The sequence below is a fragment of the Benincasa hispida genome, unplaced genomic scaffold, assembly GCF_027475165.1.
Source record: "Benincasa hispida cultivar pf3 unplaced genomic scaffold, pf3_genome.v1.1 HicScf542, whole genome shotgun sequence".
NCBI classification, from domain to species: Eukaryota; Viridiplantae; Streptophyta; class Magnoliopsida; order Cucurbitales; family Cucurbitaceae; genus Benincasa; species Benincasa hispida.
Window position 1 is genome coordinate 1 of NW_028326649.1, and position 52,194 is coordinate 52,194.

At 33.0% G+C, this 52,194-nt stretch overlaps 4 protein-coding genes and 2 long non-coding RNA genes across 7 annotated transcripts; 3 read left to right on the forward strand and 3 right to left on the reverse strand.

The window, feature by feature from the left end:
- Positions 1-1,826, reverse strand: LOC150030127 (uncharacterized). 2 transcript variants are annotated; one of them, XR_016527153.1, is made up of 4 exons: positions 1,406-1,826; positions 1,254-1,315; positions 1,072-1,149; positions 662-967 (listed from the first exon to the last, which is right to left on the reverse strand). It is a non-coding gene; the product is annotated as an uncharacterized LOC150030127 (long non-coding RNA). The 2 variants fall into 2 exon arrangements; XR_016527152.1 differs by lacking the exons at positions 662-967; positions 1,072-1,149; positions 1,254-1,315 and adding exons at positions 1-129; positions 301-488 and having other exon boundaries at positions 1,406-1,799.
- Positions 1,827-23,826: 22,000 nt separating this feature from the next.
- LOC120082911 (ras-related protein RABB1b) lies at positions 23,827-28,527 on the forward strand. The gene is made up of 6 exons (XM_039038325.2): positions 23,827-24,209; positions 24,291-24,430; positions 26,735-26,817; positions 27,129-27,333; positions 27,411-27,479; positions 28,192-28,527. Exons 1-6 carry the CDS (start codon positions 24,164-24,166, stop codon positions 28,282-28,284), a joined length of 636 nt encoding a protein of 211 aa, XP_038894253.1. The 5' UTR covers positions 23,827-24,163; the 3' UTR covers positions 28,285-28,527.
- Positions 28,528-29,829: 1,302 nt separating this feature from the next.
- Positions 29,830-31,292, forward strand: LOC150030128 (ribonucleoside-diphosphate reductase small chain). Its single transcript, XM_090310037.1, has one exon. It carries the CDS (start codon positions 30,017-30,019, stop codon positions 31,004-31,006), a length of 990 nt encoding a protein of 329 aa, XP_090166163.1. The 5' UTR covers positions 29,830-30,016; the 3' UTR covers positions 31,007-31,292.
- Positions 31,293-34,684: 3,392 nt separating this feature from the next.
- Positions 34,685-37,441, reverse strand: LOC150030129 (uncharacterized). Its single transcript, XR_016527151.1, has 2 exons — positions 37,302-37,441; positions 34,685-35,012 (listed from the first exon to the last, which is right to left on the reverse strand). It is a non-coding gene; the product is annotated as an uncharacterized LOC150030129 (long non-coding RNA).
- On the forward strand, positions 37,294-39,995 carry LOC150030130 (uncharacterized). Its single transcript, XM_090310036.1, has 2 exons — positions 37,294-37,429; positions 38,848-39,995. Exons 1-2 carry the CDS (start codon positions 37,330-37,332, stop codon positions 39,828-39,830), a joined length of 1,083 nt encoding a protein of 360 aa, XP_090166162.1. The 5' UTR covers positions 37,294-37,329; the 3' UTR covers positions 39,831-39,995.
- A 1,196-nt stretch (positions 39,996-41,191) lies between these two features.
- LOC120071349 (5-methyltetrahydropteroyltriglutamate--homocysteine methyltransferase 1-like) lies at positions 41,192-47,206 on the reverse strand. Its single transcript, XM_039023571.2, has 12 exons — positions 46,806-47,206; positions 45,143-45,496; positions 44,944-45,031; positions 44,134-44,261; positions 43,634-44,025; positions 43,372-43,535; positions 43,014-43,094; positions 42,747-42,913; positions 42,550-42,655; positions 42,195-42,445; positions 41,893-42,094; positions 41,192-41,752 (listed from the first exon to the last, which is right to left on the reverse strand). Exons 1-12 carry the CDS (start codon positions 46,985-46,987, stop codon positions 41,384-41,386), a joined length of 2,484 nt encoding a protein of 827 aa, XP_038879499.1. The 5' UTR covers positions 46,988-47,206; the 3' UTR covers positions 41,192-41,383.
- Positions 47,207-52,194: the final 4,988 nt, after the last annotated feature.

A 52,194-nucleotide genomic window follows, 5' to 3' on the forward strand; every position in this document is an offset into this window, starting at 1 on the left:
AAACAGCAAAACTGAAAGTTAAAAAAATATGGAAAGAAATCTAAATATCATGAGCGGAAGCATAAAACTGGTCCTAGTGGCCTGATCACGAATTTCGCTTGTCAATCATCGGTGCAGCCTTACCTTTATCTGAAACAACAACATGAGAAAGGATGAGTATAAAATACTCAGTAAGTAACCCTACTACTGGGGTCGAGCTAGGCATCTATGTCCTCTAGATGCCTACCCGTGGTGGAACATAAAAACTGCTCTAGTCCTCATGGGACATATACATACATGAAAAACTGATTTCTTTCCTACCGTAGTTAAGTATGCCCACTACCTTTGGTGAATCCCAAAGGAAACGCAGCCCCTGGTGAATCCCGAAGAAAACACAATCCCTGGTGAATCCCGAAGGAAACACAACCCCTGGTGAATCCCGAAGAAACACAATACCTCGTGAATCCCGAAGAAACACAATCTGGTGAATCCCGAAGGAAACACAATATCTGGTGAATCCCGAAGAAAACAAAATTTTGGTGAATCCCAAAGGAAACACAATATCTAGTGGGCATCTAACTAATCAGTAAAGACACTATCACAGTCTCAGCATCACAATTATCACAATATGGTTTTATAACATACATATACACCTCGACATCATGGCTATACAACATGCATATACGCCTCAATATCCTCATATAAAATACAACCTCGATGAATCAAGTATCATCTCTTACTAGCATGCAAGTATCTACGTGCACAAATAAATCTTTCAAATTCTCATACAAGAACATATATCGGTCATACTATACTATCTGTTTATCATGCTATCGTTCCATCCTGATATTCATCTATCATGCTAGCATATATCTAGTGTCTGGCTTGTAGGCAGTTCCACTAGTAAGATTACTTACGTCAATTCGAAACTCCCAAAATTAATCCAAGCAATGAATCCTTTTATACTTTTGGAAGACCAGAATCCTACCTATAACATAAATTACGATGTTTAATATAGCCACTCCAGCCTAAACAATAAATCCAATGCTTTCAACATATTCCTTAGGGTCTAATTGAATTTAAACAAATTACCAAAGGTCCCTAAATTAAGCTTAACAAAGTTGTGGCAAGGTTCGAAGTCAATTCCATAGCTCGATTTATTTGCGCATCCTGAACATGCATTAAAACCAAAGTTCAATAGCAAGGGCTTCAATAATTACCCGTAACCAAAAGGGCCAAGATACTAAAACTCACAAAAATTACTAAAGTCAAACCTTTGCAACCTCACCCAACACGCTTCCAATTTTTAAACTCCGCTACAACCTGAATCTATGGCCTAAACACAATGGGTTTTTGTCAAAACTAACCCAAAATCAAATGACATTCAGTATTTTGAAAGAAACCCACAAAAATTACCAAAACATACCCAACACATATCCATAACAGTAGGGACTGGGCGGCGCCGAACAGCTGGCTTGATGAGGCGACGGCAAATCTGGTGAGGTGAGTGGCTGGGCAAGACGGAGCTGGCAGCGGCTTTACGACCCAACGATGGCAAACTTTGGCGCGTGCGAAGTATATCTAGACAAGCGGCTCAGCTGGGGGAGTCGCGGCTGGAAGACGACTACGGACGGTGCTCGATGGGCTCCGGCGCAAACGGCTAAGGGGGATTCGTGACGGCTGAGCGGTGTGGGTCGTCTAGAGTGGCGTGAGGCTGGCGGTGACTCGAGGGTTTCAGCGAAGCGAGGGTGGAGGCTTAAAGGGAGACATGGCGGCGGGGATTTTACGACAGGCGAGAGGGTTGGGGTTTCGGGGAGCACGAGGAAGAAGGAGAAGGAAATTTAATAATAATAACTAAAAATAAAATAAAATAAACTTTATTTTATTCTTTTCCTTATTCCACTTTATTTTATTAACTTCCTTTCTTTTCTAAAAAATGAAATTAATTCCTGTCATTAATTTTTAAATTGAATAATTGGAACGTCAAATCATTAATGACTCGCAATTACACTTGAAGTTCGAAATTCCAAAAAAAAAATCCCTCAAATAATAAAAATTATTGAAATTACATTAATAAAAAAAAATGTGGGGTGTTACATTCTTCCCTCCTCAAAGAACTTTCGTCCTCAAAAGTTCATTCCTGAAAAAGCTGTTATTATAAGCAAACTCCATTAAATGCAAGTGAGCATCCCAACTTCCTAAAAACTTTATGGCACAGGCACGCAACATGTCTTCCAATATCTAATCCAATCGCTCTGTCTGCCCATTAGTCTGTGGGTGAAAAGCTGTACTGAAATCTAACCGGGTCCCCAAAGCTGCCTGAAGACTCTTTCAGAAGTTAGATGTGAAACGAAGGTCTTTGTCCGACACGATGGACACAAGCACTCCGTGCAATCTCACCACCTCCTTTGTGTATAACTATGCCCACTTACTTACTGAAAAGGTGGAATTTTTAGATATGAAATGTGCTAATTTTGTAAGTCTGTCTACCACAATCCAAATTACCGTGAAACCTTTGACTGTTTGTGGAAACCACACAATGAAGTCCATAGACACATGCTCCCACTTCCATTCTAGCATACTCAATGGCTGTAACAAGCATGCTGGCTTCTGCCTCGGGGCTTTCACTGCTGGCACACTAAGCACTTACTGACGAACTCCACAAACTCTCTTTTCATATCATTCCACCAATAATAACAGTTCAAGTCCTGATACATCTTGGTGTTGCCAGGATGAATCAAAAATAAGGAACTATAAGCCTCTGACAACAACTCATTCTTAATATCATTATTTGTTGGCACGTACAAACGTCCCTGATAGAGAAGACCACCTTCCACTGATACCGATAATTCACCATTCTAGCTCCACTCCACCCTACGAACTCTCTCCTCCAGATAAGGGTCACAACACTGTGCATCAATAGTTCTCTACCTTAGACTCGGTCGCACTGACAATTGCGCTAACTGTGTCGTGACCTTCCCCACTACCACTGCATTTTTTGCCCGCTCTAGCTCCTTACACAAATGAGTGTGTCTAGTGATGAGGACTGCTGCATGAGCCACCTTCCTGCTTAGGGCATCTGCCACTACATTTTCCTTTCCTAGGTGGTACAAAATTTCGCAGTCATAATCCTTCACCAACTCTAACCACCTTCTTTGCCTCATGTTCAACTCCTTCTGAGTGAAAAAGTACTTTAAACTCTTGTGGTCGGTGAAGATCTGTATCTTCTCTCCATATAATTAGTGCCTCCAGATCTTGAGAGTGAAAACCATTACTGCTAATTCCAAGTCGTGTGTGGGATAATTCTGTTCATGCTTCTTTAACTAACGTGAAGCGTAAGCAACTACTCAGCCCCGCTGCATCAATACACATCCCAACCCCTTCTTGAACGCGTCGCTATAAATGTCAAACCACCTGATCCATCTCGTACTATAAAAACTGGGGCTGAAACTAACCTCTGGTTGAGATCTTGGAAACGGTTCTCACAAGCCTCATTCCAAACAAAAGCTGCTCTCTTTCGGGTCAATTGAGTCAATGGAGTGGCTATACAAGAGAAGTCCTTTACAAATCGTCTATAGTAGGCTGCCAATCCCAGGAAACTGCGCACCTCACTGACTGTGGTTGGACGAGCCCAACTCTAACTGCCTCAATCTTTGCAGGATCCATAGAGACACCTTCCTTCGATACTACATGCCCTAGAAAGGACACTTGCCTCAACCAAAAATCACATTTAGAAAACTTAACATACAGCTTATTGGCCCTCAATGTCTCCAGAAATTTCCGCAAATGCTCTTCATGTTCGTCCTCTGTCTTGGAATAAACCAAGATGTTGTCAATAAAAATAATCACAAAGGTATCGAGAAATTCCTTGAACACCATATTCATCAAATCCATGAACACTGCTGGGGCATTCATTAGACCGAACGACATCACTATGAACTTATAATGCCCATACCTCAAACGAAAAGTTGTCTTGGGTATGTCACTGTCCTTTATTCTCAGCTGATGGTATCATGACCGGAGATCAATCTTTGAGAACACCGTAGCTCCTTGCAACTGATCGAACAAGTCATCAATCCTGGGAAAGGGATATTTGTTCTTGACGGTCACCTTGTTCAGCTCGCTGTAATTAATGCACAAATGTAACGATCCATCCTTCTTTTTCACAAATAAAACGGGTGTACCCCATGGTGACACACTAGGGCATATGAAACCCTTGTCCAACAACTCCTGCAACTGGACCTTAAGTTCCCTCAACTCTGCTGGTGCCATCTTGTATGGAGCTTTCAAAATGGGGGTGGCTCTAACTCAATAGCAAAATCTATCTCCCACTGCGGGGGCAGTCCGGAAAGATCCTCTAGAAAAACGTCTGAAAAATCTCTCACTACTAGCTCTGAAGTCAAGGTGACTTCAGCCTCTCTAGTATCAACCACACTGGCTATATAGCCCCAAGCTCCTTGGTTAAACAGTCTACTGGCCTTTAATGCTAAAATCACTTTAGGTAGGACCACGGTCCCAACCCCTTTAAACTTAAAACTGGCTCCTGTAGGGGGGTTAAAGATGACCTCCTTACGGGAGCAATCTATACTGGCATGATTTGCAGCTAACCAATCCAATCCCAAAATCACATCAAAATTATGCATATCTAAAATTATCAAGGTCACATCTAATGCGTGATTTGCTATCTTACCTGACATGCTTTTATCATTTTTGTAGTTAACATGATCTCTCCTGATGGAGTGGAAATAGACAGTGCAAAGGGCAAAGGTTCTGACTCTAACATGACATGCCTTACAAATACAGAAGATATAAACGAGTGCGAAAAGCCAGAGTCAAACAAAACTAAAGCATGGTGCCCCAAAATGGGAAGCATACTTGTCACCACCGTGCCTAACTTCTCGGCCTCACACCAAGTGGTAGGAAACACCCTACCCTGCTATTGCTGACGACTTAGGCATCCCTGAAACGAGCTTACGAGTTGGCCCCTAAGTTCAGACGCGTTCCTCCTTAGGCATTTCTCTGACATATGCCCCTTCTGGCTACATCGAAAATAGACCCCAGAGCCGGCTAGGCAACGTCCCCAATGTCGCCTCCCACAAGTAGTACATATCGGCCTATCCTCCTTGACAGTCACAACTTAGGAGCCCTGCTGTCCCCATGGATGTGGAGCATTCACTATGTTCTAGTTCCTCTACTGATGCTCAAGAGCCTTGGGCTCAACCTTCCTTTTCTGACCTACAGAGGTCCCAACACCAAGCGACCTCCTATACTCTTCTCCCATCTGAGAGTCGACATTAATCCTCACAACGGCCCGTAGTGCCGCAGCATACGTCTTGAGGTCCAAGGCATGTACCAAACCTCACAGTCTGCTCCTCAAACCTTCAATGAAACTCTCTGTCCTTGCTGCCTTGGTGGCTACTAGTTCAGGAGTAAAGTGGGACAGCTTATCAAATTCCTGCTCACACTCATCCACCGACATAACTCCCTATTTCAAGTTCAAGAATTCTGCTTGCTTGTTGTACCGAGTGTTGGCCGAAAAATACTTCTAATAGAAACGCTCCTTGAACTACTCCCAGGTTGCAAGTTTCCCACCAGTATCAATCATTTTCTCTGCTAAACACCACCAGACTTCTGCGTTGCCAGTCAACATGAAAACTGCATATTGGAGCTTGTGCTCTTCCGAGCACCTCATAAAACAGAAAATCATCTCGATAGATGACTGATGCGTCGTAAATGTGATGCGATTATGATGTATATTTGTGGTGATGAGTTATGCGTTGCACATGCAAGTTTTCCTAGTAAAACTCAAGTATAAATCTCACTAGGTTTCCTGGTAAGTCCAAGGTCGAACACAGAGACTACTGAATTACTATGCGACAGTAAATTTGATTCCTTTGCAGTGGCAAAAACAAATAAGTTGGTTGGTGTTTTGTTTAAGTATATATCCTATGTGATGGATTCGAGTAAAGAGTTGATGAAATCGAGAATTACAATGAGTATGCGATGAACGGGTTGAGAATGGATTAGCTAACACGTCCTAAGATTGCATTCAAGTTATGCGATCATGCTACACACACACAACAGCATGTCATCTCTCAATGCAAATGCAATAGTTCCTATTTCTAGAACGCATGCAATGTATATGATAATGTCGATAGGACTTATGTCTAGCCTCTATTCTTGTCTATGCGATGATGAATGATACACACATATACAAGGTGACCGCATACTATCATATCCTATTTCTAGGGTGCATGCGATGCATAATAGCAAACAGAACTTATGTCTAAGTTTCTATCTCTTGCTTATGCGGTTCTAATCTGACTCTCTCAAGCCTAGATTCTAATCTGACTCTCTCAAGTCTAGATTCTTTCTTTAGACTACTCTCTCAAGTATCTCTAAAGGGTGGATAACACATACATAAGACAAGATGATCGCATAAAGTGAAGATCTTAGGTCATACTAGCTAAATACTTCTCAACCCATTCGGAAATTTAGCTACTCATGTAAAATGTGGAAAGATTGAACAGATATTGAGATGAGAATTCCATTTTCTATAAATAAAGTGTCGAATACAAAACAATAATGAAAAGTAGGGATAAGAAGCCCGGTAGCAATGTCTTGCTTCCTATGGCTTTTACACTGTCTTTTCACTCCAACTCTGCCCAGAAGGATATCCTTGCTTTCGTAAGTGTCTGCCCTCCTGTTATAGCGTTTCCCGGCAGTCTTTCGAGCTGTCCAGGAATTTCCTCTCGACGTCTTCTTCTCTTTGCTTGCCTCCGCCTTCTAAGTATAAGAATAACTACAGACTAACGGCTATCTATTTTGTATATGATCTAATTTGCTTTATATGTAGAACTTCTTTAACGATGGTGGTCTTCGGTATTTATAGAGCTCGAGGTGAAGAAGCTTTTCTCTCTAATGATTGCAAAGATGGGAGGTCATTAAATCTTCTACTCTGATGCGCCAATTAATGGTCACCGAAAAGTTAAATGTACTTGCTACAGTGTGTCGTTAACGACTTGTCAACTAAATTCGGATTCGACCATCATTAGCTTTCTGTCCCATCATGATTTATTAAGCTTTCACCTTGATGCGTCGTCTTTATGCGGCCACCTTCTTGAGCAACTTCTCGCGAGTGCATACGATCGCATTACTTTGCGATTGCAATCTTGCAATGCGCGTAGATGCCGAATTCCTTGGATCACAATTTTACTTGCGCCAACGTATTTTTTCCTGCACAAAATAAGTAAATTAGCTGCTTTTATACGATAGGCGCATGCGATCGCAATGTTCTCAGTTTAACACTTTTGGACATGATTTTGTATATTTTTACCATCGCATTCCTTCCTTGTTTTACTTATTTGTGTTGTAATAACGTGCATTTCTACCTGTTATCAATGACAACCACATCTCTGCTTTGGTGGGGTCCCCCAACAATCCATCAAAGGAGCAAGGGTCAAACTTCCTGAAATCCCTCAAATGTTTAGCCTCAAGAGACAGGCCCGACATGTCTTTGCCCTGCGGTCAGGCCTACTGTAACTGCTCAGATGGCACCGGTTCCTCCTGAGCCTGGTTCTGGGCAGTTTGTCTTGCCATCGTGTTATAGATTAGCTCCTACAGTTTTTCCATTAGGGAGGATGCAACGACTTCACTAATTCTGGCTTCTATTGCCTTCTCATCAACTTGGGTCATAGGTGGATTTGGAGCTGTCGAGACAATCTGGCTACTCTCAGCTCCCTCTTCCTGCACCCCTCCTCTAACAGTCTTTCTTGTTCTAGGTTTAGGTGCCATGTCCTGTCATGAACTCATAAATTAGCTATCTACCTCTGGGTCTTTCTCAGAAATCATGCTATTAAAACATTACACCACTAATCTCATATATGCACTGAAAACTTTCATTAGTATGACATACCTGGCGATGACGAGGAATCCATTACTAGGCCACAAGGACTACCTAGACTTACGTAGTAAGTCAGTCTACAGAACCCAAAACATGGGCTCTGATACCAACTGTAACGACCCGACCCCCTAGGACTTGAAGAAACTCTTATTCAATAATACCTATGAGCGGAAGCGGGTCTTTCCAATTCATTGTGACAGAATTACCGCATATACATTCAAACATACTTTCATGATGCTAAAGAGATCAAGAAATCATATCAGATGAAGGTTTCTTCTTCACAGTGAGTCTAAAGCCCAACCGTTTACCTCAAACAATCACCACTCAAACAGAAGGAAACGGAAAAGACAACACCACTCAGAGCCCTCAATATTCTTGGAGTGAGAATTCAAAGTGTGGGCTTTGTTCGGATTTGGTAGAGGGAAAAAGGAAGAAAGACGGTACACAACGATCAAGCAAGTAGGAGATACAGTTGTATATCACATAGACAAGATGCTTGATCGTTTAGGTGAAGTATACGATCGTGTAGAAAAAGTGAGTGATCGTCTAAACGATCATGTAGGAAGAGGTAAACAATCGTCTAAATGACCATGTAGGAAAAAAGGTGAGCGATCGTCCGAACGATCGCGTAGGAAAAACTAAGCGATCATCTATACGATCGTTTAATAAATACCAGAAGCTAAACAATCACTAGGAAAAAGGTAAACGATCGTTTAGATAATAGTGCGCGACTGTGTAATCAGTATGCAATCACTTAGCAATATCGTATATGTAAGCGATTGTGCAGTCACTATCGTATAGGCACTGATTTTCTAAACGATGACACTATCTTTTCACAATGTCTACGCACCCTTGTCTCTTGCACACCGTTTATAATGCACTCATCCATTATTTAGAACAGGAAAGGCGCCTTCCCATTTCCTTTATAACCATCCAATAAATGTGACCTTATCACATTCATAACATATAATTAATATCATATATTAATTATAATATTTTCCTCTACTAGATATAAATCATATTTATATCCAATTTCCTCCAAATTAATGTATCTCATACATAAAGTTAATTATATCATATTTAATTAACTCGTTCAATTATATCATATATAATCGAACTCCCTCTTGTCAATTTGAACATTTTAAATTGATCCAAAAACTGATTCTCAACTTGTATCCAAGCTACCAAGGGGACCTTATGGACTTATGGCTCGAAGCTCCAACGGTACGTGAATAGCTGACTAAACTCTTTAGTCACGATATCCACCATCCGTTAACTGCCAGGTACTCCACTAAAGACCGACAGTTGAACTCTTCTTGCCATAGATATATTTCTATGTCCATTGGATATAACTAATCATCAGTACGATGACCCTTCATAGATGCTCATAATTACAGCATGCCAATTTACCGTTTTGCCACAGTAATTACATCTTCCTTCTTAAGTACCACTGATCCCTCTAATGAACAATACAACATAGTCTTACTATGTGTGAACACCTCTCGGGCCATGAGAAGGTGTGTGGCGCCATATCGTTCAAGCCCTGGAATTAGCCCTTAAGGGAGCTATCTATCTACTTACCCCTACTTTGGGGAAGGAGTGAACTCCATCTTGTGAAGCTGAGTTCCCAACTCCCAAATCAGACGAATCTCCAAAATGGTAGGTTTGAGTCGGCGTTCTGGCCACTTGCTCCCATGTAAATCAAAAGACCGCCCTCAATGACAGGAATTCCCAACTCACTCAGGTTGAGATCATGTTACCTATGGTCATCCTAGTGAAGTGAAGTCTCAGTTATGGACGGTGTTATATAACGAGGCGTTAACACTTCGTGGTCAGGTCTTATACAAACTCTTTGTATAGGACGCCCCCGCTCGCATGTCTCCTACACGAATGATCAGGATCAGACCATTGTGACAAGTCACAACACTTGTGACCATTCCACAAAGCGGGCCGCATCCATAGCATTACCAGGATAAGGTTTCCCTCATATATCCATATACTACAGACCATTTTGGTTATCACTCAAGACATGATCCACTTGTATGTCACCACATACATGCTTAAGTTACATACAGATAACCAAGGATATTAAGTTTATTGGTTTGTGGTAAAATGAAAAACATCTAAATGTGCAAAGTCAAGTAGTGAAGTAAATATCATTTATATTATACATCACAAGTATTCGTACAAAGTTGTTTACAAACTACTAGACACGAAACTTTAGGGCACAAACCCCAATTAAGTTAGGCCGTTACTAAATACATGCATGCATGGAACTTAAAACGACACCCTTTTATGGTGAAATAAATACTAAATAAATAAGGTAAGTTCAAAAGTTCTTTATTAAATTCAAATATTAAAACAAATAATAGGGTACCCATAAATCATAAATGATAATAATAAGTTTAAAAAAAAATCTTAATAGTTAGTTTCAAACAGCAAAACTGAAAGTTAAAAAAACATGGAAGGAAATCTAAATATCATGAGCGGAAGCATAAACTGGTCTCAGTAGCTCGATCACGAATTTCGCTTGTCAATCGTCAGTGCATCTCTACCTTTACCTGAAACAACAACATGAGAAAGGATGAGTATAAAATACTCAGTAAGTAGCCCCACTACTAGGGTCGGGCTAGACATCTATGTCCTCTAGATGCCTACCCTTGGTGGAACATAAAAACTGCTCTAGTCCTCATGGGATACATACATACATGAAAAACTGATTTCTATCTTACTGTAGTTAAGTATGCTCACTACCTCTGGTGAATCCCGAAGGAAACACGACTCCTAGTGAATCCCGAAGGAAACACAACCCCTGGTGAATCCCGAAGGAAACACAATATCTAGTGAATCCCAAAGAAAACACAATCTGGTAAATCCCGAAGGAAACATAATATTTGGTGAATCCCGAAGGAAACACAATTTTGTAAATCCCGAAGGAAACAAAATCTGGTGAATCCTGAAGGAAACACAATATCTGGTGAATCCCGAAGGAAATACAATATCTAGTGGGCATCAACTAATCAGTAAAGACACTATCACAGTCTCAATATCACAATTATCACAATATGGTTTTATAACGTACATATACACCTCAACATCATGGCTATACAACATGCATATACGCCTCAATATCCTCATATCAAATACAACCTCAGTGAATCAAGTATCATCTCTTACTAGCATGCAAGTATCTACGTGCACAAATAAATCTTTTAGATTCTCATACAAAAACATATATTGGTCATACTATACTATCTGTTTATCATGCTATCATTTCATCCTGATATTCATCTATCATGCTAGCATATATCTAGTGTCTGGCCCGTGGACAGTTCCAGTAGTAAAATTACTTACCTCGATTTGAAACTCCCAAAATTAATCCAAGCAATGAATCCTTTTATACTTTTTGAAGACCAAAATCCCACCTATAACATAAATTATGATGTCCTAAACAATAAATCCAATGCTTTCAACTTATTCCTTAGGGTCTAATTGAATTTAAACAAATTACCAAAGGTCCCTAAATTAAGTTTAACAAAGTTATGGCTTGGTTCAAAGTCAGTTCCAAAGCTCGATTTATTTGCCCAACCTGAACATACATTAAAACCAAAGTTCAATAGCAAGGGCTTCAACAATTACCCGTAATCAAAAGGGCCAAGATACTAAAACTCACCAAAATTCCGGCGGTGACTCGGGGGGTTTCAGCAAAGCAAGGTGGAGGCTCGACGGAAGACACGGCGGCGGGGAGTTTGCGGCAGGCAAAAGGGTTGGGGTTTCGGGAAGCGTTAGGAAGAAGGAGAAGGAAATTTGTTTTATAAAATAATGATAATAATAATAATAATAATAATAATAATAATAATAATAATAATAATAATAATAATAAAACTAAAAAGGAAATAAAATAAACTTTATTTTATTGTTTTCCTTATTCCACTTTATTTTATTAACTTCCTTTCTTTTCCAAAAAAATAAAATTAATTCCTACCATTAATTTTCAAATTGAATAATTTCAACGTCAAATCCATTAATGACTCGCAATTACACTTGAAGTCCAAAATTCCAAAAAAATACCCTCAAATAATAAAAATTATTGAAATTACATTAATAAAAAAAAATGTGGGGTGTTACACATCCCAATTACCACCAAATCGTACAAAAATGCTATCATTGATCTGTAATGGGATAAGCAAATTTTAAGCAATGTCCCATAAAAGCTTAAGGAATCGGCCAGTAATTGATAAGTGATTGCCCAACTATTTATAAGTATTCGCTTAGTATTGTATATAAATTTTCGAACGATCGTTTATATAGTACTACGCGATCGTTTATACAGTACTGCACGATTGCTTATACAATATTACACGATCATTTATAAATTACTACACAATCGTCTAGTAATTCATGAACGATCATTTATATTGTAATGAACAATTGTGTATATATTACTATACAATCGTTTATTTAGTGTTAAACGACAGTTATTATGAAAGCAATCTGGGATAAGAAATATTGTAGAATATTGCTTATATTCTCTCCATTTCTGAATCTAACGATGAAAGCGATCGACGAGGATGTTGGACTTAGACTCTGAGAGAACAATGGGAGAATTTTGTGGGGGGTTCGGCAGAAAATGAATACTAAGAGTGACCTTCCATTCTGTTCATACCAATGTTAGTCAATGCCATTGATAGAATACTAGTTGGAAATAAATGCTTTGGAAGAATGTTGGTGTTGCAGTGAATACATATTGAATGTTTGAGAAATATTTGAAGGAAGAAGATGGAAGGCTTTGGTCTGAAGGCATTTTAAAATTTGGGATAATTTTGAAATTTCGCATGGACAAAAGATCAGTGATAGAAAAATTTTTAGGAAGAGATCATTAGTAGAAAAATTTTTGGTTTTTGGGTCATTTTGTGAAAATTTTCATTTTTCTCCGGGTTCGCAATATGTGTGATTGGTTTGGCTAATCTAACAGGAGATGTACATTTTAGTTTGCCTAAGTTTGAAATTGATAATTTTCTACTAATGGAATATTTGCTATATGTACTGCTTTTTTTCTACATCAAATTAATCATTCTTCCTCCTTTTAAGGTATTTTTGATCATGATGCAGCTGTCCGTGTCACAGGTTTGGGAAGAATATGGGAAGGGCTGGTTTTGGCTCTTGTTTTCTTCAGGTAAATTTTTTCCTGCCTACTTGAGACTTTAAAAAGAGAGGGGGGAAGAAGTTAGATATCAGTTTCTTTGTTCATTAAATTTTCGTAATGCAGCTCTTTAGTTTTGAAAATATACTATTTGCCATAAGTTTGAGACAATTTTCTATTGTTTCTTATTTTTTAATTCGACTCGAGAAAGAACATTTGTCCGTTATAGTTCAAATGATTTCCAAATGAAGTCTTATATGATTGAAGTTTGTTTTAGAGATTATACTTTGATTGAATCGTGATTTTGAGCCTATTGTGCATTTCAAAGCCTGATTTAGAGGTTATGTGTGTGATTTTAAGTGTTGTTTGTGTGAATTAAATTATGATAGAGTTCAAGTGTGTGAGTTTGATTTTGAGTATCTTGTTTGTAATTAAAATTTGATTAATACATTGTATCAATTTTTGTTTGGAGGGATTTGGAGGTCACTAGTAATCTAATATTGTGCCTATTTAATGTTAGAAGATTATTTGATTTATGTGATTCCCTTCTAAGATTGATTTTAACTTGTGTAGAACTCAAATTTGTTCATTTGGGTTGTGAGTTTTGATTATGTGTGGTTGAATTGATGTTGTAGTGAGTTTTGGGATGATTGGTTTTGAGACTTAAATTTTTATGATGTGTTAGTTTCGTGATAATTATGTAACATGTGGTTTGATATCGAGAGAGATGATTAGTATTTGTCATATTGATTTTAACTATGTTTAAGTTTAAGTTTAACTATGTTTTGTGATAGTTTTATGTTATTTACGGTTTAAATATTTACTTCAAATATTGATGTCCAACAATTATGGTCATATGTGCAGGACTATATCGATCTTTGTTGGCGGCTATACCATAAATGAATTATCATTGTCTTCTCACACTTTTTAGGATGGTTAAATATTATGTGTACACAAACCACCTAACACATGTACTTTGGTTTTAAGTTGATAACTTTAAAGATTTTTGTGAACGTATTTATATATTCATGTGAACTTTCAAGCTTATTTATTTCATTTATATACAATGTTTACTATCAATGCCAAATATTAGCATGTGTATACAATGTTTACTTTATAATTTTATTTGTTTCGGACAACTTTAAAAGGTTTTAAATGAATCAGATTTTTTTAAAAATATATATTAAAAAATTGTGACAAAAATAAAAATAGTCACATCAATCATTGTGACTAAATAATAAATCGTGGCAAAAAGTTGTTGATTGTGTATATGCGACTTAAAAAAAAATTGTAACAATTTGTGACGTTTTCATCAAAGTCACAAGGTGCGACGAAATGTTTACATCATTACTTCATTTCGTCGTGAATTGCAATGATTCTAAAATTTCATCCCAAAAAATCTTCAACAATCAGGATTCACCAATGTTTTATGCAATGAGTGTTTTTTCGTTGTTAAAGATTACGTGTGACGAAAAACATGACGATTATACACCCTAGGAGGCATTCAAAAAATTTATTTAAATTCTTTTTGGTTAAATTACAAATGAAAATTTTTATCATTGTATTTCAACTCTAAATTGGGTGGCTTTAAAAGTTCTATTTATGCTATTTTGAAATCCTTCTTTTTCTTTTGAAATGTTGGACTCACAACATAAATAACAAATTTTAAAATTATAAAAAATAACAAAAAGAATTTATTTTTTAATGTATATAGAAAAGAGAAATATGAGACTTAGATGTAGCATAGGTTGCACCTAAGTATACATTACTCTTATTATGATAATTATTATGTTCTTTTTGAAAAAAAAAAATATTTAAAATCACCCCGTTAAGGATTAAATTATATTGGAGAGAGACATTCAATAAATTTGAGGAGTTGCTTGGAATATGTCAGGGAGCTTGCAAATCCCAACATATCAATTATGCTTATAGTAAATAAGGTTGATCTTGATCGTCAAATAGAAGTAAGCAAATAGGAAGGAGATCAATTTGCTAAACAAATGGTCTCTTATTCATAGAGGAATCCGCTAAAACAACTCAAAATATCAACGAGGTTAGTATTAGATATGTCTACAAGACGGAGCGGGGACGGAAAGCTTTCCCGTCCCCACTCCCTATTTCAATCCCCATTGTCGCAAAATTTCTCGGGGGGATTAAGGCAGGATTCTCCACGGAGAATTTGTGGGAATCAGGTTTTCTGCGGGGAAAATTCTCCATTTGTATTTTTTAATTTATTTATTTTGTAAAATTTTATTCAGAACCTTATAGAATTTTGTATATTAAATCAGTCATTTTTAATACATTTTTTATTAAAAATAAACACTATAAAATTTCTTAATAAAATTATAATATTTTATATGCAAAGATATAATTAAAATATCTAATCTTATAATTAAAAAAAAAAAGAAAATAAATAAATATTATAAAATTAAACATTCCACTTAAATATTACAACATTTAAGTCTTAAGAGTAATAAAGTCTTAATTATTAAAAAATATATACAGTGAGTTTATAAACTCACATATATATTTCATTATAACAAAATATACATATATAAAAAATTAATATATATGCATATATATTATAAATGAAAAAATAATTTTTTTTATTGGGGCGGGTCGGGAACGGGGAATGTATTCTCCGTTTCTGTCCCCGTTTGGTCAATGGGGAGAAATTTCTCCCTGCTCTCTCCCTCATTCACCGTCTAATCGGGGATTTCACGCCTTTTCGAGGCGGGTGTCTATGAGACCCCAACCTTACAGAGTAAATTGACATATCTAGTTAATATTCTATGTTGATATAATTTTTTAAAACTTAGAAACATTTTAGATACAAAATTAGAAGTCCTAAATTTATTAGGCAATTAAAAAAAATTATGGAATAAAATTATATTTTAAATTATTATTTTAAAAAATATCTATTTGGTTTCTAAGTTCAAAAGTTTTTATCTTTTACTTTACTTTTGAGTTTTGTTAGCTCTTAGACTTCAAAATTTTACATCTTTCTCTTGAGTTTTGAGTTTTGTTTCCATTTAGTTCTTAGGTTTCAAGATTTATGGTATGTTTAGAATGCATTTTTAAGTGTATAATTTAAAAATAAGTCATTTTATAAAAAGTTGGAGTGTTTGACAATCATTCAAAATAGCTTTTGATGAATATTTTCAACAATTTTTGTCAAAAATGTATAAATAAAAACGAGTTTTTTAAAAAAATATTTTTTCTCAAATCAATCCAAACACGCCCTTACACTTTTATCTTTGATTTTTCACTTAGTTTTCTAATAATTAACTTTGAAAATGTAAATTAGTTATGATAGTTTCTATTAATTAATTCAAAACAATTATTTTCTCAACAAAAATTCAAAAGAATTAAATTAATTATAACCATATTAGTCTTTACTAATTTGTCATCACATTAAACTTAATTTTAAAAAGTTCATTTGAATTAACTACAACTTTACGTTGACTAAAAGTGAATGTTAGTAAAAATTTAGAGATAAAAAGTGTAAAATTTTGAAATATAAAGATAAATTGAAATCAAAACTTAAAGATACAAATGTAATATTTTAAAATATCAAATGAAAATGAATTCAAAATATAAAAGTAAAAGTGTAACATATTGAAACTTAGATATAAAATAGAAATTAGATTCGAAACTTATAGACCAACTCAAATGCTAACATAAACAATTAATATATTAAGTTGTTAAGTGCTACCCAATCTTGTCGTCGTATAAACTCAAGGGGGAAAATTAGCTATTTACAAGGATATTAATGGTTTAATTTGGATTATAAACTTCTTTACGATGAGTTGATTAATACAATTATATAAAATGTTTATAAATATATATAATATTTTTTTATAAAAAATATATTTTCTGATTTGCCACTTGATCGTAATGATGTTTTATTTGAGGCTACTACATATTATGAACTTATTTATATGTCAAAATATTATTTTGGTACTTGTGAGTCTCATTATATTATAGTTGCCTTTATTGTTAGTTTGATGTTAATTTTTATCCAAATTGATTTGAAAGTAATATTAGTTATTTTTATTATTATTTAATGCAAGAAAAAATAAGTAGAGACATTAATTTTAAAATTTACTAGAATTACATGGACTAAAATACTAAATGAATTTTGGTATTTTATTGAATGTTGCAGGCAATAGCCAGTAAATTTACGGTTAAAAGTAAATGTTATAGTTGAATTACTTGATGGAACTAGACTTTCTCTTTATTTCATTTTTTCTAATTATTTTTATCCAAATTGATTGATGTTTTACCTAATTAAGCGTTGTTTCAATCATTTTTTATAACAATTTAGGTTTTTTCTTAAATATGAAATTAGGTTGGTAAACACTATTTTCACTTTTAAATTTCTTTATTAAATATTTTTAAAATTTAAACTAAGTTTTGAAATTTATTACAAAATAGAGTTTTTATTTTTTTTTAAGAAAAAATGAAATTTGACTAAGAAGTCAAATGTTTCTCTGTAAAAATATAATAATTTCTTTTAAATAATAATTTCTTTTAAATAAGCACACATTACTTTTAAAAATGAAATTCGTATCTAATGGAATTGTTTTAGTTGATTTTTTAGCTGGTTTAAAAAATGCTTTGTCAAATAATTAATCAGACATCAATTTCTTCCAAAATCTTTGCCTAATATCACCATTTTAATAAAGTAGCGACTTTGGGCCTGACAAAGTTATTGTGGTTCTTCCAAAATTGCTCTCGAATATATCAGGGTGTATTTGTTATAAAAATTATTTAAATTTTATATTAATTTAAAATCTCTTCTCAAATAAAACTTCATAGATAGATTATTTCAATAATTGACTTTAAAATGACTAATTTAATACTACGTGTATTACGTGTATTGCATAAGCTTAAAAAGAGAACCTATAATTATAAAATTTTTAATGATACAACTTTGATTTAAATAAGAGAGTTTTATTTTTTAAATAAGTCATGAAAAAATATTTATAAAAATTTGGAAGTTGGTGAGGAAAAATAATAGTTACTTTAATTGATTATAAAATATATTATAAAATAATATATAAATTAAATATGTATAAAATAATATAATGAATGTAAGGATTCCAACTCTGAATTTGAACGGCGAAATGGAAATACTAGAGGCATGGTATCGATAGCTATAGTTGTTTTTCCAGTTTGTCAATCCCGGATTAAATCTATCGAATGGAGGATGTAGGTTGTTTAAGAAGAGAGAATCCTTGTTTTCTTATGTGAGCTTACCTATGCTAGCCTACTTGCATATGTCGATGTCCTACGCTAGCCTACTTGTATATGTCGATGTCCATCTCGCTCCTCTATTTTCTTTCAGGCAAGTATCGTTAATTTCTTCATGCTCGTTTCAAGTTCGAAGTACCATTTGAACTAAAATATTTTGTACTTTTTTTTAAAAAAAAAAAAAAAAGGTGACAGTTATCACATGAATAAAAAAAAATTATCTCATTTTAATTGGGATGGTTTGATTATCTTCCTAATTTCGAATTTCAATATGAACAAAAATACTATTATTGTTTTTTTTCGTGGTTACTTGGTTAAGAAAAATTTATTTGATATTTGGATTTGGATTATTTGATTCTCCTCTTTGTTTATTTATTTTTTTTTAATATCATGATAATTATCTTTTAGCTATTTTTTAATTTTAATTTTGATGATTTCATTATCTTAATTTCAAGCTTTGATTTAAATCAATTTTTTTATTTCTTGATATTCCTTTCTTTTTTTAAAAAAAAAAAAAAATCTTTTTTACTGAAATTTTACTCTTACTTTTAAACCAAAATAATTATTTTTATTTTTTTAAAAAAATTCGTGATAATAATCTTTTTGTTAATTTTTTTAATTATTATTTGATTATCTTGTTAATTTCAAACTTTGATTTAAATTAATATTTTTTTAAACAAAATATTACGATAATTTTTCTCATTGAAAAAAGAGTGTTAAGTGATCTGATTATTCTCTTAATATAAATTAAACCAACGTATTATTATTTTTTCAAAACTTAATTTTTACAAAAATATATTTTTTCTATGCAGACAAAACCTGAAAACTTAATCTCTTTTGATTTGCAACAATCTTCTTCTTGATTTTAAACTTTATTTCAAATTTTTATGAATTGGTGTGTACTTACTGAATTTGAAAAGAGAAAAAACAAAAGAATAAAAGCATGTAAAAAATAGTCAAAATTACTATAAATCCTCAAACTCATTGGTGTGCATTTGCACAAATTAAAACGTGAGAAAATACTACAAAAGTGTTAAAACAATTACTCTCTTCTCTAGATTGCTTAAACTTTGAGAAATTTTTTGAACCTCAAAAGTGGATCAATAGGTGAATATGCTTGAGAAAAAATTGCTAAACTATATATATAAAAAAAAAAAATTACATTAAAATCATTGACGAAAACAAAGAAGTTAGAGAAAGTCCGTTAATAAAAAAAAAAGAAGAGAAGATACCCGATGAAAAATGAAATGTTGAAATTAACTACTTATAGAGAAAATGTGACGGTTTTTTTCTTTTTTTTTTTTTTTAAAGAAATTGATTTGTTTTGATTTTTTTTTTTACCTATATTTAACTTGAAGTTGATATTAGAGATAAAATGTGATTAAAAAAAAAATCGTGAATGAGAGATTAAGAGATAAAATATGATTGATTTAAAAAAAATATCATTTATTTATGGAGAATTAGAAATTATTAAAGATAAAATGTGATTATATATATATCATTGTGAATTAGAGATTAGAATATAACATGTGATTTCTAAATTTTTTTCTCTGATTTAAGGCGAAGTAGATATTAAAGAAAAAATAAGATTGTTCTAATGATTTAAATGTGAAATTATGTAAGACATCTCATTGACCAATAACTAAAAGAGGCAAAGGAAAAAATCATATGTTTCTCCTTAATAACTCATTTTAGATGGTATAGATTAAAAACCTATTTATAACATATCTAACTACTATTCGATCTTCTTTTAAAACAACTATTAAAAAAAAAAAAAAAAAAAATACTATTCAATCTAAAAAAATGGATTTAAATCTCAACCACTATCCTATTTTTATCAATAGTTTTGTCCTTTAACTGTCTTTTAATCTTATTTCTAAAATTTGTTTCTTCGACCATTTAATTTTTAGAATTTTTTTTCCAAGTACCTTAATTTGATCATCATTTTCAAAAACTATATTATTCTTGAACTTATTCCCTCAATCTCAAAACAAAAAAATTAATTAAATGAAAATAAATATAAAGAGGAAAACGAAGAGGGGATGTTTGTCCTCTATTTTTTCACCTAATATATGACTATAGTCAAACTGCAAAAATCGAACCGTTTCTAAAAACCGAAAACTCAGTGAAATCGAAAAATGTGGTTTTGAAGAAATTTTGAAACTGAATTAATTTGGTTCGGTTCGGTTTCACTTTTGAAAACCGAATTTAAAACCGAACCGAACCACATAGCTTTATTGAATTGCAGTTCGGTTCGATTCGGTTTGACCACCAAACCCATCCAATCGAACCGTTTCCACCCCTACCTTCAACATAGCTTTATTGAATTGCATAATGAACAACTTGTTATTAACAAAATAAAAAGATAAAGATATCAGAACGAAACCAAATACTAAGAGAGAGACCCGCTTAGAAAATTGAGACTGTAATTTAGTCTTAAAGAGCGAGTTAGCAAAATTAAACCAAAACAAAAAGAAAATAGAAGAAAAAGAAGAGGGATCTCCGATGAAAACTGGTCCCACTTAGTTATTTATGCAGAAAATTTAGATTTGGAATCATAATTTGATTTTTTTTAAAAAAAATATAAATTTGATTTTAAAATTTTAATTTAAATTTGTGATTTGTGATTTTTTTTAATGATACTAAAATCTACAAATTTATCAAATATCCAAAATTTAATCTACATATTTATCAAATATCCAAAATTTATATGTGAATGTTTTTTTTTTCAATGATATCAAAATCTACAAAATTATCAAAAATTCAAATTTATACATGAATGTATATAAATACATATATATATTTATACCAAAATCTACAAATGTATCAAATATTCAAAATTTACATGTGCATATATATATTTTTAGTGGTTTTAACGTAAGATTACATTATATAATCCTATAATCAATCATTAAAAGGAACAAAAGTATAATATATAAATACATTTTATTGAAAGTATTTGAAGAAAAAAAATGCTTAACCAAGAAGTAAATGAAATAACACTCTAAATACTTGATAAGACTTGCGTTATTGCAAGGGAATTTATACGAATGATCCATATTTAGGAGTTGACTCGAAATTTGGCCTCATTTTGTCTTCAATTTTTATTTTCATTTGTTCATATTCTTCCTTTTGTTTTCTTGCTTCCGCTCCTCTCTCCTTCGTCTTGTTCTTCATCAAACACACCCGTAACTTTTTTCAGGACAAAGAATAAAGAGGGAAAAAAAAAAGGCGACGTACATAGAAATCACCAGAGGAGAAAGAAGGAAATTGCACAAAGGATGGCGGAAACGAAAAAAGAAAAAGAAAAGCAGAAAAAAAAAAGTGCCGGAAAAGAGAGGAAATAAGAAGAAGAAAAAAGGGTTAAAGTGGTAAATACACAGCATGATGACATCAGCAAAAGACCAAATTTCATTTGTTTGTAAATGTGAGGCCAAAATTTAAGTGGAAAATCATATGTACAAATTCCTGTCATTGCAGGTGAAGTAATAGATTGTCTCTCAATAATCGGTTAACTATTAGGGGATTTTGGCCCAAGAAGTAGAATTGGTTGACTTTACTCCTTAATTATGGTCTATCTATATAAAAAGTCGTTTAGGAATTCTTAAACTCACCATGAATCCTACAACTAAAAAACATACTTATTAACTCTTTATAGTGAGTTTCACTATTAAACTATATCTAATAACTCTTTAGACTAACACTTTTTGCCACTTCCTAATTATCGATTTAATATTAATCAATTGGATTCAGGGTGAAAATAAAATTACATAAAGTAATAAAATATTGAAAATTAAAAAGATAAGTCAACTGATAAGATTTCTTAAACAAATCACTAACCTTTCTCAACAATTAGGGGATAACTTAATAGATAAGTTTCTACACCTATGTAGAAACTTGGAATCTATTTAAAGGAAAGGCAACCTATAGGGTTGCATGGGATTAGGTAAGCATCTTTATCTTTGTCTATGATTAAATATTCAAAGGCCAATTCAATTATTATATGTTGGTCTCATATTGAATTCATTATCATGTGACAGTGGGCTGACCATTATAAGCATTTAGCTAACTGTTTACTATTTATGTCTCGTTTGATAACTATTTTTGTTTTTGCTATGGACACTACTCTCACCTTCAAGTTTCTTCATTTGTTATCTACTTTTCATCAATGATTTAAAAAACCAAGCCAAAATTTGAGAACTAAAAAAGTAAGCTTTCAAAAAATTATTTTTGTTTTTGGAATTTGACTAAGAATTAAACCATTTTACTTAATAAATATGCAAATCATTGTAAAAAATGTAGATGAAATAGACTTAATTCTGAAAAACAAAAACAAAAAAAATCAAATGATTATCAAATGGGATCTTGATTTTTGGTTTTTAGTTTTTGAAAATTAAGCTAATAAACACAAATTCTACATCTAAATATTTTGTTTTATTAATTACTTTTTACAAATGTTTTAAGAAACTATGTCAAAATTTGAGAATTAAAAGAAAAGTAGTTTTTAAAGATATATATTTTTTGAATTTAATTAAGAAATCAACTAGCACTTAAAAAAGATGTAAATCATTATAAGAAATCGATAGAAAATAAGTTTAATTTTCAAAAATAAAAAAGCAAAATAGTTAAAAACGAAACATAACTTTCATATTTTGATTTTAGTGTATGGATACTTCAAAAAAACTTTATCGTTCTTGTGGGCTTTGTTGTTTGTCGTGTTGCCTAAAATTATCGATCACGATGGAAACGAACTAGTGACATAAAAATAGAAGTTTTCTTTTGTTTTTATTTATTTTTATTCTTATTTTACTTTTTAGCAATTTTAATTTTAACTTAACAATTTTCTAATTTGTTGAGTAAAAATGGACTAATAATTAAGGTTGACAACGAGATGGGGGCGGGACCGGGATGCACTCCCTGTCCCCATCCTAGTGGAGATTTATAATCCCCACCCTTGCCCCATTTTCCATATTGGGGAGTCGGGGTCGAGGAATCCCTGTTCAAAGATTGGGTCCCACGGGAAATTTTTTTATTGTTTATATTTTTATTTGTAATTAATTATTTATTTAAAATCAATTAAATTTTGGTATTTATATCCAAAATTTAAATATTTAATATAACAAAGTAGTATTATTATTATTTTATTTATAAATTAATAATTAAAAACATTTTAGATTTAATAAAAAGTTTAAGATAATTATATTATGAAATAAATTATTAAAGAAAAATATTCGGGACGGGTAGGGGTCGAGGATCTTTTTTTTTATCCCCGATTTGATCCCATCCCTGGTCAAACTGTTTGAGCAGGGATCCGATCCATGGTGATTTTTGCCAACTCTACTAATAACACAACAAACTCATTAACCCAACCACAACTTTTTAAATTTAAGAGACTAAGAAATGTCAATTTTAAAAAGGTCAAAAATAAAAAATTAAAGTTTTAATCGGATGGAAATATCAACCAAATGTCGATATTAATGGATATTTTTTTAAAAAATTATGAAATAAAAATTTTAATTCATAAAATCTTTTAAGATAAAATAGAAATGTGGATTAACTACGTATGTCAAACACATAAAAATTTCAATGAAAATATGGAGAGCAGGAAATTTAATTACATAGGAGCGCACGCAATGGACAGGTTGGGCCTCGCAATGTCGAGAAGCTTCCTAACCAAAATCCAAATTCTTACAACAAAGAAATCTCACTCTAAAACCAAATTCTCGTCGGCCTTCCGAGCTGGCGGGGCCGTTTTCACATAGCGTGTCGTTTCACATAAAGAAAAAAAATTCTAAATTCCCTCTTCAAAACCTGCTTCAATCATCTCTTCCATTACATTACATCGCCAATTTCTCTGGGTTGATTTCCGCTTGTGTGTAGTGATGTCGTACGATTATCTATTCAAGTACATCATCATCGGGGATACAGGTTCTGTTTGCTCAGAATCTTTGTTTTGATTATTTCTCTTCTGGGTTTGTTTTGAAATTGGGGTTTTTGTGTGGGTTACAGGTGTCGGCAAATCTTGCTTGCTATTGCAGTTCACGGACAAGAGGTTTCAGCCTGTGCACGATCTCACTATTGGCGTCGAGTTTGGTGCTCGAATGGTCACCATCGATGGCCGACCTATTAAGCTTCAGATATGGGATACTGTGAGTTTCACTTCTTATTGTGTTTGGCTTTGCAGATTTTAATTTCTTCATATATATAAGTGGCAGTATGGAATATGAGAAAGTAACATGAACTGGGAAGATTCTATAAATGATGAACAATTTAGATGATGAATGTTGGTTTGGTAAGTTTTTGTCTTCTGCTATGGGACTTCTGAGATCAATCTTTTGGATGTGAGACTTTTACCCTCTGGTTTCGTTGATAGGATCAGTGATGTGTGTGTGGTACCAAGAACTTTAAGTGATCCTAAGAAATCTCTTTGGAAACTGAATCGTATTCGTCGATGATCTTTTATTGATATTAATTGATTTCACGTTGGGTCGTGTTAGGATCATTTTTTTTGGGAGTGTTAGTTTTCTATCTTCAAGGCTACTAAATTAGGGACACATTTTTGGAGGCTTTAACAGATTGTGCAGGGCTATGGTGGAGGAGGTTTTATATCATCCTCCTTTTGAGATTGATTGATGGCTTTTTGGCACTCTGCTTTCTTCGCAGTCTTATGGAATTTTGACTTGCGAGGAATAGGAGGGGTTTTAGACATGTGTAGAGCTTTTGAGGAGATTTGGGCCAGGCTTGGTTGGATGCCTCCTCTTGTGTATAATCATTCCTTCTCAAGTGGATTATGAAGTATTTTCTTATTGAGAATATTTCTTGTTATCCTCTGGTCTATGCTAGCTTTATTGGTTATGAATTATGGGGGACAAGTTATCATCTAATGATATAAGGGCAAGAAAGAAAAAAGATGACCAACAGATTGGTCTGTTGCCTTGTATGTACTATTCCCAATATCAGAGGTAACTTTTTGTTGATATGAATGCCCTGAAAATGAAGATAAAGACCAAACGGAAGGCCTTAGATTTATTTCTCTATGTGTGGTGTGGTGGTTGGGCCTACCCACTCTAGGTCCATTCGAACTGGCCACTTTAATAAATTGCCCTTGATTTTGACTGGATTCAAAATAAATGGATGCCCATTCTTAGTCCACCGAGGAACTCTACAAACAGCCAGATTCCCAAAGGCTTGCTCCCTTGGCACCAATATGTTAGGGAGGGAGTTGGCCATGATAGAACCCAAGGACCCAAGATGTTCAGAATCTTGATTATTAGAGGGGTGGAAGCACATGATCTTCTGGCTAATAATAGCCCATTTCTAAGGCTCTTTACCAGACATCTTCTAAATTATGACATTTTTCTGACTCACCTTTTATACTGAGTAATTTTTATTGTTAGCCTAGTTATAAAACCAGGGGAGAATCTTGCAGACATGCAGATTTTCAAGCCACTCTTTATTATTCCCTAATGTAGGTTGAGATTGGCCAATTAACTGTGAGGGGATTAGAGTTAGCATATAATTGTTCCTCTCAATTGACCAACTGGAAGTTATATATGTATATATAATTTTTGGTATCTGTGAGTATCCGGGCCAGCTTACGCACCTCAACTAATCTTACGGGACAACCCGCCTAACCCTACAACATTTGGGTGTCAAGGAAACTTGTAGGAAATTAATTCCTAGGTAGGTGGCTACCATGGATTGAACCCTTGACCTCTTAATCATTTATTGAGACTATGTCTCCTATTTACTACTAAGCCAATCCATGATGGTTTAATTGGAATTTTTATAATGTCTGATACTTTTTTCTAGAAGATTTTTGGGCCCATATGTTCTTATTTTGAGTACAACAATTGTGGGTTATGGAATAGAACTTCAACCTCAAGGAAGGGAGTACATGTCTATTACTATTGAGTTAAAGCTCACTTTTCTTGTTAGAATTTGTTCTCGTGGATTACATATTTTCATTCTTATAATAAATGAATTTCCTTAGGAAGCAATGGATCTGTGAATAGCAATTTCAATGTTACAGTGATGTTTACTTTCACAACTTATCTGATTAAAGTTTTTCAAAATTATCTTAAAAATAAAAGTGGCAAGCCATTAGCATCTGTTTGGAAGCTCTTTAGAAAATAACCTTTGACTTTTGCTTCTAAAACAATTTTCAAGAACGGTCATTGTGTAATTCATGAAAATGAAAGGTGTACTCTTGAAATCATTATTCACTAGCCATGATTAAACAATTATCCAAATATAAATTTCCATGAATTTTTGTTCAAAAGAAAAAAAATGTATTTTTTTTTTCAAAACTGCTGTCAAACAGTCTCATATGTTTGCTAAACATCAGACAGTAGATTCTTTACCGGTAATGATGAAAATAGATGATGTTCTCCTTGTAGAAAACTCCTTTTCCTTTTGGGTAGATAAGGAAAGGACATTATACTTTATTGCAGGCTGGGCAAGAATCATTCAGATCAATTACAAGATCTTACTACAGAGGGGCAGCTGGTGCTCTTTTAGTTTATGACATTACCAGGTGAGTCTGATGGATGGATGGGATTAACTTTTCTTATTGTCTCAAAATTGTCTTTTCTTTCTAATTATTAGCTATATTTTATTGCACTGAATTTTGGGATGTTTGCTTTGCAACCTTCAGAGTTCAAATCTGTAAAGCTAGTTTTCTAATTCTTATGATTGACCAATATCTATTTACCATGTGGCTGCTCTTGGTAAAGATTGACAACCAATCTTCGCCAATATCCCCTTGCCATTGCAGTTGCATTTAGTTTTATTTTATTTTCAAATTGTTTCAAGAAATCTGAGATCACCCCATGATTTTGTTATCAGGAGGGAAACTTTCAACCACTTGGCAAGCTGGTTGGAAGATGCTCGGCAGCATGCAAATCCCAACATGTCGATTATGCTAGTAGGAAACAAGGCTGATCTTGCCCATCGAAGAGCTGTAAGCAAGGAAGAGGGAGAACAATTTGCAAAAGAAAATGGACTCTTATTCTTAGAGGCATCTGCTAGAACAGCACAAAATGTTGAGGAGGTCAATTTTGTTTTAACATGTGCTTCTTCTAAAAATGCAGACTGTGTTGTGGATCATCTTGATGTTTGATTTTACAGGCATTCATAAAGACTGCAGCTAAAATACTTCAAAATATTCAAGAAGGCGTCTTTGATGTATCCAATGAGGTATATTGGGTCTATCTTTTGTGGTAAAAATTTTAGATTATTGATTGTGAATGCTACCTACCCATTCTCCATTGTGATATTACTTATTTGACAAGTATCTGACATTATGGGGCATTCATATGACTGCAGTAGGTAATAGGTTGGTAGTACAAACTAGTGGCACTCGGACATGTGAAAAATTAGCAAAGGACCATAGTAGTGATTTGTCTAGAATATTAAAATTATAGGAGTTTTATGATAACTAATATTGTACATTAGATTCTTATCTCAAGAGATTAGGTAAATTTGTGCATAAGTTGGTGTGAACACCAATGAATAAAGGAAAAGTTAGGCATTTGTGGGACAAAATTTTCATTCTTTGCTGTTATTTTTGGGGGATGTGATTAGAGTGAAATAGAAGAGTTTCTTTAAGAGTTTGAGAGATCGATCTTAGGAGGAAGTGTGGTCTCTGATTAGCTGTAACGCTTTGGACAATATTGGCCAAGACATTTTGTAGTTATCCTCTAGATTTGGTCCTTTTTTGTGTGGTACTTCTGCATTGAGGATGTTTCATTTTGTTGGGCTGTTCTATATTCTTTCATTGAGAATATCTATTTCCATTTTTTCCGAGCTTAAACTACTGTTATCATAGTTTCTATTTTAAAAACATATTGCAACCATGAAGAACAAAAATTGAGTTTCACGATACAACTGTTTATATTGAATATTGCAGTCATCTGGGATCAAGGTCGGTTACGGGCGTCCTCAAGGGCCATCAGGGGCGAGAGATGGAACAGTTGCACAGAGAGGTGGATGCTGTGGCTAATTGTAAAACCAAAAGAAAGTACCGTGTATATGACGAAGAACCATTTTGTGCAAGTTGTTTTACTCTTGTGCAAACCGCGCCATGATTAAGTTTCTTGTGTATCCCCTTCTACAAGCATTGAATGTACAATGTACAGTGTCTGATCATATAACTCAGAATCTACTTTCCAAACTATTACTTTACTACTGATTCCCAAAGCAATGTCTTGACGATATTATGAAGTTTAGTTTGTACATTTGATTAGATCTTGTGTCCATTAATTTGTTCCATCCTTGGCCATTGAATTTGCCCAAAAAACTTACGTTTGCTTGTAGTTTTTAAGTTTTAAGCTTATGGTCGATATCATATATGAATCTGCTCCTTGCATTGGAAATTGATTGATGCTCAGACTCTCAAGCTTTCAATTTTTAGTTTATACAATTTTGTTTTAAGTTTCTTTTTTCAGAAAATAGGGGAAGATGTTATTTTTCTGCTCTTTTATCTAAAAAAGTTGCACACTATTTAGTATTAAAGTTTGTTTTACTCATATCAATGTACCTATAATATATCTTATATACTAAGTTATAAAAACCTTCTGAAATATGGTGGTTATGATAATTGCACTCTTAAATTAGCAGTAAAATTTGGTCTGTCTTTATAAATTTATGAGTAGAAATTGATTTTTTTTTTTTCAAAGTTGTTCCGTTCAATATGTGGGAGTTTGACCACAATAAAGCCCAAAACTTTGGCCTCCAGAGGCCCAGCCCATCCAAACGAATAAAATAGATAAAGTCAGCCCGTCCAACCTTTTATATATAATATATGGAGAATTATAAAATACAGAATTGATTTATTAAATGTGGAATGTGCTAAAGTTAAGTTGAAAGAGGGAGGGAAAATAAAAAAAAGAAGATAAAGTCAGAGCGGGAAGGGACAGGTGGGGTAGAAATTGAATTTCCCGCCCTAACATCAAATATTCTTCAATCAATTTTTCCAAAATTTTCCCTCCACTCCCTTTTTCCAATTTTTTATTTTCAAAATTTCACTTTCTCTTGTCTCTCTACCATTTTGAATGTCCAATTTTATTTTTCTTTAATTTTTTTTACCTTTTATAAATTGTGAACATATACTCAATAAAAAATAATTTTAAAAGATTTAATTTTTTTTTTGAAAATATAAAAACTAAAATTATATCATGAAAAGTGAATGGATTTAAATGGAACGAACCAAAACTACATAGACCAAAATGATACTCTAATACTAAATTTATCTTAAAAAGAAAAAACTGATAAGATGACATGACACATTTGCTAATTAGACTATACTTTTTTTATTTTTGTGTAAATGAGTTAAATTGTATATTTACCTAACCAATTAGAAATCAAATTCAAATCTTATAGACCGAATATATCCATTTCTTTAATTAATGAGGCCATTTTAGATAAGAGAATATAACAAACTAAAAAGGAACTTTAGATAATTTAATTTTTAGATTTTTTTTTTTTTTTTAAAAAAAAGCCATAAAAATGGTGAAGCTTCTTTGATACGGAGACCACGAAATAAACAACTACCCACGAATTTAAAAATTTTCGGTGAAATTTTGATAAAAAATTTAAATCACCCGCTAATTTTCAAAATCCCATCCCCAATTTCATCCTATAAAAGCCCTAGTTGCCCTCTCCTTCCTCCACCATAACAATAAGAAATCCCCAAATCCCGCCGGAACCCTAATTCTCTCTTCCAGTTTCCGACCATGCCTGCAATTCCTGACGAGCCTCTCCTCGCCTCTAATCCCGATCGCTTTTGCATGTTCCCAATTCACTATCCTGAAATCTGGAAGATGTACAAGAAAGCCGAAGCCTCCTTCTGGACTGCCGAGGAAGTCGATCTCTCACAAGACCTTCGCCATTGGGAATCCTTAACTGCCGACGAGAAACACTTCATCACTCACGTTCTCGCCTTCTTCGCTGCCTCTGATGGCATCGTTTTGGAGAATCTCGCTGGACGATTCATGAAAGAAGTCCAAGTCGCTGAAGCCAGAGCTTTCTATGGATTCCAAATTGCCATCGAGAATATCCACTCCGAGATGTACAGTCTTCTCCTAGAAACCTATATCAAAGATTCAAATGAGAAGAATCGGTTATTCCATGCTATTGAGACTGTCCCCTGCGTCAAGAAGAAGGCTGATTGGGCGTTGAAGTGGATCGACAGTACAGAATCTTTTGCTGAGCGTATTTTGGCATTCGCTTGTGTTGAGGGGATTTTCTTCTCAGGTAGTTTCTGTTCTATCTTCTGGTTGAAAAAACGTGGGTTAATGCCTGGATTAACGTTCTCAAATGAGTTGATTTCTCGAGATGAAGGGCTTCATTGTGATTTTGCTTGTTTGTTGTATTCATTGTTGAGGAAGAAACTGAGTGAGGAGCGATTGAGGGAGATTGTTATGGAGGCGGTGGATATAGAGAGGGAGTTTGTGTGTGACGCTTTGCCGGTAGCTCTCATCGGAATGAATGGAGATTTGATGAGCCAGTACATAGAATTTGTGGCAGATAGGTTGGTTGGAGAATTGGGGTATGAGAAAATCTATAATGTTCAAAATCCGTTTGATTGGATGGAGTTGATTTCGTTGCAGGGGAAGACTAATTTCTTTGAAAAAAGAGTTGGGGAATATCAAAAAGCATCTGTGATGTCGAGTCTGAATGGAAATGAGGGTATTCATGTGTTTAAGATGGATGAAGATTTCTGATAATTGAAGATGAAGATGAGTTCACTGTGTAGAGTAAAATTAGTGGGTTCTTCTTTTTCTTTGTTTCTTACCTGTAACTTAGTATTGAGGAATTAGATTTGATTATGTTTGTTTAATTTCTTCTTAGTTGAAAACGAAAGATAAAAGGGTTGGGTTTTATGTTTATGTTGAGTTTGGTGCTTGGATGGTCAACATCCATGGTGGATCTATTAAGCTTAAGATATGGGATAAATAACCATTTTATGTACAGTGTCTCATCATATAACTCAGAACTCTGCTTGCCAAACTATTGTCCATCCTTTGCCAACAAAATTTGGGTTGTTTAAGGTATTTCATATACCCTGCCTAATAGATGAAACATAAAGTATATTATAGCTTTGAAACCAAATGTTGTGCTATTTTGACTCTTTTTTTTTTTTTTTTTTTTTAAAAAAAAAATCTTTTAGGAATTAATGCACTTCAATCTTGTGGGGGAAAGGATATCCATTTTGTTAGAGGTCTTTTCTTATACTTTTGTGAAGGCCAGTTATCACTTTTTCTCTCTCAAAATCTCATTTTTTTATGTATGGAATGATGATGCCACTGCAATAAATTGCACCTTCAATATCGGTTGGTAAAAATGAGCACACGTATAATGACAGTTGGGGAAAAGAAACGGAAGGGCTACAATGTCAGCCAGGTTAAGTTCATTTTGTAATCTCTTGTCAACCTCTTTTTTTTAAACCCCTTTCCAATAGGGTTTTAGTCTCTCAGCCCATTCTAAAAAATGAGTACTCTCCCTTTCCTTTGATTTGTCCAGCATAAGTGATTTTAAAAGGGTGAAAATTGTCTTATATTGCTTTTAGAAAACTGATAAGTATCTAACTCTTTTGATATTAGATTCAACATTATATACCAATTTAGGTGATCAATCTAAGCTAATAATATGCATGAAATCAATATAAGCGAACTTAAACTAAGTGTTGAGCAAAAGTAAAAGGGATACAAGTGGAGCTTTTAATTTAATTCGTCCATAGGTATCCACATCTTTGAATTCCAAGAGAATGCTTAGCTCATAGAAAATTAATAAATACAAGAAGTAAAGAACAGAAGAACTAGTAGTGATCATTGAAACCGTTAAAACCAAATTGAATCGAAATTGAATGTGGTTCGGTTTTGTTTGATATATTTTCAAATCGAATTATTGTGGTTCGGTTTGGTTTTAAATTTGAAAACTGATGTGAAACCAAATCGAATCACTCTTTTAATAAATATATTAAAAAATATGAAAAAGCATAAAAAAAATAAAAACCATGAAATTGAACTGAACCGAATGGCTTATAATTTAGAAAATATAAAAAGGCAGAAAAAAAATATAAAAAGTAAAAAAAAAAAAACCGTGAAATCGAACAGTGAACATACACATTTCACACCCCTGAGAGAAACTCATATTATTACTACAAAACTCTTCAACTCGTCTCTCAATCTAGTTAGTCCACTCTTTCCAGATGAACAATAGCACTTGTGCTTCTTCTTCTGAATCAAGCACCCAAAAGAGATTTGCAAGATAAAAAGGATTGAAACATAAACACCTTAGAGTCTTCTTACGGTATTTGTAGGAATGTACAATTTATATGTAACTCAAAAGTGTACAATGTATATGAATGTACAATATACAATATCTCATCATGTAACTCAAAATTCTACTTCGCCAAAAAAATTGGTTTTTTTTTTTTTTACAAATGTCTCAATATTTGAATCAAAATAAAGTTAACTCAAACTTTTGAAAACTAACTCATTTTTTTACTTTTCGTTTATTCATCAGCGTAAACTTATCAGAATAGACTATTGTATCAATCGGATCTTGTGATCTCATTCTCACACTTTGCTCTTTTTTTTTTTTTTTCCTATTTCTCTTACAACTCGTTCTTATCTTCTGTTCTTCGTTTTCACTATTTGCATTTAAAAAAAAAAAAAAAAAAGCTGACAACAACAATTGCAAGATTGAAAATGAGGAAGCAAAGAGGGAGATCGGCGAATGCAAAGAGTGAGAATTAAGAGTTGAGAGCCCATCATAGGTGTACAATAAAATTGTTTCGTTAATTTTCACCGGCGATGATGCAAGCACGAGATTAAAAAAAAAAAAAGGGAATTTGTGACATATAGCAAAATTGTGACCAGAGGTTAGAAAAATAGCAAAATTCAAATTTATCTAGGGATAAAGTTTAAGAATATAAAATGGGGTAGATGGGAAAAACTTTTCAAAAATATGTGGGAATGGAAAGCATTGAAAAAAATATGGTAGTTTTTTTGGGAGGATAATCGTGTACCCGGTACATGATTAACTTTTAATCCAGTTAACACCAAATCAGCACCATGGTATAGTACCATGTTAGCGCCGGTGGATTGGTCAAAGGCATACTCGTGGACTGGGTCCACAATTTGTCTTTTTTTTTTTTTTTTTTCAATGTTGACTTTTTTTTTAAAATTTTTAACTAACAAATTTCTTTATTACTAAACTTAATTATATATTTAATTTGCAATGAAAACTTAATTAGTATGTACCCATATTAAAAATAAAATTTTAACTTGACTAAGTAGTACATCTTTCTACAAATAAAAAAACAGATCTCATAAATATGGTAGAGTCTTATTTAAAAAAAGAGAAATTAGTTCTTTCATTTCAAAATAAAAGTTTATATAAAGTTTAAATATGACCCCTTAGCGCTTACCCCAGAGTTGTTAATTTCTTTAATTTCTTTACTTTAAAAAATATATCTCATGTATATGGTAGAGTCTTATTTTGCACCTTTGGCTAATCCCAAGAAGTTGGAACCACGGTCAAGGTTATGCCTCTTTGTAGGCTACCCTAAAGGTACACGAGGGGGTTATTTTTATGATCCGACAGAAAATAGGGTGTTTGTTTCAACGAACGCTACTTTCCTAGAGTAGGATCATATAAGGGAGCACAATCCACGAAGTAAATTCATGTTGTGTGAACTTTCCAATGAAACTACTAAAACTTCAAAAAGAGTGTTGAAAAGCCTGCTACATCAGCAAGACTTGTCGATGGGAGTTCATCTAGTAGGTCGGTTCCATCTCAAAAGTTGAGGGAACCTCGACGTAGTGGGAGGGTTACAAACCCGTTCACTCGCTATCTGGGTTTCACGAAAATTCTTGCTATGGTAGCAGATGGCGACGTTGAGGATCCATTGTTTTATCAGAAGGAAATGGAGGATGTTGACCGAGAAGTATGGGTCAAGGCCATGGATCTCGAGATGGAGTCGATGTACTTCAACTTAGTATGGGATCTTATAGATAAGCCTGATGGGGTAAGATATACAGATTGTAAATGGATCTACAAGCGCAAATGGGGCGCTAATGGGAAGGTACAGACCTTCAAAGCTCGACTTGTGGCAAAGGGTTATACCCAGGTAGAGGGAGTCGAATATGAGGAGACTTTCTCGTCTGTTGCCATGTTAAAGTCGATCTACATCCTCCTGTCCATTGCAGCATATTATAATTATGAGATCTGGCAAATGAACGTTAAGCCGACCTTTCTAAATGGCAATCTTGAGGAGACCATTTACATGGTACAACCCGAAAATTCAGCATATTTTGACCTAAAGACGAAAGGAGGTATTTATAAAAATCTTCGCAGTGTTGGAGATAGAAGAGGGTCACAAGCATCAGGGAAAATGGTGCAACACTGAACATTCTATCAAAAACTCGATCCTCAATGCACGATGGTCCTTTACTCGATGCTCGACGTTCGTTTACTCAATTATACTCGACAACCTTTTACTCGATGATACTCGATGGCAATTTACTCAATTACTCAATGGTTGATTATATTCACTTATACTTGATGCCATTAATAAAAATATAGAATACTCGAAGGAACTCGATGGCAATTTGGCAATTCCAACTCCTTTGAAGCCCGGATGCTCAAATCAACTCCAAATTGCTTTAAATTAAACTCTGGTCGGCTCCAAATCGCCAATTCTACCTCTTCGTTGACCGATACCTACAAAGTAAGAAAAATAAAGACATAAAATCCAGTAACGGGCCCGAATTAAGCTAGGAATAATAGCTCTTTTTGAGAGCTGCCAATTCATTTTATTAAAATAAATCAAATTTTAATATAGTTGGTTATGCAGATTTTGGATATTTATCTGATCCACACAAAACTAAATATCAAATAGGTTATCTATTCACATGTGGAGAAACCGCTTTATCATGGTGATCAATGAAACAAACCATAACAACCACTTCCTCAAATCATGTTGAAATTCTTGCAATTCATGTGGTTAGTAGAGAATGTGTATGGCTAAGATCAATCACTTAGCACATTCGTGAAACATGCGACTTGTCTTCTAGTAAAAATCTTCAAACGATATTATACAAAAATAGTACAACATGCATAACCCAAATCAAATGATGATGTATTAAAGGAGATAGATCAAAACATATTTTACCGAAGTTTTTCTACACATGATCTTGAAGAAAATGGCAACATCACTATATAATAAATTTATTCGAAAGATAACCTAGCAGACTTATTTACAAAGTCATTAACTGCTGCAACCTTTAAAAAATTGATGTACAGCATTGAAATGCGACGAATTAGAGATCTCAAGTGATATTTCCATTAAAGGGAGCAAATATATTGTATTTTTGTAGAAGTATTAGAATATATGAAATATGTAATATTTTTCCTTTACTAAGATTTTTTCCCACTAAATTTTTTTCCTAGTAAGGTTTTAACGAGACATATTTCATATATATATATATATATATAATAGACATCTGAGAGGGAATATTATAAATATTATAATAAAAATAGATGTCCATCATTAGTGTCCTAAAAACAAATGGCCTATTCCAAGAATAAATGCTTCATCCTCCATTGTTCCATATTTGCTGCATTTTATCCATGTGTTTTGTAATTACACATTATCAGTGTCCAAATAATCCAAATAAGTCTACCACCAACTTGCCAAATTGGCTATAAATAATGGTATTAGGTGGGTTTGCATATAGATGTGATTGGTGAAGAAAAGAAAAGAAGTGATTGAAAAATTTAGAATTTTTAAATTTCCATATTTTTTCCCCATTTTCTATAAATTTCTTTATTTTATTTTAATTGTTTAGTTATTTTATTTTATTTTATTATTATATTATATTTTCTCTATATCTATATTCCTATTGTGCTCTGTTGTACTCTTCAATTTTACAACCAAAGTCGTTTTTTAATTATATTGTTAACTTTAAGTTAAGAAAGTAATTTCAAAACATTTTTTATACTACATTTTTTTATAACTATACTTAAAAAAAAAAAAAAAAAGGTTAAAGTTAGAAACTTTTTCAATTTTTTTATTCTATAATTTAAAAAAACATTATTTCGTAATTTAGTGATTCTATATTATTTTATATTTAAATGAAAATAGAAAAACCATTCAAAACTATGTCAACATATTTCTATATACTTGAAGATATAAAAACCAAACAAAAATTACACAAAGTATCCACCATGAAAAATATATTGTGTAATTGGATACATTGTGTAGTTGAAGAAGGTCTCCAAATAATAGTGTTCATGGTAAAGACGATTTACGTCTTTATATAGCTAAGTGTAGGTTAAAATAAATGTCATCTTCAATAAGTTCAAACACAAGATATAATAGTCAACTCCATTCAATTCAATTCGGGGTCCAAACACTCCCTCATACGTTCAAAAGTGACAAAATTACCCTTGGTCTTGTTTCAAAACTCTAATACAGTACGGAAATCCTGACTTGAAACGATGAGTTGGTGACCTAAAATATGTGACGATTCAAATTTCCATTTTAATTCATTATAGACCATTTTAGGTCTCAATTTTCACTCCATGACTAGTTTTAAAATGCAATCAAAGTTTAAGAGGATTGGTAAAACAAATAATTTAGTTGATTGATCCAAAGTTGTAATTTAACAAAAATCTCTCCACTCAAAACTATTAGCCTCCAAATTCATCCTAAAAACTTAAATCAATAGGGTCAGGAAAAGAGTGTTGAGAAATAAACAAAGAATCTTCACTTTACCAAAGGAGGAAGTGAGGAAATGAGCAAATCTGCAAGCAACCGCCATGGCCGAAGCACAAAGAAAGCTTCAAACGAAGGAATTACTAATCCGAAAGAAATTCCTATTTGGCGATTTCAAGTTCCAGATTTCGAATCAACATCGAAACGAAAAAATCCAATTGGATATATATAAAGATGTCGTAAAGAAATGCCTGAAACAGAAGACGTTGAGAAGAAATCAGAATTACAATTACCTGAGAGGAAAATCGAAACGCAACGCCAATGGATCCTTTTTCTTCGTCGAAAATTTTCCAGGAGTTCGATCCTCGATTTGATTGGGTTCATCAGCCCGATTCTCATGTTCTTATCGTCCACCTCTTAGGTTTTACATTTTTCCGCCTTCTTTTCTGCCTTTTGCAGTTTCCCTTTTTTTTCTTTTATTCTGAAAATAAAGGGCTAAATTACACAAAATATCTCTCAATTTTGTCATTTAAGTCGAGTAATCATTTTGTTTTTTTTTTTCTTAAACGTATTTTCAATCATTTTCTTACCATATTTTCATTTTTCATGATTTATGATCGGTTTAGATTGATTAGACAAAAAATCTTTTTATAAAAAAATTGTTTTTATTAAACTCTTTTAATAAAAGCCATTCAAAAAACACATGTTTAAAAGACTATTTTTATTTTTTTTTTCTAAAATAACTCATTTTTAAAATTAAATACTTAAAAGTTAAATTAAGAGATTAATTCTTAGCCATGCTACAAAATACAACCAGCAAAATTTTAAGAACTGTTTTTTTTTTTCAAATTTTAGTTTAGTTTTTTAAAATATTGAAGCAAAATAGATAATAAAATAATAGATAAATTTTAGAGATGGTTGGATATTCATATCTTTAATTTTCAAGAGTAAAAACCTAGAAAACTAAAAAATAAATTGTTATCGGGACCTTAACCTTAAATGTTAAGTTCTCAACTTAAGAATATAGATAAAATGTAATGTTTTGAGGAAAATTTCAAAAAAAATATTTTGATAAATAAATGTTTTATGATTTTTAAAATGTTTGTCTATCTATATTATATTCATTTTAGTGATATTTTAGAGCTTGTTTTTTAATGGTTTGTAACGAAGTAATTGAAATTTGAAAATGTTAATAGAAATATAATATATGCCTTTACTTATCTTTACTCTCGAAAAAATTAAAATATTATTCTTGACTCTTTATAAATATTGCAAAACCATGTTTTGAGAAAAAATCTATTATGAGGACTATAATTTTTATTGAGGAGAAATAACATAATGTGAAATTTGTATAAATTTTGATGAAATGCTTTGACTCTATGGTTTTGAAGAAAATTAGAATTAAGTTCCTATAATTTTAAAAGTTAAGTTTAATTTTTATGATTTAATAAAACCTCCTAAATAATGTTTATGGTTTAATTCATAATTAGTCTTTGCTCTCTACCATAGAGATTATTTATGAAGATTTTTTCAAATGTCTTGAATTTTGTAGTTCAATTTCCATCATTATAATTTAAAATGTCCAATTCTAATTAAATAATAATAAGAAAATATAATATATAAATAAATTTTGAAATTGTCATGCACTTTGACCTATGAGATCGGAGGTTTAAACTCTCATTCGTTGTATTAGAAAAAATCTAATAGATGATAATTTTTTAATAAAAAATAACATTAAATAGTCATTGGACTAATTTTAAGATTTATCAAGACTAAAATTGAATGCTCTCACGACAGAGGAACAAAATATTATTTTAATCTCATTCTAATTCTATACAGGTTTTAGAAGCAACCAACTGAAAGTTCAGGTGACATCCACCGGAAAGTTGAGGGTCTCCGGCGAACGGAGGCTCGGCAGCGGCAAGTGGCTTCGATTCCAAAAGGAAATCGATATCCCCGCCGACGCCGACGCCGACAAGATCTCTGCCAAATTGGAGGAAGGTATCCTCTACGTGAAACAGCCCAAGAAACCCTCCGCCGTCTCTTCCATCAACCTACCGGATCAGCAGCAACCCAAGCCCACGGCTGAATCCAAACGGCCGCCCGCCGTCACAAAACCCAAACCCGAGCCTCCGAAGCCTGCCGCCGCGAAACCTACAGTCGACTCACCAACTGTTCGACCAAATGCCCCAAAGAGCCAAAACGAGAAAGCCGAGCCTCGGAAGCCCGCTGCCGCAAAACCCACAGTCGACCCGCCAACTGTTCGACCAAATGCCCCAAAGACCCAAAACGAGAGGCCTCAATCACAGGCAAGTGGGAAACAAATCCCCACTCCTCCAAAGCCACAGGAGGCAATTGCAGCACCGGCGAGGACCCCAAAACCCGCCGAGACACCCTCCATGGGCAGCGGACAGCCAGTTCAAGACTTAGCTTTGAAGAACAGAACAGAGAAAGAAACAGAGGAGAAGGCAAAAGCACATACAACACTGCAGGATGCTTTGGAGAAGACAAGAGAGGAAGAAGGGAAAGAAGAAGTTGGGTCAAAAATGGGGGAGGGGAAAGAAGGAGGTGGTTCAAAAATGGGGGAGGAGAAGGAAGGTGGAGTTGCAGAAGAGAGGAGGAGGAGGAGGAGGAAGAGGAGGAGTGAGGAAATGGTGGAAGAGAGTGGAAGGTTTAGAAGAAGACAAGGCTACAAACAGATTATTGATGAGGTGGTGAAGGAATTGAGGACCAATATGGTGACTTTGGTTTTGGGGGTTGCTGTTTTTGTGATTGTGTATCTGAATCTTACAAAGAAAGGTCATGTGGAGGAAGAGTTGTGAGGAAGGTATGAACAAACTTCAAGTTTATGAGTGAATAATGAAATATGTGAAAGAGTTCATTCGAGAGAATGGAAATAAAATTGTTATATTTACAATTACTATTCGAACTTGCTGTTGTTTTTTCTCTCTTTTCTTTAATGTCAATTTAAACACAACTTAAAAACATGTCTGTCAAAAGTTCAGAAATTCATCTCTCTATATAATATAACTTAAGTAACCATCTAATTATTATTCTAAGTTTAACAAATACATTGACTCAAGACTATAATATCATGGAAAATACTTAGGTGCTCTTGGAGAAATACAGACACAGATACAGATACGATATGTTAATTTATAAAAAAATTAAGATACGGATACGTCGAAGATACGTGTGTATATATATATATATATATATATAATGTCTAGTTAATTGTTATAATACTTATTTTAAGTTAGATTAAAATAGATTCAAGAGGAAAGTGAAAACTTGAAAAAAAAATCTAGTAATATCGAGTGATTGTTGAGCAATTAGAGTAGACGGTAGGAGAAAAGTAGAATATGAAGATTGAAGAATGAAGTTGTGGATGAAGGGGATGTGAATCATGATTTAAATAGTGAAAGAGAATGGAAGAATGAAGATTTAATTATGTTTCAGGTTTTTTTAAAAAAAAATTATTATGTTTTTATCATTTTTAATTTATTTTGTTTTGGATTGCTCAATTTAAGTATACTTTTACGTTTGGAAGTGATTTTAAAATGGTTGAAATCACTTTTGTCATTTTCAAAATCACTATGAAACATGTTTAATTCTTCAAAACTAATTTTGATGATATAAAAATTGTATTTAAAAGTGTAAAATTGAAAACAAAATTAATTTTGAGTAATTAAAAGTGTGTCTTTGAGTGATTTTTATGATTTTAAAATCTCTCCTACTAAAATAAATGGGTTGTGGGTTGGGTTTTTTTAAGCGGTTAGGCTTAAATTTGAAAAAAAAAAAAAATTGACCCACGTATCTGAAGTAGATACGCATATCTGAAAATTAAAAATAAAAATAAAAAAATCAAATACTTCAAATCACGTATCACACGTATCTACCACATACACATTTGGACGTATTCATATCATATCTGTATCTGATATCGATTCTACAAACAATTAGAAGTATTTGTGCACTACACCTATCTCTATGCATTCCATGAAACTTCTCAATAAAAAACTGCCACGTAGCAGTTTGATAATTAAAAATTATGAATTTTTTTAATTTTTCTTTCGTGTGAAAAAATGTTAGTATAAGATTAGGGGTAGCTAATCATTACTCTAATATCATTGATACCTCATCTGAACTAATTTGCACAATGAATGGCTTTAATGAGAAAAGCTGAGAAAAAACAAAAAATTTTAATTTCTTTAAACAAAAGCCACAATGGGAATTTGATTACATTGTCCATTCCTTCCCTAAGAAAATGAGGACATTCCAAGAAAGAGAACAAGATCAATTCACCAGAAGGCCAAAATCTTATTGAAAATTTAAGTTTTCTTTTCCTAAGGTAAAAGCCACAGTATTCTCGAACTCACTTGGCACTGGCCAGTTGTGAGCGAAGGAGCTTAGCAGCAGCAACCATGTTGAGGAGGGCGGGCTTGACTTCAGTGTACTTTCGGGTTTTGAGACCGCAGTCGGGGTTCACCCAGAGGATGTTGCTTTCGAGAACAGCAAGCATCTTGTTGATCCTGTCAGCGATTTCATCGGTTGAGGGAATACGAGGCGAATGGATGTCGTAGACTCCAGGTCCGATTCCAGCACCGTACTTTACTCCCTCACGGAAGACAGACAGAAGCTTCTCATCTGACCTGGAATTCTCAATGGTGATCACATCAGCATCCATGTCGATTATCGAATGGATGATGTCGTTGAAGTTCGAGTAGCACATGTGGGTGTGGATCTGCAGTCATCAAAATCATAAATTTCACCATGTCACTGACAAAACCGTTTTACAACTCGATGCAAAAAACACGAAACAACACAAATACATCGATTTTATGAGAGATCATCGGCTTATAAGAAAAGGGAGGAGAAAAGAACCTGGGTGGTATCTTGAACACCACAGTTGGTGATTCGGAACGAATGAACAGCCCAATTCAAGTAGAAATTTTCCTCGGACTTTCGGAGAGGCAAACCTTCTCTCAGTGCTGCTTCATCAATCTGGATGACAGTAATACCAGCTTTCTCGAGATCCTCAACCTCGTCCTTGATCGCTAAGGCGATTTGGTAACATGTCTCAAACCTATGAAAAACCAGGGTTATATTGAGTTAACTACCGCGAACTGCCCTCAGTAAAACAGAGGACCAAGAAACAGCAACTGAGATTCATTAAATTTTCATACCTTGGTTGGTCATTTCTAACAAAGGACCAGTTCAAGATTGTAACTGGACCGGTAAGCATTCCCTTCATAGGTCGCTTGGTCATGCTCTGAGCCATTGTCGACCAAAAGACAGTCATAGGTTTTGGACGACTGACATCACCATAGATGATAGGCGGCTTAACACAACGGGATCCGTAGGATTGGACCCAACCATTGACAGTGAAGGCGAAGCCAGACAGTTGCTCTCCAAAGTACTCAACCATATCATTTCTCTGAGGCATTAACAAAAATTCAGATGCCACACACCACAGTTCAAACCTAGACAATATATGGTCATTTAAATGTACTTCAGTATTCTTTCAAGACAAATGCTTACCTCGGGCTCTCCGTGCACCAAGACATCGATGTCGAGCTCTTCCTGCAGCTGAACAACTTTATTGATTTCCTCCTTGATGGAGCTGACATAGTCTTCCTCAGAGATTCTAAAGGAATAGGATGCAACAGTACTAGAAAATTAATAGCACTATACTTTTTTTAAGACGAACAACTATATCCAAAGACAAAAAGGCTTACTTTTTTGCTTTAAATTCGCGTCGCACTCTTCTAAGATCCATAGTTTGAGGGAAGGATCCAATTGTTGTAGTTGGTAGAATTGGAAGGTTCAACTTCTTCTGCTGAGCATCCAACCTGACACTTACATTTGTTGCCCGGCGGTGGTCAGAGCCCTTCAGAGCAGCAGCCTAAGCAAGTCGAAACAGAAATCAGGTCAAGCACATAATCTGCAAGAATATAGAAAGATCTTACAAAATGATATTTAATATACTTCAAATAATTCCTTACAGCTTTTTGGACAGCCTCATTTGTCACTCTTGGGGATGATTTCCTTGAAGCTTGGGCTGCAGCATTGGCAGAAAAATATGCCTGGAAGAAGTGACAGTTATAAGCTCAATTTTTTTTCAAAAAGGAAAATAATTATAAGCTCAAATTTTAACATCTTCAGTTCCTATGCAACTATAGATCTCCATTTCATGTCAAATAAGTTAAGGGTTGTTTATTTTATATATATATGTTGTTTCATTTGTACCCTGGGTATTCAACCCAGATTATGCAACTAACCTAAGGTTACATCATTTTATTTACGGTACAACATCCTGCCCCTAAGTTCCTATTGCAAGATGAAATCAGACAAATAACGTACCTCATCTTTATGTCCAGCGAGTGCCTTAGCCAAGGCATTAACTTCAACAACTTTCTGCGCAGCAAAAGCAAGCCAGGACTTAATTTCATCATCTAATTTTGTTTCGTTCACCAGATCAACAGCAGTGTGAAGAAGAGAGCATGAAGTGGAGACGACAATCTTTTCTGTAGAGGATACAAGAACAGCGTATATTACCACTGCTTATAGTCTGAAAATGAATCCACGTTAATATAAAATGTGCTAGCAAGTAAGAAACAAGCACCTTTCCCAACAACTTTTTCTAATGCCTCTAAGGTAGTTATGGAAGCTTGAAGGTCATTTGACCATATGTTTCTTCCATCAACCACTCCGGCAAACAGATATTTGCCCGAAGGAAATCCACCTTTGATCAGATCAAGTGTCTGTGTTCCACGAACTAGATCGAATCCATAACCAGAGACACCCTTCAAAGAGGTGAGAGTCTTGTATGCCTCAGCAGGAACATCAGCAAAATATGTCTCAATCAGAACATTTAAACCAGATAAGACGGATTCCAGCTCTGAGTAGGCATGAGCAAATGCTTGTAACTGGTGTGCATCAAGATCTTTCACAAGTGTAGGCTCATCAAATTGAATCCAGGTGGCACCAGCAGCTTTCAGCTCTGAAACAACTTCTCTGCAGGCACAAATAACAGTTAATAAAATAAGAAGACAATGGAACTGAAATGACATGGTGAATACATGAATAAGACGAACATCTAAAAAGAGGAAAAGAAGTACTGACTTATAAACAGGAAGAATTTTGTCAACTAGAGAGAGAAGTGAAAAGGATTTCTCAACTCCCTTGGCTGGTTTCGAAAGCAACAAGAAGGATACAGGGCCTACAAGAACTGGGACGGTCTCGACTCCAAGCTGCATAGAAAAGTGGGAGTATATGGGAAAAAAAACAAAAATGCTTAATATGCTTATATTGAAATTTCATGACGGAACTTCAAATATCATTGTTTTCCATCCAGTCATTTATTCAAATATTCTTCACTTGAAACAAGTCTTAAAGTAAAAGGCATGGTATTCCATATAAGGCATCTCGCATGTTTTAAATATGAATGGCTAAAAAAGAAGGTCCTATGACATGATAAAAGCAAGATGCCTCTTTAGATATAAGAAATACAATATTATATAAGATGGAGTGTAAAAAAGTAGTATGCATCAGTAGGATAGGTCAAATGATTTAAAAAAGTTAATAAAATAAAATAAAACACTGAATTAGAAGAACCAACAGACGACGAGAAGGAAAGAAAAAGATTAATCAAACTGGAAAAGGATACAACAGTTGTTGAGATGTTTTAGGATAGATGAAATACTTCAAAGTCAACTTGTACTTCTGTTAATAGGCTAAGAAAATTTTTAAACTTTTTCTCGGTGGACGATTAAAAAAAAAAAAAAAAAAAATACAAGTGCAAACGAGTTAGGTACATCCTTCCTTGAATTCATCTAATTCACATGAGACTTGAACCTACCACCATTTGCCAAAATCAGCAAATAAGTTCCTTTTAAGTGTTTTTTCTTTCTCATTTTTTATAAGAAATCTTACAGCTTTAGCTTCCTTGTACTCGTTTACTGCTTTGTGAGATGCATAGGTGAATTTATCTTCTGGACTCAGCTCTGGGACAATGTAATGGCTGTAATAAAATACACACTTTATTAACATTCCTCAAATCATTGACTAATAGAAGTCTTACAAACAAAACTATCATAAAAATGTAAGGAAATGCATATAGTTTTTCACATACTAGTTGGTATCAAACCACTTCGTCATTTCCATGGCAGGAACCGAAGCATTCCCTCTAGCCATGGAGAAGTAGATGTCAAATCCAATCTCACCACCGTTCCATCCATATCTTGAAGGAACGGCACCAAGCATAGTCGCTGTGTCGAGTACTTGATCATAATACGAAAAAGTGTTGCTTGGGATAAACTTGATTCCAGCGTCGGCCATCTGCTTCCAAATAGATGATCTGAGATCAGCAGCCACTTTCTGCAAGTCATCAGCACTGCTTTTCCCATCCCAGAAAGACTCCAAGGCAAATTTAAGTTCTCTCTTCGGACCAATGCGGGGATAACCAACAATGTGAGAGGCCATTGCTCTGTTACATAATAACAAGAAAATATATATAAAAATGAAATTTTCATTAGAACTCAACGATCATTTTCAATAACAATTTCCCAGATTCCTCTAATATAAGATAAATTTTCTTTTGATAATGGAGATACTGAGGACCCACTCCTTGTTCACAGCCCACCTCACTAATTTCAAGGAGGCTTTGCCCAACCAAAGCCAACTTCAGAAGACTAAGAATTTTAAGCTTCTTAATCCATGAGCATCCAAACTAGCTTGCACTCGACTATTCTCACGAAACAACCATCTCACCCTACACATAGCCCTTTATTGACCACTGTGACAACCCATGATGTTTAGAATTTTAAGTTATTATGTTGTGAACAGACCCACTTGTTTGCTGTTAAGCTATGTTATTAACTACTAAGAACAACAAAAATTTTCATTTTATGTATACATGAAAGAATACCATTATCAAAATTGACACACCATTATTACGAACTAATTTTTCTGAAAATAGTATTAATGGCTTCATTTCATTTCAGAAAGATGGCACACATAATTCACAGAATCAGCAATCAACATGTAGAATTTTAATATGAAGAAGAACCAATCATAAATGTAGAAAGCCTCATTAGTTCAAATCTTGTGGAGCTTGTATCATCAGTACAAAAATGCCACAATAGAACAATCAAAACGGCACTAGAGCAAAAAAAAAAAATAAATAAATAAATAAAAAAGGAAAAACCTCATCCACCTAATCAAGTGTAGCCAAATTCTTAAATCACTTATTGATCCAAAAGCTTAAATTGATAGATGAAGATAAATTTAATATCATATCATCTAATACTCTTCTCGTGGGTTGAAATATCAAGAAGACAAGTGAAAATCTATATTAATTGGAGAAGAAATAATATTATAGTCTTACAGGGTTTTTTTTTAACAAGAGCTCTAGATACCATCTTAAATCACCATTAACCCAAAACTTTGTGCGGATGGGTGTAGACAAATTTAAAATCATATCATCTAACACAACTTAGGGAACAAAAGAAAAAGAAAAGGAAAATAAACTACAGAGCTCCTCGAACTCCAAGACTCTAAGAAAGAACATAGAGAAAACGAAACGAAAAGTCCTTGCCTTCATGTTCATCTATTACAAATCAGCTACGACCATTTCACAAAAGCCCCACAATTCCATTAGATGATTTAAAGCTTAATTACAAAGAATCAACCACAAAAATAGCCTATATAATCCATACCCAGATCACAAAACGATGCAAAAAACAACCCCAAAAGACTCCACAACACAGAAACGCATCAGAGAGTGAGAGAAATACCTGACAACAGTGGAAGTAGTGCGAATTGATAAGCGAAGGGAAGGAAGATGGTGGATGGAGGAGAAAAGGAGATATGAAAATGGGGCAATTGCTCCTCTTCTCAGTGCAAAGATGGAGGATGATGAGGAAGAAGACGATGATATTGCAAAGGGCTCAAGTGATTTCAGTGGAAGTTGGGTCATTTATACTCGGATTTTTCTCATTCTCTCACATCTCCACCAAAAACGAACCCACCCTTTGGATTTGAGAACCTCATTTTTTTCTCTCTCTCTCTCTCACATCACCACCAAACCCACCCGCTAGATCCAAAATCCAGGCCGGGTTTCACAGTCGTTTGTGTCAAATGATCCATGTGTTCTTCCTTCCATTACCTTCATTTTTCTTTTACAGCCATGAGTTCTAATTTTGTTTAATAATAATAAATACTTAAAAAGGCTCAAAATATAGAAATTATTTAAGTTTGTTTAATAACCATTTGAGTAATGATTTTGTTTTTAATTTTAATTTTTTTAAATTTAAATCTATAAATATTTATTTCTTCTCAGTTGAAATTTAAATAACGAACCTTCATTTCTTAGGTTATTTATATACTTTTTACCAATATTTTTAAAAATCATACTAAATTTTAAAAACTAACCAAGTAAGCTTTGAAAACTTCTTTCTATTGTTGAAGGTTTAAATTTTATTTTTATCTCTCGAATAATATTCTATTTTGATTTCTAAACTTTTAAAAATATTTGTTTTAGTTTCTGAATTTTGAATATTGATTTATTTTGATCTCTAAACTTTTTAAAATGTTCGTTTTAATCCTTAAACTTTTAAAAATGCTTATTTTGGTCCCTGATATATTAAGATTTTGTTAACTCTTTAACAAAATGGCAAGATGACTTGTACTTTTTAATGATTAGGCTATCAAATAAGTTAATTACTCTAACAAATATCTAGAGTTTCAATTTTGAATGAAGTGACAAAGTGGAAGAATTTAAAAAAAAAAAAAATAAAAAAAAAAAAAAAAAAAAAAAAAAAAAATAATAAAAAAAAAAAAAAAAAAAAAAGAAAAAAAAAAAAAAAAAAAAAAAAAAAAAAAAAAAAAAAATGAAGAATTTAAAAAACATTTTTAGTTCAAAATTTTGCACCTTCATTTTGTTCAATACATCTAGAGTCTAGACATCCAAAATTATAGGCTCCTTCACATCTATTGAAAGTTAACATAATTTTAATAATAAGGACTAAAATAAACACTTTTTAAAGTTTAGGGATTAAAACAAACGTTTTTTAAAGTTTATGAACTAAAATAGAACATGATTCAAAATTCAGGGACTAAAATAGGATTTAAACCATTTTTATAATCAAATTAAGAATTCAACTCGTTTACTTAAGAAAGATGCAATCAATTGTAAGAAAATTAAGAGGAAATAGACTTAATCTTTAAAAAAAAAATGGTCATTGGGCCTTGATTTTAGGTTCTGTTGGGTAACCATTCCATTTTTTTGTTTTGGTTTTTGAAAATTAGTTTTTTTCCTCTCAATTTCTTATTATTTGCATTTTTCTTAATTACAAGAGTTGAGTTCTTAATCAAATTCTAAAAACAAAAACAAATTTTTAAATATTACATTTTTTAGTTTTCAAAAGTTGACTTGATTTTTGAAAACATTGGAAGAGGTAGATAACAAAACAAGAAGTTTAGACGTGAAAGAAGTGTTTATAAACTTAATTTTAAAAAATAAAAACAAAAATCAAATGATTACCAAACGAGACTTTAGTTTTATGTTTTAAAATTAAGTCTATAAGCACTCACTCAAACTATTATTTTCTAGGTTTTATCGTCTATATTTTAGGAGGGTTCTCAAAAGTAAACCCAAAATTTGAAAACTAAAAAGAGTCAAAGACTTGTTTTTATTTTTGAAAATTAGCTTAGAAATCAAATACCTAATAAGAAATGAAAACTATGAAGAAATTGAGAGGAAAAAATGAAATTTTTAATTAAAAAAATTAAATGATTATCAAACATAGCTTAAATTATCTCATTACCTTGCGACCTTTTATTTCAATCAATAATTTGTGAGTGGATCACAATGGTGATTACTGTTTTGTCCTTTCTGAATGGATCTCCATATTTTAAGACTGTTACTATGGTCAATAATTGTACGTGGCTTCGCTAGTGGTTTAATCCATTTCAAGTGAATCTTTATATTACAACAACTATAAAGACGATAGATCAAACCTCAAACCTTTAAAATGAAAATTAGATCAATTACCATCGAGTTAACCTTACTTTTTTTTTTCTTTTAAAGTTTATTTTAACATTTAAAATATTGTAACTAAAACATGATATTTTAACCTTTTAACCAAACTCCATCATTATTTATGGGGCACTTTTTGGTTTTTGCCATTTGTTTAGTTTTGTTCTTTCTTCTTATTTGGGAGAAAAAACATGGGTTTGAGAAATCAAAATTGGGCAAGATGTGCAGTTGATAAACCCAAAAAGTTGGAAAACATATCAAATTTATACCTAAGCTCTAAACTTCATCAAATTGTATCCAAATTTAAATCTTTACCCTTAAACATGAAAAAGTTGACAAGCTTTACCCTCTCATTAATTTTTTTTATTTTTTTATTTGAGAATTTGTCATAAGGTACTCTCTATTTATGTTGAATGAACTATAACACATATATACATTACAATAAGATTTTAAGTAAAAATGACATTGATTTCCTTTTTCTTGTTGGGTTTTGACAAAGTTATTAACAAATAATTTGCACAGTGATCAAAATTATTTGTACAAAGCTTAATTTTGTTTATAGAAATAGCAAAAAAAACACGTTGATAGACTTCTATCAGCCTCTATCAGTGATAGAAACTTTATTGATAAAGGCGGATAGAAGTATATCAATGTCTATTAGTGATGGAAACTAATAAAAATCTAAAATGACTAAATTTTACTATTTCGTGTGAATGTTTCTTTATTTCTCTATTTCTCAAAATTTCGCTAGTAATAATAATAATTCTTTGATCATTGGAAATATAAGCCACAAAGTTGGTGGAGCAAGTAGTAGTTGGTCACCAAGATATAGCTAACATTTCATTCTCTCAAGTCTCAAGCCTTAGAAGTCATTCTTTCTGCCAATTCACCAACCTTTTTTACTTCTTTTTTTTTCCCTCTTTCTTAAGCTCAGCTATTGGTAATGTAGATTGAAATATTAATGTTTAAAATAGTAATCGATGCATTATCCACTTAATTAGGTTCAAAACGACCAAACAGTTTTACTTTTAAAGTACTAATCATGTTATCTATAGTCATTAACCAAAGTATTGCACTTTTATTCAATAGTGTAGTAATTTTTTAATTAAATGATGCAATAGAATATAAAATCCATTAGATGAGATATATTCTGTCTGCTTAGACCAATGAATCCATGGGATTATTTGATCGAATTAATATCAATAATAGGTTTCAAATTCATAACAAGACATTTTTATTCTAAGATTAATAAATATCTGAATAATTATTTTAAATGGTAAAATTGTTGAAAATATTTTCAACTAAAATAAAATATTACTATCTATAAGTGATAGATCATGATAGACCGCAATAGACATCTATTACTAACAATGATAGATATCTATCGTAGTCTATCGCAATCTATCACAGATAAATAATGATATTTTACTATATTTATAAATAAATATTCATTTTCATAGTTGTTGCTAAATTCTTATTTTATTTTTAATTTACTCTGCTAGAGTTTTAATTTTTGGTCCATTGAAGGGATTGGATCATATCCCATTTCTTCACTAGACTTCATGCACCCAACACCAACTCCAACATAAATTGAGATTAAAATAATAATAAATAAAAATTATCTAATAAACTTTCAACTTTGAGATATTTGAAAACTCCCTTCAAATATCCAAACTTAACAAGAGAAAGCTGACTCGACATTAAACAATTTAAAATATATATTGACTAGAAAAAATATTTCATTTATGAACTTTAAAGTTTTGAGTCTAAAAAATCTTTCGTCCTAAGACGTGCTCAATAGATTTTAACAATTCTTAATTATGTATCCAAATGCTCTAAACTTATGAAATATCTACATTTAATAGGTCCTTGAACTAACAATTTTGTCAAATAGATAAGTCAACTAGTTACGAAAAATTGAAAATTCATTAATCTACTAGACATTTTTTAAAGTTAATAAACCAAATAGACAAAGATCCAAAAATCTAAAGACTTATTAGATATTTTTGAAAATTCAAAGATCAAATCAACACAAACGTGAAAGTTTAGCCACGTTTAATAACTATTTGGTTTTTTATTTTTTAAAATTAACCCTATAAGCACTTATTCCATCTCTAAATTTCTTCTTTCTATCTAACTTTTTACCAATGTTTTAAAAAATCAAGCCAAACTTTGAAAACTAAAATAAATACTTTTTTAATATATAACTAAAAAAGTACTTTTAAAAACCCTTTTTTTTTTTTAATTTGTCTAAGAACACAACTCTTGTACGGAAAAAAATGCAAATAATTGTAAGAAATTGAGAGTAAATAAACTTAATTTTCAAAAACAAAAAATAAAATAGTTACCAAACAATGCCTTAGAAACTAAACTTATAATTTAACGTACATCATCAGATTATAGACATGGCCTTGTCTGTTTATAGACTGTATACTCAGCAACATAGGTTACATACATTAGCTGAAACAGAAGGCTCTCCTAAGCATCCAAACATCAGAAGGCTGAGATGACTCTATAAAACATTCGAAAGGATCATGTTCATATTGAAAAGTTGAAAAGAAATGATAGATTATTGGACAAAAAGTTGCAAGTTTCAGTGATTATTATTGCAGAACGTTGTATTTTATTTAATGAGAACAAGAGCACCCAGTTTCACTTACACCTTCAGAAGCCAGCTTATAACTCTGCTCCCAAATATTTATTGGTGTTGCTTCAGCATGAGGAACATGACGAGGATGTTTTTCTCTCTTGTCTCCTTTCATTTGCTTCAATGCATGTTTAAGGCTCGGCAATAAGGCGTCCATGCACTCCGCTGCAGCATTAGGATTTCCGGGCATGTTGATAATCTGAACAGAGATAACATGAGAGTAAGTTCCAACGTCATGCACTCAAGATAACTAGTAGCAGATCTAGAATTTTTCTGTTAGAGGAAGTGCAAATTTTATGTTGATATAATTTTGAATGAATTGTTGAATTGTAGAGTTGTTTACGAGGAGATGGTGGTAGAAGAAAGGCTTGCAGAATGAAAAGCTTTAAAAGATGAAGAAAAGAGTTTTAGGAACTTTTTATGAGCCAAATGAAGTGGAAAGATGGTGAAAATCAATTCGAAAGATCTCTATTTGTAATTAAGACTTGAGAGGAAAAGA

Excerpts from the sequence above, each read along its gene's own strand:
- LOC150030128 (XM_090310037.1), top strand. The coding sequence starts at position 30,017 with ATGCCTGCAATTCCTGACGAGCCTCTCCTCGCCTCTAATCCCGATCGC.
- LOC120071349 (XM_039023571.2), bottom strand. The coding sequence starts at position 46,987 with ATGACCCAACTTCCACTGAAATCACTTGAGCCCTTTGCAATATCATCG. Across the intron at positions 43,536-43,633 it reads AGAAAAAGTTGTTGGGAAAG|AAAAGATTGTCGTCTCCACT; the intron begins GTGCTTGTTTCT and ends TATCCTCTACAG. Across the intron at positions 41,753-41,892 it reads GTGTTCAAGATACCACCCAG|ATCCACACCCACATGTGCTA; the intron begins GTTCTTTTCTCC and ends TGATGACTGCAG.
- LOC120082911 (XM_039038325.2), top strand. The coding sequence starts at position 24,164 with ATGTCGTACGATTATCTATTCAAGTACATCATCATCGGGGATACAG. Across the intron at positions 27,334-27,410 it reads CAGCACAAAATGTTGAGGAG|GCATTCATAAAGACTGCAGC; the intron begins GTCAATTTTGTT and ends TTGATTTTACAG. Across the intron at positions 27,480-28,191 it reads TCTTTGATGTATCCAATGAG|TCATCTGGGATCAAGGTCGG; the intron begins GTATATTGGGTC and ends TGAATATTGCAG.
- LOC150030130 (XM_090310036.1), top strand. The coding sequence starts at position 37,330 with ATGGATCCTTTTTCTTCGTCGAAAATTTTCCAGGAGTTCGATCCTCGA. Across the intron at positions 37,430-38,847 it reads TCTTATCGTCCACCTCTTAG|GTTTTAGAAGCAACCAACTG; the intron begins GTTTTACATTTT and ends AATTCTATACAG.